The sequence below is a fragment of the Salvelinus sp. IW2-2015 genome, linkage group LG7 (assembly GCF_002910315.2).
Source record: "Salvelinus sp. IW2-2015 linkage group LG7, ASM291031v2, whole genome shotgun sequence".
Classification (NCBI taxonomy): Eukaryota; Metazoa; Chordata; class Actinopteri; order Salmoniformes; family Salmonidae; genus Salvelinus; species Salvelinus sp. IW2-2015.
In genome coordinates, this window is record NC_036847.1 from 26,905,278 (window position 1) to 26,965,250 (window position 59,973).

Here is a 59,973-nt window from a genome sequence, read left to right on the forward strand (position 1 = left end):
ACCCCAAGCCTCCAGTGATGATCCATGCACGAAGCCTCCAGTGATATCCATGGCCCGAAGCCTCCAGTGATGATCCATGACCCCAAGCCTCCAGTGATGATCCATGGGCCCGAAGCCTCCAGTGATGATCCATGGCCCGAAGCCTGCCAGTGATGATCCATGGCCCGGAAGCCTCAGTGATGATCCATGGACGAAGCCTCCATATGACCATGCCCGAAGCCTCAGTGATGATCCATGGCCCGAAGCCTCCAGTGTTGATCCATGGCCCGAAGCCTCCAGTGATGATCCATGGCCGAAGCCTGCAGTGATATCCATGGGATCTCTCTCTCATGGATCATCACTGGAGGCTTCGGGCCATGGATCATCACTGGAGGCTTCGGGCCACAGAAACAGATATTATTATTTTTTTACCTTGTAGTCTCCGGTATTCGATTACTGGCCCAATGTTGCAGCCAACACCAACGCCTTCTCTTGAAGAGAATTATGTATTTATTAAAATAGGAATGTTATCCTAATAACAGGTTTGCTTAGATGACACTGTATGGACAAAAGAAGGAACCACTGGTAGGCCTAGCATTTGATGTTAAGTGTTTCAATGTCAAAGACAACACAATCATCTGTTCAATCTTCCCCCCTGTGTACATTCAATCTAACCTTTTACACAGATTGTCAATGTGTTTACAGAGGCTGCCATAGCGTTGTGGTGGAAATCCACACACTGCTTATTCGTCTTCTATATTGAACTAAGACACTATGTGCATCTATGATGGCAGGTGTAGCACTTTCCTGCAGGCAATGACCAAAAGTGCCCACTTTAACCTCATGGGTGAAATGTTGTTCATATTTTTCCTAATTTCCTAATTCATGAAGATAAAAAATATATATACAAATAAGTGTTTCTATGTCAAACAGTTTTGTTATATTTCAGTCTTCTGTGATGTATATAAAGTGTATTATTGGGATGCAAACTCAAAATTGAATAAATGTAAACTCTATATCTGACATGGTACAGTTGTCTTCTTTTTTTAAGCCCATAACCATGTGTGTTAAATGTATACTTTTGCTTCAAAGTAAAATCTGTTTAAGACGTTGATTAATGTGCACTGTCCCTGTAAAGATTGTCAAAATAAACTTCAACTACCAAGAATCACTCTGTGACCCTGATTTAGCCCACTACAGTAAAAGTTGAACATGACCAATTGAACAAGGCATTGTTTGGGTTTGATGAATAGTGAAAATGGTCCACTGATTCTCTACTTGGAATGGGAGCTCATAGAAATACGTTCTTCCTGGATGAGGCTTATGCACGCTAAAATTAACCACTTAAAATCCAGTAGGAGGCCATTAAAATGCACCACACTTGGGATCATACATAATAAGCATTTCTGTGGAAATTCACAGGAATTCACCCCTTTTTGTCTGCCTGGTAAAGGAAAGTCAAGGTGTGTTATTATTAAACTCCCTAAAGCTTCCACCCCATGGAAGAGCAATATTATAAAACAATTAGCAGGGAATTTAATTAAGAAGATGATTATTATTGTCTGAAATTAAAGTGTGCTCAGATGAAACATGCATGGCCACATTCTGTGTATACTACTAGCTAAGCAGGCTATGATTGTCTGTCCCCTGTCCCTACCCCATACTGTGTCTTCTTTAGTTCCTCTCCTCTCCTCTCCCCTCCCCACCTCTCCTCTCCGCTCCCCTCCTGAGGTGTTTATTGATATTCAAAGCCACACTTGAACCGTCATATCAATAATTTACACATTGAGTGTGCTGAATTCTAAAACGTCTGGACTCAGTGTAAAGTTGTCATGAGGACGGACGTCTAACAAGCCTTACTTACATTAATCAGTCCTGCTGGACCATCCCACTACTTGCAGAGTAATGTGTGGTTTACAGATGTTTATAAAGTAGGTGGTTCGAGCCCTGAATGCTGATTGGCTAACAGCCGTGGTATATCAGATGGTATATTACAGGTATGACAAAACCTTTATTTTTACTGCTCTAATTACGTTATTAACCAGTTTATTATAGCATAAAGGCACCTCGGTGTTTGTGATATATGGCCAATATACCACTGCTAAGGGCTGTATCCAGGACCTCCACATTGCGTCGTGGAAAAGAACAGCCCTTAGCCGTGGTACTCCATCTTTTTCTTTACTGAATTTTAACTAAATAGGGACTAATATTTTTTCATTAAATGCTCTTTGATCCTTGTCAGGTATTCTGGTACATTTCCATCAAACAGAGACATATTGCAGAGTGTCTGGTGATTAGTGAGGAGGACATCAGTCAAAGTTCTCAATGATGGGCTTTTTACCTCTGGTAATATCCTGCTGTCGGAATAAATTATTATCATCTACTCTATGTAGAATGTGACTAATGCAAACTAAGAGAAATACATCACTTTCCAGATAAATCTATATAATTGGCAATACACTTATGAGCCATACGTTTGAAAGAAAAATGTAAAGATGTAATTTTAGGGCATGTGAGTTTTGGACACGAATCAACTGCTACAATAAATTATGAGCCATTGGAAAAGAAAATAATATAATCTACTTGGGAATTATTTTTGTTCACTGAACACAGCCTTATATATTTTCTGCTGGAAATAAATACTGCTCTTACAGCTCTTGATTCAAACCTGACCAGTCAAGAGAGACAAAGGTGTTAAAAACCACAAAGTGAAGAATATCTCCATCTAGTGTCCGAAAGGTAACATTTAGAAAATTCATCACATCTACTATTATTACATTTTGTTTATTAATTTACTAAATTCCCTGGACAGTGTTTGTCAGTCCAAATCTCTAAAATGCAGTATTTTGGATGATGCAAAGGGTTAACATAATAGGCAGATAATGAGGTAAGTCTCACAGATACAAATTACACACATGCTTTGAACAAATAGGATTTGGAAAATATTTTCCCAAAGGCAAATCTAAACCAGGATTTTAATTAGGAATCTTACAAATTGAAGAACAGCAATAAACAAAAACTACAATCTGTTGTCAGTATCTTGATGTGTCATAAGTAATTGATTGGGAACTGCAGTGATAGTGCAATCAATGTTTCTTCTATAAGTAGAGCCTGTATTGTGGTCAGCATTTCCCTGGCCTACACGACCTGAGGAACCCTCAAGTGAGGCCAGAGGAAGTTCATGGAGAGGCTAGTTATAATTGCACTGCAAGGGGTGATTTAAAGCTAGAATCCTTCATTTAAACAATAACAAAAGGTCCTCCCCGGCTCTGTTTTTTTTTTTAAAGCGAAAGGATGGGCCTGGAGAATTGTAACCACTCTCAAATTCATAGACAGAGATATGGATGCAAGGACTGACCATCCATAACACCAAAAGGTATAGTTTTAATCATGTTTTGAGGCTATACAGTGTTATTTACAAACATTGGAGTAAAACAAGGTTATATTTTAGGTTCTGATGGGGTACGACAGTTGAACTAAGCTCAAGAGGCATTTATAAGTTATATTCTTTAAGAATCAATGGGTATATATCATTAATTTATAAGTCCAAAAATGGATGTAGCAACTAAGGTTTCCCGCATGAAGCCTTTTTCTAGATTAAAGAATGCATTTTCTTCGCTCATTATACTATTTTTGCTCACTTATGATTGAGTGGTAGTGGTACAAAGAATGCTCTGAATTTTAAGCAGTTCTGTAAATTAAGCATAGAGGTCATGATTATCATGTTGTTGATAAAAAAATCTAATTGAGTGACTAGTGAGGCCTATACACGCTATATTTCCTGATTCCTGAGATGTTTACAAAGAGGATTAGCTTTTGATTGACCATCAACGGTGTCTATCAGTGTCAAAACATTAAACCATTCATTAAATTGTGATGTGATCCTAATTGAAGTTATGGTAATACAAATTTCTGTATTGATATCGTTAAAAAAATTCAACCAAAATCAAGATAGGGTTGGATATGCCTTCAAGCAGAGCTTTTATCTGAGTAAATCTTTTTTTCCAAGCTGGGCCCTGGCTGGGAGAAAGCCATGATAATGAGGCCTGGTTTAGTTGCAGTCCAGACATTCATTACACAATGTGTGCGGGGGGATTTTATAAGGAAACATTTGTCAAAATACTGTACTTTCAATATTATTAATTTCCATGTCGGCTCTATGCCTGGAAATGCCCTTGTCTGGAGGAAATGATCCCAATTTCAAACTTTCGAAAAAAGTATTTAACATTCTAACATATAATAATAATAATAATAATAGATAACAAATATTAACTGAAAAAAATAGCTTATATAGTTTCTTGTAACAGCCCTCTGTGACTTTAAAGAATATTTCTCTCAAAACTGTGATTCCTAAAAGATTTGGCCAGAGATTTGGCCAACTCTCTCAGATTTGTCTAAAATCCTATATTATAATCAGGAATGAGCAGGGTCAGCTTTTCCATCAGGACCCCTTATTCATGTCCTCACTACATGTAGTGTAACAAGACCACTCGTGGTCTGTAAAGTTCTCTACTTTTGACAGATTTAAACAAACTATTGAAATCACCATGGTCACAACCATACACTGTCAGCTCGATCTGCCTGATAGAATATGAACTTTGGTTCAAATATGTTGCATTTTATTAGGTTTTAGAATCATAAAGCAACTGATGAAAAACAAAAATTGCTACTGTGTATACTTAAAAAAAAATATTTAACTTTTATCTAACTTGGAAACAAATTCTTATTTACAATGATGACCTATCACCCCCGGCCAAACCCTCCCCTAACCTGGACAACGCTGCGCCGCCCTATGGGACACAGCCTGGGAACGAACCAGGGTCAAACATAAAACATAATTGTCAAGGAAACATACGGTAAAATGTTCAAGAACCTACTATTTAGACAAAAAAAATAAAAATCCCAGTGGTTTCAGTTCTTTCTACTTTGTAACTACATTGTAACGAATTGCAGACTGGTCTCATAGACTACACATAACAAATTAAACGTAAATCTGGGACACTCAAATTGGTATGGTTTCATTATATAGAAGGTTAATTACGGCAAAAATGAAAGAAGGGGGTTGGTTGGGGTGAGTGGGTGCATAATGGTCTAGCAACCAAAAGGTTGCGTGTTCAAATCTCATCACGGATAACTTTAGCATTTTAGCTAATTTGCAATTTACTTTTTAACGGTTTTGCAACTATTTAGCATGTTAGCTAACCCTTCCCCTAACCCCAGTCCTAACCATTTTAGCTAACCCTTTCCTTAACAAAGCTAACATTAGCCAGCTAGCTAGCGTTAGCATTAGACACCTAACCACCTAGCTAACGTTAGCCACAACAAATTGGATTTTGTAACTTATCATACGTTTTGCGAATTTTGAACATATTGTACATTTAGCAAATTCGGAACACATCACACAAATTGTAATCCAAATCATAACATAGTGTAATGACCCTGGGTTTATAAGCGCGGATATTGACTCTGCCGCTTGAGCATGCTTTTGCTGCACAGTCGATAGCGCGCTGGACTTCGGGCTAGAAGGTCGAGGGTTCGAGACCTGCTCCCTGCTGTTTCATTACAATACCATACGAAATGGACGATGGACATCCACAAATTAACACATACCATATGAAATGTAACATATCGTTTTAATTGGAGTATATCGGAGTACCACAGTGGTCTAAGGTACTGCATCTCAGTACAAGAGGCTTCACTATGGAACCTGGTTCGAATCCAGGCTGTAACACATCTGGCCGTGATTGGGAGTCCCATAGGGCAGTGCACAATTGGCCCAGGTCGTCGGGTTTGGTCGGGTAGGCCGTCATTGTAAATAAGAATTGTTCTTAGCCGACTTGTCTAGTTTAAAAATATATACCGATTAAAAATATAAAAACGATTTACTTACAGAATAATACGAAATTATCTGAGACCACGTTGAAAGTTGTGACGTCACACTGTGTCAACTACTGTATCCAATGAGAAGCATTTAGAGGCTATACCAATTCTTCACACGACGCGGAATCATGACGCAGATGACTGGAGAAGAGAAGCAACATCAACGTTTATTTTCAGATACGAAATGTGAACAACTTTTAAGCGTTTAAAACTATAACCCGTTCGTTGACTAGAATACGTTACATTTGGTAAGTATATTTACTTAATGATTGATCTGTTTTATGTCTGCAAAGATTTTTCTTCGGTGGAAAGGATATATACAGTTGTGATTGGACAGTAGGCATGTCTGATATAAAATAATAACTGAGTTCTGCATGTTAGTCTCTTTGTTTCTACCAGATATTGTTGCTCGTGTTTCTACTTAGACACACCCGTAAATACATAATAGTTTTCCTTGTTGATGATTAACAGAATCTAAATAAGAATAGACCTACTGTACTGACAGACCAAAAAAAGATTAATGGTATTTACGATAATTTAGCTATGTGGACTTTTTATCATTATCATAAATTCAAACAATTACAGTGCTCATGGGCACAACTATATTTTACTGTAGATTTGGGTTGGTGGACTAGAACGTAAACAATGAAATGAAAGCAGTATGTTTGTTGCAGGTACATACAGTTAGTTGTAAATATATGTCCCTAACTATGGACATTATTCTTATCCATCGGCGTTATGGAAAAGTACATTCAAGTTATACGTTGGTGTGAGCAAAGACAATGTGCCCATCTGTCAGCATACCAGACTTTGTCCTCCACCTCCAACGGTGTTACTCTTATCTAAGTAGCCCCACATGCAGGGATCAAACTGTCCCTCTTCTCTCCAGATGGAATGTGACCAGTGGTTGACTAGCCTGCCTTTTTATGGCTAAACGAGCCTGCATGGGGATCAGCTATGGAGAACCCGGAGCTTTAGCTCACTCCACTCAGTTGGTTCTCATGGCCCCTGGTATGCAGGCCCTGTAGCAGCTGTGTTGTCATGGACATTTGCCTACCAGGTGCAATATTAGCCTGGTCCCAGATTTGTGATGTCTTGCCTAATCATATATATATATATTTTTTTCTTCCCTTATTTAACTAGGCAAGTCAGTTAAGAACAAAGTCTTATTTTCAATAACGGCCTAGGAACAGTGGGATAACTGCCTTGTTCAGGGGCAAGGGATTCTTGTCAGCTCAGGGATTCAATCTTGCAATCTTTCAGTTACAAGTCCAACGCTCTAACCACCAGGCTACCTGCCGACCATAAGAGTTGGCAAAAGAGATAGTGATGCACCAATATGCCATTTTTGGCCGATACCGATATCCAATATTTTCCTTGCAAAAAAACCCGATACCGATAACCAATATTTAACATTTTAGTGGCCTTTTAAGCATTCTAGTACAGTTAAATAGTTAACACACACACATGGATGCAGCGGTCTAAGGCACTGCATCTCAGTGCAAGAGGTGTCACTAGTCCCTGGTTTGAATCCAGGCTGTATCACACCAGGCCGTGATTGGGAGTCCCATAGGGCGGCACACAGTTGGCCCAGCGTCGTCCGGGTTTGGCCAGGGTAGACCGTCATTGTAAATAGGAATTTGTTCTTAACTGACTTGCCTAGTTAAATAAAGGTTACACACACACACCACACTGACCAGAAAGTTATTTTGTTGGCATTTACCAGAGGTGGGACCAAGTCATTGTTTTACAAGTCACAAGTCTTGGCACTCAAGTTCCAAGTCAAGTCCCAAGTCAAGACAGGCAAGTCTGAGTCAAATCTCAAGTCAAGACCGTCAAGTCTCAAGTCCTAAACTTTGAGTTTCGAGTCCTAAACAAGTCATAATGTGCTCTTCGCCAAATGTAATACCATTTCATATTTTTAACAAGAGTAATAGTTAGTATATTACATTTACGCAAATCACGAATGCTTTTAAAAATATCTAGATATTTACTACTTTCCAAATAAACATTATATTTCCATGGAAATACATGGGTAGCCATGAGAAAGACCCCCCCAATAGTGATCGACGATCGCTATGGGGCGCAATCAGGCGATGTAGGCTTGTACACAATCGCCCAACCTTAACACACACACACTCTTTCTCTCTGTGTGGTTACAGAAGGCTAACGTGTATCAATGGTTTTAGGAACAGTAGTAACATCAGGCAGGATTTAGGGTACCAACTGCCTAGCCAATTGTAGCTCAATCTTGGGTGACTTGACTTAATACCCTCCCCAAGTCCAAATATTAAAAATGATGCTATTTAAAAAAGTGTGCAGCACATCAACTCTTCATTGCGGGAACTTGATCATTTTATTATTTTTTTTATTTTTTTTGACCTTTATTTAACTACGCAGGTCAGTTAAGAACAAATTCTTATTTTCAATGATGGCCTAGGAACAGTGGGTTAACTGCCTTGTTCAGGGGCAGAACGACAGATTTGTACCTTGTCAGCTCGGGGATTTAAACTTGCAACCTTTCGATTGCTAGTCCAACGCTCTAACCGCAGGGTAGCCTAGCGGTTAGAGCGTTGGACTAGCAATCGAAAGGTTGCAAGTTCAAATAGCGTTCTTTGTGCAGCTTCAAATGTCGAACAAAGTTAGAAATTTTGCGCTTCCGTCTATAATTTTCTTCCCGCATGTTTTGCAAGTTGCAATTCATTTTGTGTTGATACAGCGTATATATCCGAAAATAATAATTTTGGGTATCATCTTTCCAAGGGCTCCATCTGAATTCACCCGCCGACGTTCCTCTGCACTGCCACGCACAACTTTTTCTCAGCTGGCACAATTTGATTGGCTGCTGTCTGATTCAAACTGTAATCTGTTAAATGAAGAGTTGATGTGCTGCACACTTTTTTTAATAGTATCATTTTTAATATTTGGACTTGGGGAGGGTATCAAGTCAGGTCGAGTCATAAGGCTCAAGTCCAAGTCAAGTCACGAGTCATTGGTGTTAAAGTCAAAGTCGAGTTGAAAGTCATCATATTTGTGACTTAGGTCTGACTCGAGTCCAAGTCATGTGACTTGAGTCCACACCTCTGGCATTTACGTATGTCCCCATTACCAGTAAAACATAATCAAAACCTATTTCTTTCACTTACTTGCTGTGCTGTGCTGTTTCGTTGTTCATTTGTTCAGTCGTTTCATTCTCAACCAGGATTTCTATGGAACGCTGTTTGGGTCTTTGCGTGTCAAAAAAGATACAGTGTCAAATAACCCTATTTGACGAGTCAAATAAGCTTGTTGACCAATCAGGACCCGAATATGACTGCACGTCACATAATAATTTAATGCCTTCATACATTTTTAATGTAGTTATTACACATTGATTACACAATCACTCGTATTTCATATGTCACAACGATTCATCGATGCGTATGCTATGATGCTGGTAAAGTTGTCTAGCGCACCTACAGTGCTGGTCATAAAAAAAGCTATAGTTAACTCATGGATGCAAACAATGTTCTTCCCCAAAAACATAGCAAAACAACATAATCTGTTTCAGTAGCTATAGTTAGCGAGCCAACTATATAGCTAGGTGTCATTATCTAAAATAACCCTTAATTATAAGACAGTTCTCATTTGATGAAGGTAGCTGGCTGCTTATAACGTTAGCTTTGGGCAACAGGGTTAAGTAGCTGGCTAGCTATTTATTTTCATGAACTGAAGTTCAATTTCAATAGGCGAACAACAAGTGGCTACCGAGCTAATACCTACTCACAAGGATTCCTAAATCATTGCTAAGAATAATGAAAATAACTGCAGTTTATGCTGGTCATTGTGTTCAGACTTGTGGATTAACAAATAATGTTCTATTACCAACGCGGTATTGTAAACACATCTTTCCTGGCCGGTGTTTGCTTGTGTGCAGACTTTTTTGTACAGCTTTGACAGTGCTACTGATAGTAGTGGTGGCGCTTGGCTTGCATGTGCAAATTCAGAACATACAACATTCTATAATAGAACTGTGTAATTGACGTGTGAAATTAAAAACGTATTTAACGGGTTAAATAGTGTTATTTGATGCATCAAATAGTGTTATTTGACGTGTATCTTTTTTGACATGCAAAGACCCGAAGGGCGTTCCATAGTATGTATGTCGTGAAGCTAATAGCAGTGACGCTATTACTGTGTTACTCTGTAACTCCAGTAGGGCAACATCTGAAAAATAGCGCACTTGGTATTGTGTACCGGTGCTCGACAGTCGGCAAAAACCAACATCACCCACGACAGAGAACGGTTGATTGTCAAGGGCAATGAATTCCATTATCTTGGCGTTAATGTATTTCGCCTTTGAATTGTCTCACAAAAATGTTCTTACTCTTTCAAATGACTGCTCGACTTGTTGACTGCTCGATCCACACAGCAGACATTGTGGGCTAGGTTAGGAATGCTGTGTTGCACGTGTAGCGCAACATTTTACATGGCGTCATTACGTCATGTACCTACGTTATATAGGTATGCACGTCAGCTTTGACATCGGTTTTGCACATCGCCGTTAAACTAGACATCAGGCTTTTTAGAATGCATCCTGGGTTTTTAATCACTGTTCTTTCTTTTTAATGGGTCTTTGTGTCTGTGGAAGCTCATTTTGAGTGGTGACTAGGCACTTTATGGAGCCATGGTTTTGGTTTTGAACCGAGCGTAATTAGATAAATGGTGTTGCTAAGTTGGTGTTTACCATGTCCTATCAGCAGGGGTCAACAGATGTTGTTTTGGCTGAATAGTCTAGTAGAAGGACCTGCTCTAAGCAAAACGGTTCAGTCTGGTTTTGATTTTCTCCATCCATGTACACAGAATAGGCTTAGCTTCCAAATAAACATTCCATAGCTGGATTTGAGAACTTTCTGAAACCACACTTAATAACATAATTCATATTTTGGCTGTAGGCTACACGTTCATGAAGAACAATCCAGCCTTCTTCTCTGGGAGCTTTTCATATCATTTGAGGACTTAAACATTGTTTTGTTTACATTTACACCCTGTAGCTTCAGCCATATTATAAAAATAACCTAAAGAAGACTTTCAGGCTGAAAGTGAGGCCTTGTTCTTTTATCTTCTTGAGAAACCACGTGGTGACATTTTCCTCTACTGTCAACCCTACATTAATTTATGTCAAATAGTGTATTTAGAAGGAAATTATACCTAGCAACTCATATATTACCATTATTACCAAGCTTAGCTCATCATCAGCCATTCCTCATTTCCACCCAAGACTGCTGTAAATAGTCCAGAAACTTTTTAGATGATGACTGGCTGTTTATCTAGATCTATGACTGACCATGTTAGCCCTATCTTAAGGGGTTTCGCCAAGGAGGCCATACTCCCTAACTATAGAGCATGAGTCAAGTTCCTAGTTCCTGTGCCAGTCACACAGGCAACTACTGTAATGAAATGTGGTGAGGGTAGTGGCATGCATCAGTCTGCATTCTAATATACATTATATGCTTTCTGTTGGTGGGTAAGTTCTAGTCACATGGTGCCTGATGCTCACACTACTCTCTGTATTCCTCTCACGGTCCTGACATACCGTCCAGTTTGTCCACCCACCTCTGCTCTCTTTCTCCCTCTGAGTGAGGCAATCGCTTTCTCTCTGCTATTTTAGGATGGTAAACACACTACCCATAAGTTTGTGGCGAAATCCTGCACGGAGCCTTCACCGTGCGCTGCCACTTTAAGAGGGCATGAGCAGGCAGGTATTAACCATGCCAAACAAAATCTTCTTTACCCTTCTCTAATTAATACCGCTACAAGTTGCTCAATACCCCTCTCGGGTCTTTGGGAATAACTTACCTACTCTTTATGTTGTGACCCACTGATCTAGTTCTAACAGATATGTTCGTTTTTGGACAGTTGTTGTTCATCTACAGTTACAGAGTAGGGTATCATACTGACTTGCACACAAGACGTGGGCAAGAAGGACTAGTAGTGTGGATTGATATTATCCTATTTAATTTACAACCAGAAAGGCACTACAGTAGTTAGTTTGTATAATAATACTGTACCATATGAATTAACACATTGACCTCATAAACGTATGTACAATTGATCAACCAGAACTTTCTGCAAGGAAATGCAATAATCCCTTTTAACCTGACAATCACTTACCCAGGAGTATAGAACAGCTGAAGTTAAACTCCAGAGCAGGTTTCAGGCCTGCTTCTGTAGAGTAACCTTTAGGGCAGGGTTTCCCAACTGGCGGCCTGCGGCCAAATTTGCCCCGCAGGTGGTTTATTTGGCCCCCCAAGTTACAGTGCATTTGGAAAGTATTCAGACCCCTTGACTATTTCCACATTCTGCCTTATTCTAAAATTGATTAAATTGTTTCATCAATCTACACACAATACCCCATAATGACAAAGAAAAAAACGTTTTTTAGAAATGTTTGGAAATGTATAATTAAAAAAGAATTGCAAATATCACATTTACATAAGTATTCAGACCTTTTACTCAGTACTTTGTTGAAGCACCTTAGGAAGCGATTACAGCCTCTAATCTTCTTGGGTATGACCCCTACCTGCCCTACGCTCTCTCCTGGCCCCTTACACTAAGTCTGAATTTGTCCTGCTAGGTGACCTAAACTGGGACATGCTTAAACCACCTGACAAGTCCTAAAGCAATGGGACTCCCTAAATGTTTCTCAGATTATTACCAATCCCACAAGGTATGACTCCAAACACCCAGAAAAGGCTACTCTCCTCAATGTTATCCTCACAAATAATCCTGATAGGTATCAGTCTGGTGTTTTCTGTAATGACCTTAGTGATCATTGTTTTACAGCCTGTGTTCGTAATGGCTGCTCAGTGAAACAACCTGTCCTGATCTGTCATTAACGCTTGCTAAAAAAAACTTTGAGCAAGCCTTCCTTCATGAACTGGTCTCTGTAAAATGGAATAGAATCAGCTTGATCCCCTCTGTCGAAGACGCTTGGACCTTCTTTTTTTATATCTTCAGTGGTATTGTTAACAAACACGCCCCCATAAAGAAATGAGAAATAAAAAACAGGTTCAGCCCCTGGTTCGACCATGATCTTGCAGAGTTACTCCAGCTCAAGAATTGCCACCAAAGGAGTACCCCAAGGCTCGATCCTAGGCCCCAAGCTCTTCTCAATTTACATCAACAACATAGCTCAGGCAGTAGGAAGCTCTCTCATCCATTTATATGCAGATGATAGTCTTATACTCAGCTGGCCCCTCCCCGGATTTGGTGTTAAATGCTCTTCAACAAAGCTTTCTTAGTGTCCAACAAGCTTTCTCTACCCTTAACCTTGTTCTGAACATCTCCAAAACAAAGGTCATGGGGTTTGGTAAGAAGAATGCCCATCTCCCCACAGGTGTGATTACTACCTCTGAGGGTTTAGAGCTTGAGGTAGTCACCTTATACAAGTACTTGGGAGTATGGCTAGACGGTACACTGTTCTTCTCTCAACACATATCAAAGCTGCAGGCTAAATTTAAATCTAGACTTGGTTTCCTCTATCGTAATCACTCCTCTTTTACCCCAGCTGCCAAACTAACCCTGATTCAGATGACCATCCTACCCATGCTAGATTACGGAGACGTAATTTATAGATTGGCAGGTAAGGGTACTCTCGAGCGGCTATCAGATCTTCCACCAATGCTCCTTATAGGTCACATCACTGCACTCTATACTCCTCTGTAAACTGGTCATCTCTGTATACCCGTCGCAAGACCCACTGGTTGATGCTTATTTATAAAACCCTCTTAGGCTTCACTCCCCCCTATCTGAGATATCTACTGCAGCCCTCATCCTCCACATACAACACCCGTTCTGCCAGTCACATTCTGTTAAAAGTCCCCAAAGCACATACATCCCTGGGTCGCTCCTCTTTTCAGTTCGCTGCAGCTAGCGACTGGAACGAGCTGCAACACACACTCAAACTGGATTTTTTTTCTCTTCAATCTCTTCATTCAAAGACTCAATCATGGACACTCTTACTGACTGTTGTGGTTGCTTTGTGTGATGTTGTCTTTTGTGCTTTTTGTGCTGTTGTCTGTGCACAATAATGTTTGTACCATGTTTTGTGTTGCTACCTTGTTGTGTTGCTACCATGTTGTTGTTTTAATTTTTATTTCACCTTTATTTAACCAGGTAGGCCAGTTGAGAACAGGTTCTCATTTACAATTGCGACCTGGCCAAGATAAAGCAAAGCAGTGCGACAAAAACAACAACAGAGTTACACATAAACAAATGTACAGTCAATAACACAAAAGAAAAATAGAAAAATCTATGTACAGTGTGTGCAAATGTAGAAGAGTAGGGAGGTAGGTAATAAATAGGCCCTAGAAGCGAAAATAATGACAATTTAGCATTAATACTGGAGTGATAGATGTGCAGATGATGAATGTGGAAGTAGAGATACTGGGTTGCAAAAGAGCAAGAGGGTAAGTAATAATATCGGGATGAGGTAGTTGGGTGTGCTATTTACAGATTGGCTGTGTACAGGTACAATGATCGGTAAGCTGCTCTGACAGCTGATGCTTAAAGTTAGGGAGGGAGATATAAGACTCCAGCTTCAGTGATTTTTGCATTTCGTTCCAGTCATTGGCAGCAGAGAACTGGAAGAAAAGGCGGCTAAAGGAAGTGTTGGCTTTGGGGATGACCAGTGCAATATACCTGCTGGAGTGCGTACTACGGGTGGGTGTTGCTATGGTGACCAGTGAGCTGAGTTAAGGCGGGTCTTTACCAAGCAAAGACTTATAGTTGACCTGGAGCCAGTGGGTTTGGTGACGGATATATAGCCAACGAGAGCATACAGGTCGCAGTGGTGGGTAGTATATGGGGCTTTGGTGAAAAAACGGATGGCACTGTGATAGACTACAACCAGTTTGCTGAGTAGAGTGTTGGAGGCTATTTTGTAAATGACATCGCCGAAGTCAAGGATCGGTAGGATAGTCAGTTTTACGAGGGTATGTTTGGCGGCATGAGTGAAGGAGGCTTTGTTGCGAAATAGGAAGCCGATTCTAGATTTAATTTTGGATTGGAGATGCTTAGTGTGAGTCTGGAAGGAGAGTTTACAGTCTAACCAGACACCTAAGTATTTGTAGTTGTCCAGAACCGTCCAGAGTAGTGATGCTTGTCGGGCGGGAGGGTGCGGGCAGCAATTGGTTGAAGAGCATGCACTTAGTTTTACTAGCATTTAAAAGCAGTTGGAGGCCACGGAAGGAGTGTTGTATGGCGTTGAGGCTTGTTTGGAGGTTTGTTAGCACAGTGTCCAAAGAAGGGCCAGAAGTATACAGAATGATGTCATCTGCGTAGAGGTGGATCAGAGAATCACCAGCAGCAAGAGCGACATTATTGATATATACAGAGAAAAGAGTCTGCCTGAGAATTGCACCCTGTGGCACCCCCATAGAGACTGCCAGAGATCCGGACAACAGGCCCTCCGATTTGACACACTGAACTCTATCTGAGAAGTAGTTGGTGAACCAGGCGAGGCAGTCATTAGAGAAGCCAAGGCTATTGAGTCTGCCGATAAGAATGCGATGATTGACAGAGTCGAAAGAAAGTATTTTATCGATGGCTGTTATGATATCGTTTAGGACCTTGAGCGTGGCTGAGGTGCACCCATGACCAGCTCGGAAAAAAGATTGCATAGTGGAGAAGGTAAGGTGGGATTCGAAATGGTCAGTGATCTGTTTATTAACTTGGCTTTAGAAGACTTTAGAAAGGCAGGGTAGGATAGATATAGGTCTATAATAGTTTGGGTCTAGAGTGTCTCCCCCTTTGAAGAGGGGGATGACCGCGGCAGCGTTCCAATCTTTGGGGATCTCAGACGATACGAAAGAGAGGTTGAATAGGCTAGTAATAGGGGTTGTAACAATTTTGGCGGATCATTTTAGAAAGAGAGGGTCCAGATTGTCTAGCCCAGCTGATTTGTAGCGATCCAGATTTTGCAGTTCTTTCAGAACATCAGCTGTCTGGATTTGGGTGAAGGAGAAGCGCGGGGGGGCAAGTTGCTGCAGGGGGTGCTGAGATGTTGGCCAGGGTAGGGGTAGCCAGGTGGAAAGCATGGCCAGCCGTGGAAAAATATTTTTGAAATGATCGATTATTGTAGATTTATCAGTGGTGACAGTGTTTCCTATCCTCAGTGCAGTGGGCAGCTGGGATGAGGTGCTCTTATTCTCCATGGACTTTACAGTGTCCCTAAGTTTTTGGGAATTAGTGCTACAGGAAGCAAATAGCTTTCCTAACTGACTGAGTGTATTAGTTCCTGACTTCCCTGAAAAGTTGCATATCGCGGGAGCTATTCAGTTGTAATGTTGTGTTGCTACCATGCTGTGTTGTCATGTGTTGCTGCCTTGCTATGTTGTTGTCTTAGGTCTGTCACGATTCCTACAGAAGGTGGCTCCCCTTCCTGTTCGGGTGGCGCTCGGCGGTCGTCGTCACCGGCCTACTAGCTGCCACTGATCCTTTTTTCCCCTTTTCTGTTTATTGGTTTCACCTGTTTTGTGTTTGGTTAATTAGTTGGGCTATATTACCCAGCAGGCCCGCCTGCTATTTGTGCGGGATTGTTTGTGTAATTAGGGTGCACGTTTGAGGTATACGTGTTTTGTGGGTTTTGCTGGACTGTTGCAGTCCCCGGTTTTGGGGCATTTTGTTTTGTGTGCGCCCTGTGTTTTGTGGGGTGGCTTTTGTTCACCGTTTTGTGCATTAAATTTGCACTACCACTGAACTCTCTGCTTCCTGCGCCTGACTTCACACCCACTACACCCAGATTGTTACAAGTTCTCTCTTTATGTAGTGTTGTGTTGTCTCTGTTGCGTGATGTGTTTGTGCTATATTTATATTTTATACATTTAGTATTTTTAACCCCCTGTCCCCGCAGGAGACCTTTTGCCTTTTGGTAGGCCGTCATTGTAAATAAGAATTTGATCTTAACTGACTTGCCTAGGTAAAGGTTAAATAAATAAAACATTTAAATAAAAGCTTGGCCCACCTGTATTTGGGGAGTTTCTCACATTTTTCTCTGCAGATCTTCACATGCTCTGTCAGGTTGGATGGGGAGCGTTGCTGCACAGCTATTTTCTGGTCTCTCCAGAGATGTTCGATCGGGCTCAAGTCCGGGCTCTGGCTGGGCCACTCAAGGACATTCAGAGACTTGTTCCGAAGCCACTGCTGTGTTGTCTTGGCTGTGTGCTTAGGGTCGTTGTCCTGTTAGAAGGTGAACCTTCACCCTAGTTTGAGGTCCTGAGCGCTCTGGAGGTTTTCATCATAGATCTCTCTGTACTTTGCTCCGTTCATCTTTTCCTTGACCCCGCCTAGTCTCCCAGGTTCTGCTGCTGAAAAACATCCCCACAGTATGATGCCGCCACCACCATGCTTTATCGTAGGGATGGTGCCAGGTTTGCTCCAGACGTGACACTTGGCATTCAGGCCAAAGAGTTCAATCTTGGTTTCATCAGACCAGAGAATGTTGTTTCTCATGGTCTGAGAGTCCTTTAGGTGCCTTTTGGCAAACTCCAAGTGGGCTGTCATGTGCCTTTTATCGAAGAGTAGCTTCCGTCTGGCCACTCTACCATAAAGGCCTGATTGGTGGAGTGCTGCAGAGATGGTTGTCCTTCTGGAAGGTTCTACAGCTGCACCATTGAGAGCATCCTGACTGTTTGCATCGCCACAGAGGAACTGGAGCTCGGGTCAGAGTGACCATCGGGTTCTTGGTCACCTCCCTGACCAAGACCCTTCTCTTCCAATTGCTCAGTTTGGCTGGTGTTGTAACCAACTTCAGTGGGCAAATGCTCACCTTTGATTGCCACTGCACACTGGAGAAGTGTGCTCTTCACGGATGAATCTCAGTTTTAACGTTGTGATGTCAATGTTTTGAACAAAGTGCCCCATGGTAGGGCAGGCATAAGATACGGACAACGAACACAATTGCATTTTATTGATGGAAATTTGAATGCACAGAAATACTGTGATGAGATCCTGAGGCCCATCTCATTCATCCGCCGCCGGTCTCTGATCTCCTCCCTATAGGCTGTCTCGTCGTTGATCAGGCCTACCACTGTTGTGTCATCGGCAAACTTAATGATGGTGTTGGAGTCGAGCCTGGCCGTGCAATCATGAGTGAACAGGGAGTACAGGAGGGGACTGAGCACGCACCCCTGAGGGGCCCCTGTGTTGAGGATCAGCGTGGCGGATGTGTTTTTACCTACCCTTACCACCTAGGGGTGGCCCGTTAGGAAGTCCAGGATCCAGTTGCAGAGGGAGGTGTTTAGTCCCAGGGTCCTTAGCTTATTGATGAGCTATGGTGTTGAACGCTGAGCTGTAGTCAATGAATAGCATTCTCACATAGGTGTTCCTTTTGTCCAGGTGGGAAAGGGCAGTGTGGAGTGCAATAGAGATTGCATCATCTGTGGATCTGTTAGGGTGGTATGCAAATTGGAGTGGGTCTAGGGTTTCTGGGATAATGGCGTTGATGTGAGCCATGACCAGCCTTTCAAAGCACGTCATGGCTACAGACGTGAGTTCTACAAGTCAGTAGTCATTTAGGCATGTTACCTTAGTGTTCTTGGGCACAGGGACTATTACAGACTCGGACAGGGAGAGGTTGAAAATGTCAGTGAAGAAACTTGCCAGTTCGTCAGCGCATGCTCGCAGTACACGTCCTGGTAATCTGTCTGGCCCTGTGGCCTTGTGAATGTTGACCTGTTTAAAGGTCTTACTCACATTGGCTGCGGAGAGCGTGATCACACAGTCTTCCGGAACAGCTGATGCGCGAGCATAGAAGTAGTTTAGCTCGTTTGGTAGGCTCGTGTCACTGGGCAGCTCTCGGCTGTGCTTCCCTTTGTAGTCTGTTATGGTTTGCAATCCCTGCCACATCCGACGAGCGTCATAGCCGGTGTAGTACGATTCAATCTTAGTCCTGTATTGACACTTTGCCTGTTTGATGGTTCGTCGGAGGGCATAGCGGGATTTCTTATAAGCTTCCGGGTTAGAGTCCTGCTCCTTGAAAGCGGCAGCTCTAGCCTTTAGCTCAGTGCGGATGTTGACTGTAATCCATGGCTTCTGGAATGGGTATGTACGTACGGTCACTGTGGGGACAACGTCATCAATGCACTTATTGATGAAGCCAATGACTGATGTGGTGTACTCCTCAATGCCATCGGAGGAATCCCGGAACATATTCCAGTCTGTGCTAGCAAAACAGTCCTGTAGCTTAGCCTCTGTTTGGGATGCTCTGTCTGGATCAACGTGTACGATAGCGTGTTCCAGTTCCCGCCAATATCCAGCAACTTCACACAGCCATTGAAGAGGAGTGGGACATCGTTCCACAGGCCACAATCAATAGCTTGATCAACTCTATGGAAAGGAGATGTGCCATTCTGCATGAGGCAAATGGTGGTCACAGTAAATACTGACCGGTTTTCTGATTCACGCCCCTACCCTCTTTTTTTTTAAAGGTATCTGTGACAAACAGAAGCATATCTGCACTCCCGCTGATGTGAAATACATAGATTTGGGCCTAATCAATTTATTTCAATTGACTGATTTCCTTATATGAACTGTAACTAGGTAAAATCTTTGAAATTGTTGCATGTTGCGTTTATATTTTTGGTCAGTGTATGTTCTGGAGCCCTGACCATCCGCTCAAAAGCAAAAAATAAATGTAAAAAACGTCCCGCGGCTGAATCTAGCCGATCCCGATCCCTGCGCTGTCCTTGGTGGGAGTTGGCTCATCGCTCACAGGGCTCTGTTGACCGACCAACGGCTGACTCCATTGTTTAATCCTGGTGTGGAATGTGAGCTGTCTACTAGGCTGAGACTCAATGCTCGTCAGCTTGTTGTTTTTTCTGCCGTAGAAGGCCAGGAGATAGATAGCTGCCTTGCCTTTCATGAAGCGTATCTCTGTAAAGACATACCTGTGTATTTTAAGAAGACATGAGTATCCCGTAATTCCACCTGAAATCTTGTTGGGCAGGAGCTCACCGGAGCACACATATGTTCTACTGCTTAAGCTCCTGTTCCTCTTATAGAATATTAGCTCAAACATATTGTGGAACTCCTTCACCTAAATATAAACAGTACCGGCACCCAACACGAGTACCAGCACCTATTTCAGTCAAAGTCAAGCCCTGCATGTAGCAATCCCAAAGTTTTTACTTGCCCTTCAGATGACTGGTTGTTGTTGAAGCGCCCCAATGTCATAACCTGTAGAATAACACTGATCAAAATCAGCTAATTCAAGTCTATGGCAGCCTTTGAAAATAATTGGCTTTTAGTGAGAAACCCAGGAGTTTAAATTAGCCTTGCAAGAGTCATGACACACGCTGACAGTTTTTAAATCCTAACACATTGTAACATTGAGAAACTGTGAGACTCTCTGCTCGTCAAGATGGGGTAATTCTCTGTGTATGGCCTTATTACAGCAGCTGGTAATAACTTTTCAGTGAGAAACCAGGGAGCTCTCATTATATTGTGACATGACGCAGTGATTTATAGTGTTAAACCAGTTGTCAAATAACTAAGACTTTCTCTTCGTCAAGTAGAGGTATTTCTTGTGTGTGGCCTGATTAAAACAGATGGTTGATTTAGTTTGTCAGTTGTTTTTAGGAAGCTGATTTGTGGGTATTATGAGTGCAGTGTTTGAGTCTGAGGGTGACTGTGAGCAGGCCAGAGGCAGGCTGGCAGGCTCTAGTTTGACGACTACCTCATGGGGGCGGATAGGAGGACGTACGGTAGGCAGACAGGTATATGAGAAGAGGGGGGATTTGATGTGGGGTGTACCACCCCCCTCCATCCAATGGAAATGGACACTGCCTGTCAAAGTATATTTAGACCCACAGCACAGGAAAGCTCTCTTTCTTTAACACGGACAGGGAGCTGCTCATAGTCACTGGAGCTGTGCAATGTACAGTCTTACTTTCTAGAAGGCAGGCTACTGTTTGTTTATTGTGTTGTTTTACCGCCTATTACGCCCAGTAGGGCTCTTCAGTTAGGGGATCCTCACCATTGGCTTTACTGTAATTCAGCTGGTTGTTATTTGTATTGAAAATACCAGAGGTTTCTGTAAGTAGCTGAACTTGCTAATTCTTATGCTAACTCTGTTGAATACCTACACAGTGTTGCTCATTTAGTTGTTGTTATTTTGGTTTGTAGGCTTCATATTTAGATTGTGTGGTACCGTGTTTGTGAATCTGTGAACCTGAACCCATTTAGAAGTGATTGTAACAGAAATTATAATGGTGTTTCTGTTTTCAGATTAACCCTGTCTTCTAAGTACAACCTCTTCGAGAGATCCAGACAAAAGAGATGGAGGGAGGAGTGATGGAGAGAGAAGTGATGTCTGAGAAGCCAGTCATGCAGACACAGCCATCCACATTGCCCTTCTTCGACACGGCCCACGCCTTTAACCTGCTCCGGGGGATCCACGAACTCCGCGCAGAGCGCAAGTTCTTTGACGTCACGCTCTGCGCCGAGGGCCGCGAGTTCCACTGCCACCGGACTGTGTTGGCCGCAGCCAGCACCTACTTCAGGGCCATGTTCGCCGGGACACTGAGAGAGAGCGCCATGGACCGTGTGGTCCTTCACGAGGTGTCTGCTGAACTACTGGGCCTGCTGGTGGACTTCTGTTATACAGGCCGAGTCACAGTCACCCAGGATAATGTAGACCTCCTGCTGAAGACGGCCGACCTGTTCCAGTTCCCCTCCGTTAAAGAGGCCTGCTGTGCCTTCTTGGAGCAGAGATTAGACGTCTCCAACTGCCTGGAGATCCAGGACTTTGCAGAGGCCTACGCCTGCCGTGACTTGGCCGTCAGCGCCCGCCGCTTCGTCCTCAAGAACATTGTGGACCTAGCCAAAGGCAAGGACTTTGAGCGGTTGCCCTGGAAACGGCTGCTGGAATTCGTGTCGGACGATGCGCTGTGTGTGGACAAGGAGGAAACGGTCTATCAGATCGCGGTGCGCTGGGTCAAAGCAGACTTACAGAGGCGGCTCCACTACTGGCCCACGCTGCTGGAGCAGGTCAGACTACCCTTTGTACGTCGGTTCTATCTACTCGCCCACGTGGAAAGCGACCCCCTGGTTTACCTCTCCCCCTCCTGCCTGAGGATGGTGAGCGAGGCCCGGAGCTTCCAGTCGTGTGAGTACGACCGCCACGACAGACCCTGCCAACGCATGCGGCCACGGCCCTCAACCGGACTGGCTGAGATCCTGGTGGTGGTGGGAGGCTGTGACCAGGACTGTGACGAGCTGGTCACTGTGGACTGTTATAACCCTCAGACTGGACAGTGGCGCTACCTGGCCGAGTTCCCCGATCACCTGGGAGGGGGCTACAGTATGGCCGCCCTGGGCAATGATATGTATGTCACAGGTAGGTTGACAATGCTCGTTATACACTCTTGAACACACTATTTATGTTGTTTGGTAACACATAACTATCAAGGTATATTTTATATTGGATTAATGAATGGTAATTGGTAGTTTATAAATGTGAAAAGGTATAAAATGTATTGAATTTCACTGGCTCCATCAGCATATAATCTTTCTTTATACTGTAGGTTAGTCTATATGTTTAAAACACAATCTACATCAGTGTGATGTGTTTATATACAACGGACAGCAGTTTACATAAGTGGTTACAGTTGCTGTGTGATGTCTTAGTCACTGTTACCAGAATGCTCTGCAGCCTTCCAGTCAGTGAATCTTATGAAATAGCAGGCAGGCAGTAAGAGTTTAAATAAACCACAGCCAGCCACTCTGGCTATATGAGAGGGAGGAGCGTTGAGGTGAGCTAGCTAGGTGGGAGGATCATGCTGTCCTGCCAAGACTGCAGCAGTGGTTGGTGGGCTCACTGAGACACAGACCTGGGTTCAAATACTATTTGAAATATTTTATATACTTTGAGTGTGTATTTGAACCCGCCTGGAGATGGTCAGTTTTGACCGTTTTAGGGCGATCCTATTGGTTCATTAATTAAGCCAGGCTAGCTCAATCAATCACCTCTTTTAAATAGTACTTGAAACTAGGTCTCTCAAAGAGGCCATCATCATCAGCGAATGGCTTTCAGGATCAGGAAGAGTGTTTCCATTGAGAAACATCTCAGGCCCTCACACTCTGCCTGTAATTCTGTCAGGACAGTGATGGGGGTCATAAATCATTAGCAGTGCTCTCATACCTTACAGCAGGTGGCTGCATCACAGAGCACATGGTTGGGAGATGGGCTAGTGTTATGAAAGGTGACAGGTTGATTCAATGTCCTTACTGTCATTAAACCTACAAGGTGAAGCTACAGCTGCTAAACAGACATAGAATGAGTACAACACATGTTGAGGAAACTGAAAGAAGTATTGAAATGAAGATATATTATTCAGTTGCCAAGTTATTCAGCATATAAAATGTGGCAAGTATTCTTCCAAATAAAGCTTATACCCAGATCTCATGTCTGACCTATTGGTGATTTCCTCTGTGCTAGAACACCCAAGGGTGATGCATGGTTTTTCAATTAGCACCACTTAGCTGTAACCTGACCACATGTGAAGAACAGCATGTCTTTTGTGGATCTCTTCCATCTCAAACACACCTCTCTCCTGTCCTTTGCACCCTAGGAGGATCTGACGGTTCGCGTCTCTATGACGGCGTGTGGCGCTACAACTCCAGCGTTAACGAGTGGACCGAGGTGTCGCCAATGCTCAAAGCCCGGGAGTACCACAGTTCCTGTGTCCTCAGAGGTCAGCTGTATGTGGTGGCGCCAGACAGCACGGAGCGCTACGACCACGCGCTGGACTGCTGGGAGGCCCTGCCCCCCATGCTGCACTCCATGGACAACTGCTCCACCACCACCTGTAAGGGGCGTCTCTACGCCATCGGCTCCATGACCACAACAGGGGAGGACAACATGGCCATACAGTGTTACGATGTGGACACCAACCGCTGGACCCTGGTCAACTGTGGCGAGCTGCCACCGTGGTCTTTCGCTCCCAAGACGGTCACTCTCAATGGGCTCATCTACTTTGTCAGGTGAGGAGAATATGGACAGGAATGTGGGACAGTGAAAAAGTATTTGAAAATTATTTTAAATCTAAATGGGATCAACTTTATAAAGGGTTGGATGAGATAGAAACTTGCTAAATAATGTGGAAGTACATAGAGGTCAATATTTCTGTCCTAATGTTAAGGACAGCTGTAGCTGTTAAACAGAAAGCGAGGATGAATGGTATATGGTTTTACATTTAGTCATTTAGCAGACACTCTTATCCAGAGCGACTTACAGTATTGAGTGCAATGTTGTGTTCGAGACCACATAGCGAGACCGAATCAAGACCAAGACCTACAAGGTGAAGCTAAATAGAGTCCTAGTCAAGACCAAGACAAGACAGGGTCAAGACCGGGACAGGGGCGAGACACAGTCAAAACCGGGACGGGGGCGAGACAGTCAAGACCGGGACGGGGGCGAGACACAGTCAAGACCGGGACGGGGGCGAGACACAGTCAAGACCGGGACGGGGGCGAGACACAGGTCAAGACCGGCGGGGGCGGAACACAGTCAAGGACCGGGACGGGGGCGAGACACAGTCAAGACCGGGACGGGGGCGAGACACAGTCAAGACCGGGACGGTGGCGAGACACAGTCAAGACCGGGACGGGGGCGAGACACAGTCAAGACCGGGACGGGGGCCAGACACAGTCAAGACCGGGACGGGGGCGAGACACAGTAAAGACCGGGACGGGGGCGAGACAGTCAAGACCGGGACGGGGGCGAGACACAGTCAAGACCGGGACCAGAACAATGCGATTCCAATTTAAGACCACAGTAATAAGAGCTCAAAATGTACAGTATTTCTGTGTCAATATTTCAGAAGAACATATGGATTCTTTAGCCATTCAGAATGGAAAAAATGTGATTATAAGGGCAAATAGAGAGCCACGACAAATCATCACTAACCATGGTCTCTAAATAACAGATACAAATTCTAAATGTTACAATTTCCCCCGGCCTACCCTAGGCGAGTGCACAACTCTCAAATAATTTCCCCATCTCCTCTTCTAGGGGAGCAAAGAAATTCCAAAGAGCGTGACAAGGTTTTAGGATATGTTTCAACAAAAGTAAAGGACAGTAATGTTATGAGTAAAGTAGAAAGCCCAGGTTTTAATAGTCTATAAGATATAAAAATGTGTCATGAAAGGAGTGTGGATATCTGGCCTGGCAAAGGAGACTCATGTGGTGACTGAACAGGGGCTGATAATTCGTTTTTTCCTCCACTGGTCTTGGCTGGTCTCAGGAAGAAATGACGAGTCCTCATTGTCCGAGACCGAGTACAAATGTATCAAGACCAAGACAATTAATATGTGATCTCGAGACTGGTCTCGAGTACTACAACACTGATTGAATGCATCAAATAAATTTTGATTTGTCACATGTGCCGAATACAACCTTACCGTGAAATGCTTACTTACAAGCCCATAACCAACAGTGCAGTTCAAGAAAGAGTTAAGAAAATATTTACTCAATAAAGTAAAAAAGTAACAATAAAATGACATAACAATAACGGGGCTATATAGAGGGGTTACCGAGAATGTGCGGGGATACAGGTTAGTCGAGGTAGTTTGTACATGTAAGTTGGGGTAAAGTGACTATGCATAGATAATAAACAGCGAGTAGCAGCAGTGTAAAAACAAGGGAGGGTGGGGGTGTCAATGTAATTAGTCCGGGTGGTCATTTGAATACTTGTTAAGCAGTCTTATAGCTTGGGGGTAGAAGCTGTTAAGGAGCCTTTTGGACCTGGACTTGGCGCTCCGGTACCACTTGCCGTGCAGTAGGAGAGAGAATAGTCTGACTTGGGTGACTGGAGTCTGACAATTTTTTGGGCCTTCCTCTGACACCATCTAGTATATAGGTCCTGGATGGCAGGAAGCTTGGGCCCAGTGATGTATTGGGCCGTATGCACTACCCTCTGTAGCGCCTTATGGTCGGATGCAGAGCAGTTGCCATACCAGGCAGTGATGCAACCAGTCAGGATGCTCTCGATGGTGCAGCAGTATAACTTTGCGGATCTGGGGACCCATGCCAAATCTTTTCAGTCTGAGTGGGAAAAGGTTTTGTTGTGCTTTCTTCACAACTGTCTTGGTGTGTTTGAACCATGATAGTTTGTTGGTGATGTAGACACGAAGAACTTGAAACCCTCGACACACTCTACTACAGCCCCGTCGATGATAATGGGGGCCTGTTCGGCCCTCCTTTTCCTATAGTCCACGATCAGCTCCTTTGTCACACTGCCAGGTCTCTGACCTCCTCCATATAGGCTGTCTCAGTTTGTTTCATAATTGTCCCCTGTGTGAATCGATTCCACGACCCTGGCATTGCAAGCGCCATGCTCTACAAACAGCCACAGGCTAGGCGTGACATTTCTCACTCTGGATTCTTGCTTTCTAGGGATGACTCGGCAGAGGTCGACATCTATAACCCTCAGAAGAATGAATGGGACAAGATCAGCCCCATGACACAGGTATGTGACACACAGGAGGTGCTAATGTTATGGCCTGGCAGATTTTTCCCTCTGCCTTTATAGTATTTATATCAAAAGATGTACTGTTTCCTTCTTCAGGTCCATGTAGGAGGCAGTGTGGCAGTCCTGGGTGGTCGTCTCTTTGTGTCTGGTGGCTATGACAACACATTTGAGCTGTCTGACATGGTGGAGGCCTACGACCCCTCCACCCATACCTGGACACCCGCAGGCCGCCTTCCCCAGCCCACCTTCTGGCATGGTAGTGTCAGCATCTTCCGCCAGCTCATGCCCGCCGTATCCAACGCTTTCGAACCCATCGACCTGCCCGAGGCTAACTCCATCCACCTGCACCGACACCACCGCAACCAGGCCCTGCACAACCACAACCTCAACCAGAACCACGACGTCAACCCAGTGTAACACACTCCATGGACAAGCCATTTTAGGTTTACTGTGAAAACATACACCTCATTATGATGCTAAAGAACAAAAGGTGGAAAGACAGAGTGATCAAGTGATCCTGCATGGATGTGATCACTATAGGACTGTAATTACATTACATTGTGCTTATGTGACTGAACATGTGTGCAATTTTGTGATCCCCATGTAATTCACTTGCCTACCACACTGTCATTGATCATGATCAATGGGCATATTATTGACTGGACTAATAGACTGTCTGGGTATGAAGGTCTCATGTTGGGGAAAGCACAATCTACACATACATGGACATCTACGGCAGGCAGTAGTGTATTATCTAGATTATGGTTATACAGTTGAAGTCGGAAGTTTACATACACCTTAGCCAAATACATTTAAACTCAGTTTTTCACAATTCCTGACATTTAATCCTAAAAATTCATAAAAACATAACAATTCCCTGGCTTAGGTCAGTTAGGATCACCACTTTATTTTAAGAATGTGAAATGTCAGAATAATAGTAGGGAGAATGATTTATTTTAGCTTTTATTTCTTTCATCACATTAACAGTGGGTCAGAAATTTACATACACTCAATTAGTATTTAGTAGCACTGCCTTTAAATTGTTTAACTTGGGTCAAACGTTTCGGGTAGCCTTCCATAAGCTTCCTATACGTTGGGTGAATTTTGGCCCATTTTGTCTGACAGAGCTGGTGTAAATGAGTCAGGTTTGTAGGCCTTCTTGCTCGCACACGCTTTTTCAGTTCTGCCCAAACATTTTCTATGGGATTGAGGTCAGGGCTTTGTGATGGCCACTCCAATACCTTGACTTTGTTGTCTTTAAGCCATTTTGCCACAACTTTGGAAGTATGCTTGGGGTCATTGTCCATTTGGAAGACCCATTTGCGACCAAGCTTTAACTTCCTGACTGATGTCTTGAGATATTGCTTCAATATATCCACATAATTTTCCTGCCTCATGATGCCATCGATTTTGTGAAGTGCACCAGTCCCTCCTGCATCAAAGCACCCCCACAACATGATGCTGCCACCCTCCTGTTTCACGTTTGGGAGGGTGTTCTTCGGCTTGCAAGCATCCCCCTTTTTCCTCCAAACATAACGATGGTCATTATGGCCGAACAGTTCCATTTTTGTTTCATCAGACCAGAGGACATTTCTCCAAAAGTATGATATTTGTCCTGATGTGCAGTTGAAAACAGTAGTCTGTCTTTTTTATGGTGGGTTTTGAGCAGTGGCTTCTTCCTTGCTGAGCGACCTTTCAGGTTATGTCGATATAGGACTCGTTTTACTGTGGATATAGATACTTTTGTACCCGTTTTCTCCAGCATCTTCACAAGGTCCTTTGCTGTTGTTCTGGGATTGATTTGCACTTTTTGCACCAAAGTATGTTCATCTCTAGGAGACAGAACGAGTCTCCTTCCTGAGCGGTATGACGGCTGCACGTTCCCATGGTGTTTATACTTGCGTACTATTGTTTGTACAGATGAACGTGGTACCTTCAGGCATTTGGAAATTTCTCCCAAGGATGAACCAGACTTGTGGAGGTCTACAAAAAAAAAAATCTGAGGTCTTGGCTGATTTCTTTTGATTTTCCCATGATGTCAAGCAAAGAGCCACTGAGTTTGAAGATAGGCCTTGAAATACATCCACAGGTACACCTCTGATTGACTCAAATTATGTCAATTAGCCTATCAGAAGCTTCTAAAGCCATGACATAATTTTCTGGAATTTTCCAAGCTGTTTAAAGGCACAGTCAACTTAGTGCATGTAAACTTCTGACCCACTGGAATTGTGATACAGTGAATTATAAGTGAAATAATCTGTCTGTAAACAATTGTTGGAAAAATTACTTGTGTCATGCACAAGTACATGTCCTAACCGACTTGCCAAAACTATAGTTTGTTAACAAGAAATGTGTGGAGTGGTTGAAAAACAAGTTTTTATGACTCCAACCTAAGTGTATGTAAACTTCCGACTTCAACTGTATATCTTTTATTTAGATTTTTTATCTTACTTAATCAACTAACTACAGAGTTGTTTTCCACTTTCCGGTTGTTTAGCGTGAGAGCCAACATTATTGCTCATAATCAGTGGCATGATCCCATACATTCCAAAAGCTAATACAACCACCACAATGTTTTCCAGCACTAACCAGCTTTGATAACGGTTGAGAAATTAATCTGGAGACTTGTCAAGTGCTGTACAACTATGGAACCGTAGGATGGAATCAGAGCATGTGATGCAACTGGAACTGGGTTGCTAAAACCACATCAAAGTGATAGATTAAATAGGTGTGTCCCTGTTCTATTGATATGATAGATTATCAGATGCTGATCACCGTTTTGCTCTCCCTCAGCCAGACTGACTGTTTACACCTAATTGGCACGACTACCAATCTAGCCTGCATGAAGTATTGGTCATATTTTCTTTCAAAGTACATTTATTTTATTATAGTTGCTTTAATATTTTATTAGAATGGTTTAGTTTTATTTATGAAAACGTATTTGTAGTGTTAGTTCATATAAATGTTAGTGTGTTTTCCTAGTGCAACAGGAGGCAGAGGTACATATGAAGATAGATACCGGTGACAACCGCTGTTATGATAACTGGAGGTGGTAACACATTCTCAATTTATTCATGCAACATGTCTTTGACTAAAGTTAATTTTAGTATTGTTTACTTACTGTAATTCCATTCGGTTGTGTGTTTTCTTAGTTTTCATACAAGTTGTTTGTGTTGTCCAAACAGTTTTTCATATTTGCATTGTTTGTATACTGTAGTGAGGTCATCCTTACAGTGTGATTACAATAAAACTGCAGGCAGGACTGCCACTTTATTCTGTTTACCGTTTGACTTGATGCAAGACAATCCCATTGATTTACATTCACTTCTCACAACCTGACCTATTGTGTAAAAACACAACAAACTTCATAAAACCTAAGCCAACTTATATTACATTGTCAGACCCAATGCACAGGCAAAATGAATGATGTCCACAGAGTAGGGGAATGTCTTGAGGGGTTCATCATCTACTGGGCTGAGTGGGAACCAGTTCTTCTGTACAGTAATTTAGACAGAAAACATGGTTACAATAATGACTGAAATTAAATGAATGCTTCGACTGCAGAGCAGAGCGAGTAGCCACACTGGGAGTTCTTGAAGTCTTGCAGTACTCAAGCTGCTCTAGTGTTCTCCAATGAGAATGTCTAGTGGTCTGAGATACTAACCAGTCTGTCCTGTCCTCAGGCCTTGCTCTTAGATCCTCAGGCCTTGCTCTTAGTCCTCAGGCCTTGCTCTTAGTCCTCAGGCCTTGCTCTTAGTCCTCAGGCCTTGCTCTTAGTCCTCAGGCCTTGCTCTTAGCAGGAGGATCCTCCTGTATGTCCTCCAGCTCCACCGTGGTCTCAGGGATGGGGTAATCTGCGACCAGGAGAGTCTGCTCCATCACATCTGTCACATTGAAGCTATGCGCCGCCAAAGTCAAACCCTGGCTGATGGACATCACATCCACCTGGCCATGTCCCTGTGCCACCCCAACCTGGGTAAAGCCCACCTCCATCTGCCCTTGGCTGGACACCACCTCCTCTGTAAGGGGCTGGATCACCACCCTGAGGATGTCACTGGCTCCTAGTACAGTTCCAGGTCCAGGTATAGGTCCAGAGACAGGAACAGAGACTGGGACACTGGGTCCAGAGACAGGCGCTGGCCCCTCGGGTGTCTCCTTCTCAGTGGGTGGTATCTGTGAGGGGCTAGTCTCATCCGGCAACCCCACATCCTTCACTATCAGGTTCCGTAGCTTTCTCTCCCGTGGATTGTAGTTCTCTGTACGGGTGTGGACCTGAACATGACGCCGTAAGTGAGCCTGGAAAAAAAGAGGAGACTTCAGCGTTCATATAAATTGAATACAAATTTAATGATCCCCTCAGTGGCTGGGTGAGCAGTAGGCGTGCATGAAATTTGAAGAACCAAGCTAGCACACTGGAAATGCATGGCCTACCTGTCTGGTAAACTTGTAGCCACACTTTTCGCACTCAAACTTCCTCATGCCCTGATGGCGACGCACATGTACGTGGAGCTGCTCGATGGCTGGCGGGTAGACAATAAGAAAACATATGGCAAACTTGTCTTGTTCAACTGAAGTCGGGATGGAATCACTTCTGGAAGCAATCTACTGATTAGGTGTGAGATTCCCAAACATTTTGTAGCGCTATGATAATGGCTCCCGAGTGGTGCAGCGGTCTAAGGCACTGCATCTCAGTGCTAGAGGCGTCACTACAGACCCTGGTTGGATTCCAGGCTGTATCACAACCGGCCGTGATTGGGAGTCCCATAGGCGGCGCACAATTGGCCCAGCGTCGTCCGGGTTAGGCCGCCATTGTAAATAAGAATTTGTTCTTAACTGACTTGCCTAGTTAAATAAAGGCTAAATAAAATATAAAATAAATAATCTTAAGCCTGTTTTAGGCAAAGATCTTAGTACTACAAAGCTTTTCGTAAACTCAACATGACAGGAAATAAATATATTTTAACTGTGGTGCCACGATCTCATGTGGCCATTCTCACCCTTGAAGGTCTTGCCACATATCTTGCAACAGTGAGGGCGGTCCTCCTGGTGCTTGCTGGCAACATGGCGGAGCATTGGTCCTTTCTCTGTGAAGCGCTGGTTACAGAACTCACAGCTGTAAGGACGCTCTCCCGTGTGGGTGCGGTGGTGCTTGTCAAGACTGGCTGAAATCACACAGACATGAACAGAATGAACAGACATAAGCATTGGCACAAGCACAATGTTGAGCATTGGAATAGACAGTGTGAAAGCACACTGGATGTTAATGTGAGAGTTTGTGTTAGTCTGTGAGACAGAACCGGTGTGTATCTAAACGATTACTATGAGACTAAATCATAACATATGATCTGAGCAGCTACGTTTGTTGTTAGAAATGGGTTTGTCCTGCTCTGCCATCTACAGGGCCTAGTGAGAGGATGGCGGGCAGGAGGAAGTTGTTACCTTGTGTCCGGAAGGTCTTCCCACAGAGGTGGCACTGATGGGGCTTCTCTCCAGTGTGAACCCGCAAGTGCATGTTAAGGTTAGCCTTCTGGGTGAACGCACGGTTGCAGTACTCACACACAAATGGACGCTCGTTTCTGAGAAATTAAGACAAACAGGGACGTCACATTATTTAACACGTCACACGACAGTAAGGCTGAGTCAAACATTCTAGCTCCCCCAAGGTAACAAACCCCTCTTCCACTACCATGGCCAGTCTCAGCCCCACCTGTGAATTGCTTTGATATGCATCTGCAGGCCGTGTCGGCTGGAGGCTCGATGGTCACACTCCTCACACACAAAGAGCTTCTCGCCACGATGCTTGGACGCCTCATGCAGACGCAGCTCTGTTTTAGACAGGTATGCTTTGCTGCACAGAGAGCACTATGGGAAAAAGTATTATCACAGGTTAGAAGGTGATCAGCAAGCAAGCAGTCATAAATCTTGACAATAATGCAGAAGGAATAAAGGATTGAATACATGAAAAAGCAGACCAATTAACACAAAGGAGAGAAAGACTTACTGCATGTGGTTTGGGTGCACCGTGGATTTTGATTTCATGACTTCTTAAATCTTTTTTATGCATGAACTGTTCCGAGCATGACGTACACTGAAATAGATACAACATCAAGCGATGAGTCAATATGAGTTTGATACAAAACACACCAGAGATAAGTCTTACAATGTCAATTAATGACATGTTCACAGTACTGTGTATCGGGGAGGCAGGTAGCCTAGTGGTTAGAACGTTGGGCTAGTAACTGAAAGGTTGCTGGATCGAATCCCCGAGCTGACAAGGTAAAAATCTGTCATTATGCCCCTAAACAAGGCAGTTAACCCACTGTTCCCCGGTAGGCCGTCATTGTAAATAAGAATTTGTTCTTAACTGACTTGTCTAGTTAAATAAAAGGTTAAATTTAAAAAAAAATAATAATAATTTGTGGTAGGTACTGGACCTTATTGGGCATTTCCCCTGTATGGGAGACCGTGTGCAGACGTAGATCCCCCAATCTGTCAAATGACATGTGGCATTGAAGGCAGTTGTGTACCTGTAGTAAAAACAAGAATACACACATACAGTACATGAGGAAAAACCTAAAGCATTGTATCATTTATGGTATTTCCTATTGGACAAGTCAGTGGCCTTGGGGTTAGAATGTCCATCCTGAGATTGGGAGTTCAATCCCTGGCCGAGTCATACCAAAGAGTAAAAATGGGACCTGATGAGTCTCCGCTGCGATAGACTAGCGTCCGGTCCAGGAGGTGTACTTGTACATCAAGCTGCCTCACGCTACACAAACAGGAGATCGGCTCCTGCCATATAAGCTTTTCCAGCTTGCATTAGCCAAGGCTTGTGCAAGGCTACTTACTTATTGGACATGTCAAGGTAGTCCCTCCCCTTTATGCTCAGTTTCCTTCCTATTGATGCCTAGTAAACAAGGCCTTGGTCCTGCTGGTCACTCACCGCTTTTATTTTTTCACCACAGTTGCAGTTTCTGGCCTGGTGGTCCATCAGATTCTCCTTCCTGTAGTACCTCCTCCCACACTTTGAGCATGGAAAGGGCTTCTCACCTGTATGACACCTGAGGAACACAGGAAGAACAGAAAACACACACGATTCACACTAGTCATTCAATAATACCGGTATTTTTCATTATTCAGGTCTCTCTTGCAAAATATAAGTTATCTAAATAGAACAAACATGTAAAGACAAAGGTGGTTTAATATAGACATGGTGATTGGCAAAGTCAATACAATATGATAGCAGTTATGTATATACCTGTTGTGTACTTTGAGGTAATACTTGCTGAGGAAGGTCTTATTGCAGGTGGGGCACTGAACAGAGCCCTTTGTAGACCCCTTGGCTGCCCGTTCACCGTTCTCTTTATTGACAGCTTTGGTTGGTCCTTTACGTCTGCCTTTGGGGCTGGAGGAGGTAGACGGCAGGGCATGGGGCACATACTCTTCATCAGTGTCCTCAGCTACCCCCTCCACCAAATCACCACCACCACCGCCATCATCATCATCATCATCATCATCATCGTCTTCTTCATCAAGAGGCTGCAGATGAGAATTAGCTTTGTAGCTCAAATCTGGTACAAGGCTGCCGAACACATCTGTTACCTGTCAAATACAATGAATCATCATCATCATCTCTACGGTCATTCATCACATCTTCTGGCCCATCCACCTGCAACTGGGAGACAATATTTGATGTGCCTACAAATCTGTAGGCACATTCCCTCCACACTCAATCTTACATTAACACTTTAGGATAAGGTAACATATTGTAGCCTACCTCTGTTGTATCTGAAGGCTGAGGGAGGCTTTGTCCCTCCTCAGCCCCATCACTCCTATCCTTTAGGCTAATAACTAGTGGTGGAGTCCCCCTGCTAGTGGTCTCCCCATGGAGCAGGAGACGCACACCGGGGCCCTCTCCAAGCGGGCATCTGGAGGCCTTCACCCTACTCCCAGAGCGAGTTGTGATGGCAGTTGTGGTGGCGGTAGCTTCCAGACGATCCTTCTTACTTGAGCCGCTACTAGGGGTTTGGGATTTTTTGGGCCTCCCTCTTTTTTTAGGGGGCCTCCCTCTTTTTAGGGTGACCTTGGTTTCCACATAAGTTACAGCTGAGATTGGCTTAAAATGATGTCTCAGAAGACATGCAGACTGCAGTCCTTCTGGAGAAACTGTCCCTTCTGTGGCAAACTGCTGACAAAGTGCGAGCGCATCTGGTACACATAAGCTGTCTGCAGCCTGTCGCACATTCTCCAGATTCAGAGAGTCAAGGTTTAACTCCCCTGTATAGAAAAAGTCTAGAAGCAGTTCCAGGCCATCAGTGGGGAACTCCTCTGGGAGGGAGACCTCCTTAACCATGGTGGTGGTTGGCTCGGACTCCTGGAACCGCCCACTGAAACAGGCCAGGATATTGCGATGGGCATTGTACACCCTCCCACCTCCTCCTACAGTCAGCTTGGCATCACAGAACGAGCTGAGACTCCTCTGCTCATTCAGAAAGGACAAAACCCGTTGGGCATGGTTGCTACTCACCTTCGTATGCATTTCTCACCCTTGACAATAGATTGCTGCTTGCAAGGGACACTGGATTCAGTGTAATGCAGCTGAAAGGATCATAAAACAGATGAAAATTCAGAAAAACTGATAGAAAATAGGTTATTTTCTGTAACTTATATTAATATCATTAGGCTATTAGCATTCTTGAAAATGCAATAGCATCATCAGCAATTCATAATGTAAAAATTAGTCCAGACTTCAGATGAAGTGCATTATTAGCTAGATATTCACTTTATGGGACATTTGCACAAGGGTGTTGAGCAGTTTCAAATATACCAACATGTGGCTATATGAGATAATAATTTAATAGTAAAATAAATAGAATTAGTTGAAGATTAGACACAGACAAATGCAATACTTATACATTATTAGCTAACGTTAGGCCTATACCCCTAGCTAGCTACGCACCTCGACGTTTCAGACATTATACAGACGCTCCCTAAACTCATCTGTCCAGCAGAAACAGAGATGCGAGTCACCCTCACCTTTGCAGGATGCTGACATTCGTATCACTGCTATCAGTTGTCGGAATGGTGCAGTGAATATAATATAATGTATAAAAAGTTATTTTGACTAACGTCTCAGGAACAAGAATTGCGTTCTTTTTAGTCCAGGCCAGGCGGTTGGGACCGGATGTGACGTTTAGGCTAGCGTCGTGCTGTGAAATTGAAATGAAATCGTGTGTAATTTAGCATGTAAACATCACGTTTAAATTATACGATCGTATAGCTATAGAATTGCATTCGTTTGGGTTTGACTGGATAATTCTCTCTCGAGTTTATGTTCAGTTTTGTGGATGCATGGTCAGCTGTCTGTCTACTCCACTAGTAGCTAGCTACGGGTGTGTTCGTAAATTCAATCTGGAGTGCACTCAGAGTGCGTTCTGGGCGTTCGTAAATTCAGAGCGTTGTCAGATTGTCCTTTCGTAAATTCAGAGCGTTTCGTACTCTGGCTGAGGAGTAGACTTGATTCGAGCGTTCTGACCACACAACAGCAGTCAAGCACCCAAACTAGCCACTTCCAGACACAAATTAGAGAACACTTCACTGTGACCATTTTACTTTACTCGCCCTAGCAGAGCTGGTTAGGCTGTTTCCATGTTATCCAGAGCGTTGGTGTCTGTAACTGTGCTGCTGGCAACCATTTAATTACGTTTTTTTGCCGACGTTTACTGACACCGGCCATATTCTACGGGTGTTGAGCGTTCGTAAAGTCATCAGTTACTCTGAAATTGGAATAAATAGCCAGACCGAATATACGAACGCACCCTACGTGAACAGCTGAGCATGCGTGAACTCCTTGAAGGTTCATTATATTTGAGCAATATTCCTAGTTACCACAGGAACAAAGTCAAAATGGCCGTAAAAAGTTATGAAAACAAAAAATAGCTTTTTGGTCTTCGTACGGGTACGGTTAGGCATACTGTTAGCAGTGTGGTTAAGGTTATGGTTATATTTCAATGAGAGAAATAGGCGAGGTTTAGCCATGATCATGACTTTGTGGCTGTGGTAACGAGCGAAGACTCGACATTTTTGTTTTGACCGTGTAGTAGTCTGAGCTATAGTAAATCTTTTGTCCAGATTGCGTTGCTGGTTATTGTCACAAATTATCCTTATTTTAAGTATTTTAACTAATATGAGGTAGATAGCAAGCTCGTTTTGCAGTTAAAGCGCCGGTGTTTATGGTGGGATGCCGGTTAGCCAAATTTATTTTATTTTTATTTCACCTTTATTTACCAGGTAGGCAAGTTGAGAACACGTTCTCATTTACAATTGCGACCTGGCCAAGATAAAGCAAAGCAGTTCGACACATACAACAACACATAGTTACACATGGAGTAAAACAAACATACAGTCAATAATACAGTGAAAAATAAGTCTATATACAATGTGAGCAAGTGAGGTGAGATAAGGGAGGTGAAGGCAAACAAAAAATATATATAAATAAATGAAAATATAAAAAAGGCCATGGTGGCGAAGTAAATACAATATAGCAAGTAAAAACACTGGAATGGTTGGTTTGCAGTGGAAGAATGTGCAAAGTAGAGATATAAATAATGGGGTGCAAAGGAGCAAAATAAATAAATACAGTAGGTAAAGAGGTAGTTGTTTGGGCTAAATTATAGATGGGCTATGTACAGGTGCAGTAATCTATGTGCTGCTCTGACAGCTGGTGCTTAAAGCTAGTGAGGGAGATAAGTGTTTCCAGTTTCAGAGATTTTTGTAGTTCGTTCCAGTCATTGGCAGCAGAGAACTGGAAGGAAGAGGCGGCCAAAGGAAAGAATTGGTTTTGGGGTGAACCAAGAGGATATACCTGCTGGAGCGTGTGCTACAGGTAGTGCTGCTATGGTGACCAGCGAGCTGAGATAAGGGGGGACTTTTACCTAGCAGGGTCTTGTAGATGACCTGGAGCCAGTGGGTTTGGCGACGAGTATGAAGCGAGGGCCAGCCAACGAGAGTGTACAGGTCGCAGTGGTAGTAGTATATGGGGCTTTGGTGACAAAACGTGATTGAGCCTGTGATAGACTGCATCCAATTTATTGAGTAGGGGTTTTTGGAGCTATTTTGTAAATGACATCCCCGAAGTCGAGAATTGTAGGATGGTCAGTTTTTACAAGGGTATGTTTTGGCAGCATGAGTGAAGGATGCTTTTGTTGCGGAATAGGAAAGCATTTCTAGATTATACTTTTGGATTGGAGATGTTTGATGTTGAGTCTGGAAAGGAGAGTTACAGTCTAACCAGACACTTAGTATTTGTAGTTGTTCCACATATTCAAGTCCAGAGCCGTCCCAGAGTAGTGATGTTGGACCAGGCGGGCAGGTGCAGGCAGCGATTCGGTTGAAGAGCATGCATTTTAGTTTTAACTTGTATTTAAGAGCAATTGAGGCCAACGAAGGAGAGTTGTATGGCATTGAAGCTCGCCTGGAGGGTTGTTAAACAAGTGTTCAAAAGAAATGGCCAGAAGTATAACAGAATAGTGTCGTCTGCGTAGAGGTGGATCAGAGACTCACCAGCAGCAAGAGCGACATCACTGATGTATACCAGAGAAGAGGTAATACAGACAGCGTTTTGAAGAAGGCACAGCACGCGCCTCTTCAACCTCAGGAAGGCAGAGAAATTCCGGCTTGTCACCAAAAGCACTCACAAACTTCTACAGAGTGGCACAATCGAGAGCATCCCTTCCGGGCTGTATCACCGCCTGTACGGCAACTGCTCCGCCCACAACCGTAAGCTCTCCAGAGGTAGTGAGGTCTGCACAACGCATCAGCGGGGCAAACTACTGCCCTCCAGGACACCTACACCACCCGATGTCACAGGAAGGCCATAAAGATCATCAAGGACCAACAACCACCCGAGCACTGCCTGTTCACCCCGCTATCATCCAGAAGGCGAGGTCAGTACAGGTGCATCAAAGCAGGGACCGAGAGACTGAAAACAGCTTCTATCTCAAGGCCATCAGACTGTTAAAAACCACCACTACATTAAGTGGCCGCTGCCAACATACTGACTCAACTCCAGCCACTTTAATAATGGAATTGATGGAAATTATGTAAAAATGTATCACTAGCCACTTTTAAAACTATGCCACTTTATGTTTATATTCCCTAACATTACTTCATCTCATATGTATATACTGTACTCTATACCCATCTACTGCATCTTGCCTATGCCGTTCTGTACCATCAACTCATTCGTATATCTTTAGTACATATTTTAACCTTTACACTTGTGTGTATAAGGTAGTAGTTGTTGGAATTTGTTAGGTTAGATTACTTGTTGGTTATTACTGCATTGTCGGAACTAGAAGCACAAGCATTTCGCTACACTCGCATTAACATCTGCTAACCATGTGTATGTGACAAATAAAATTTGATTTGATTATTCTAGTATGTGGTGCTAAGAATGTTGGGAAGTCCACCTTCAACCGTCACCTCATCAGTACCTTACTAAACCAGTGAGTAGTGTTTGTTACTTTGTTTGTTTGGTTGAAAGGTTCTGCAGTGATACAATGCCCATAGCAATAACCGTGTGTGTGTGTGTGTGTGTGTACGTGCGCAGCACTGCAAGTGTAGAATACCTGGAGTGTGACCTGGGCCAGACAGAGTTCACTCCCTCAGGTTGTTTCTCCCTGTCTACTGTCAGAGAGCCACTGCTGGGTATGTACTGTACTGCCTTCTATCACAATCACATGTGCAATACATTTTAGTGCAGTAAATACAATTTCCAATGCATTCATTACTCAAATGGCAAGTACACTTGAACTACCTGCATTTCGGCAATATTTTCATCAGTCCTATAAATGTTAGGGGTCTTAACTAACACTAATGAACCCTTGTCTGTCTGTCTTGTGGTTTCTAGGTCCCCCCCTTCACACACCAGTGGGCCCCAGAGCACATGATCTTCTAAGAAGATGGCACCGAAGAACATGGCTGATGTTTTACATTCTCCCAACCAATTGTGCTATTTTGTTTTTTTGATGTTTTGTGTAAATACTTTATTTATTCATATATTTTTTATTTTTATTTTTTTTTTAAATAAATTTTATCCCCTTTTCTCCCCAATTTTCGTGGTATCCAATCGCTAGTAATTACTATCTTGTCTCATCGCTACAACTCCCGTACGGGCTCGGGAGAGACGAAGGTCGAAAGTCATGCGTCCTCCGAAGCACAACCCAACCAAGCCGCACTGCTTCTTAACACAGCGCGCCTCCAACCCGGAAGCCAGCCGCACCAATGTGTCGGAGGAAACACCGCACTGCGCCCGGCCCGCCACAGGAGTCGCTGGAGCGCGATGAGACAAGGATATCCCTACCGGCCAAACCCTCCCTAACCCGGACGACGCTAAGCCAATTGTGCGTCGCCCCACGGACCTCCCGGTCGCGGCCGGCTGCGACAGAGCCTGGGCGCGAACCCAGACTCTGGTGGCGCAGCATAGCACTGCGATGCAGTGCTCTAGACCACTGCGCCACCCGGGAGGCCCCATGTAAATACTTTTAAAACGTATTTTGTACATAATGTTGCTGCTACTGTCTCTTATAACCGAAAATAACTTCTGGACATCAGAACCACGATTACTCATGGTGGACTGGAAGAAACTTTTTCCTTTATCAAGTCCAACAAGAAAGATATACTGCTTTCACTGGAACAGGCCCAGATCCCCGTAATTTGCTTGAAGTAAAGACACAGGAAAAGGGGCCGCGGATCGGGGTGCCTTCTGAGAATCCGTAGGCGAGCGAGTAAACTCCCACTGCCATCCATTCTTCTTGCTAACATGCAATCATTGGAAAATAAAATTGATGACCTACGATTAAGATTATCCTGCTGTTCTAATTTTTCTGAGTAAATAACTCAGACACTAGAGAAGCTAAACCAAGTTTCATTCTTCCCAAAGGGTCGACACAGCTGTATTCAGACAAAGACATGTTTCCACCATTACAAGTATATATACTCCACTTTAGGCACTCCTCCTTATCTCCGATCCTTACATCTTATGGTACGACAGGAAGACGAAGTGATAAAGTAATAAACCGTTCTGTCTCCCTTAAGGTGAGAACCATTAACTTCTGACATAAAAACTAGTCTCTTTATATATTATGTGTATAAAAATGTTCAAAGTTTACCTCGAGTCCAACAAGACATTAAAAACTAATATCTTATGTTTTACCTAGACGTGGCTGAACGATGATAATATAGACTTGGCGGTATTTTCCATGCCCTGGCAGAACAGAGAAGCTACGTCTGGTAAGACGAGGGGTGGGGATGTGTGTCTATTTGGCAATAACAGCTGGTGCGCGATGTCTAATATTAAAGAAGTCTTGCTCGCCGGAGGTAGAGTACCTTATGATAAGCTGTAGACCACACTATCTACCAAGAGAGTTCTCTATATTATTTGTAGCCGTCTATTTACCACCACAGAACGAAGCTGGCACTAAGACCGCTCTCAAACAACTCTATAAGGCCATAAGCAAAGAAGAAAATGCTCACCCAGAAGTGGCGCTCCTAGTGGCTGGGAACTTTAATGCAGGCAAACTTAAATCAGTTTTACCACATTTTACCAGTGCAACCAGAGGGAAAGAAATCCTAGACCACCTTTACTCCACACACAGAGATGCATACAAAGCTCTCCCCCGCCCCTCTATTTGGCAAATCTGACCATAATTCTATCCTCCTGATTCCTGCTTAGAAGCAAAAACTAAAGCAGGAAGTACCAGTGACTCGCTCAATATGGAAGTGGTCAGATGACATGGATGGTACATTACAGGACTGTTTGCTAGCACAGACTGGAATATGTTCCGGTATTCATCCAATGGCATTGAAGAGTACACCACCTCAGTCATTGGCTTCATCAATAAGTGCATCGACGACATTGTCCCCACAGTGACCGTACGTACATATCCCAACCAGAAGCCATGGATTACAGGCAACGTCCGCATCGAGTTAAAGGCTAGAGTTGCCGCTTTCAACCAGCGGGAGACTAATCCAGACGCTTATAAGAAATCCCGCTATGCCCTCCGACGAACCATCAAACAAGCAAAGCGTCAATACAAGTTTAAGATTGAATCGTATTACACTGGCTCTGACGTACGTCGGATGTTGCAGGGCTTGAAAACTATTACGGACTACAAAGAGAAACCCAGACACGAGCTTCCCAGTGAAGCGAGCCTACCAGACGAGCTAAATGCCTTTTTATGCTTGCTTCGAAGGCAAACAACACTGAAGCGTGCACGAGAGCACCAGCTGTACTGGATGACTGTGTGATAACGCTCTCGGTAGCCGATGTGAACAAAACCTTTAAACAGGTCAAGATTCACAAAGCCGCTGGGCCAGATGGATTACCAGGACGTGTACTCAAAGCATGCGCGGACCAACTGTCAAGTGTCTTCACTGACATTTTCAACCTCTTCCTGACCAAGTCTGTAATACCTACATGTTTCAAGCAGACCACCATAGTTCCTGTGCCCAAGGAAGCGAAGGTAACCTGCCTAAATGATTACCGCCCCGTAGCACTCAGGTCGGTAGCCATGACGTGCTTTGAAAGGCTGGTCATGGCTCACATCAACAGCATCATCCCGGACACCCTAAACCCAATCCAATTTGCATACCGCCCCAACAGATCCACAGATGATGCAATCTCAATCGCACTCCACACTGCCCTTTCCCACCTGGACAAAAGGAACACCGATGTGAGATTGCTGTTCATTGACTACAGCTCAGCGTTCAACACCATAGTGCCCTCAAAGCTCATCACTAAGCTAAGGACTCTGTGACTAAACACCTCCCTCTGCAACTGGATCCTGGACTTCCTGACGGGCCGCGCCCAGGTGGTAAGGGTAGGCAACAACACGTCTGCAACGGTGATCCTTAACACTGGGGCCCTTCAGGGGTGTGTACTTAGTCCCCTCCTGTACTCCCTGTTCACCCACGACTGCGTGGCCAAACACGATTCCAACATCATCATTAAGTTTTCAGACGACACAACAGTGGTAGGCCTGATCACCGACAACGATGAGCCAGCCAATAGGGAGGAGGTCAGAGAACTGTCAGTGTGGTGCCAGGACAACAACCTCTCCCTCAATGTGAGCAAGACAAAGGAGCTGATCGTGGACTACAGGAAAAGGCAGGCCGAATAGGCCCCCATTAACATGGGCTGTAGTGGAGCAGGTCGAGAGTTTCAAGTTCCTTCGTATCCACATCACCAACGAACTATCATGGTCCAAACATACCAAGACAGTCGTGTAGAAGGCACGACAAAACCTTTTCCCCCTCAAGAGACTGAAAAGATTTGGCATGGGTCCCCAGATCCTCAAAAGGTTCTACAGCTGCACCATCGAGAGCATCCTGACCGGTTGCATCACCACCTGGTATGGAATCTGCTCGGCATCTGACCGTAAGGCGCTACAGAGGGTAGTGCGTACGGCCCAGTACATCACTGGAGCCAAACTTCCTGCCAACCAGGACCTATATAATAGGCGGTGTCAGAGGAAAGTCCATAAAATTGTCAGAGACTCCAGTCACCCAGGTTAGACTGTTTTCTCCTCTGCTACCGCACGGCAAACGGTACCGGAGCACCAAGTCTTGGACCAAAAGGTTCCTCAACAGCTTCTACCCCCATGCCATAAGACTGCTAAACAATTAATAAACCCCCTATATATAGCTTTGTTAATCTTGTGTTACTTTTTGTTATTTTGTTATTTTTTGTACTTTAGTCTATTTGGTAAATATTTTCTTAACTCTTGAACTGCACTGTTGGTTAAGGGCTTGTAAGTAAGCATTTCACAGTAAGGTCTACACTTGTTGTATTCGGCGCATGTGACAAATAAAGTTTGATTTGATTCTATGGCCAGTTGTCCTGTGAAACGGACCTGGACCGCTATCTGGAGTCTCAAGTCCCTGTGGCGCTTGTATAACAGAGACATGCCCATAGTCATCAACACAATGGGCTGGGTCATAGGTCAGTAACGCAGTATTCTTGGCAACCTGGGGAAAAAACAGCTACATTTGTCCCAAGCTGCCATGTTCATGTTTCACCCAATCCTCAAAAAGGGGGGAAAGCAAGCACACATGCCAACAAATAAATAATGCATAGTAATAATGTGTAGTAATTAATACTTTTTTGTTGTTGAATTCTTCATACTGACCTGTTGACATGTGTCTGCCACTTCAGGTTTTGGCTTTCAGTTGCTGGTGGACATCATTCGCCTCTGCCCCGTCTCTCACGAGGTGCAGCTCAGTAGTGGGGATAAAGTCATGTGCCCCCAACTCACCCCTGAGTTCCTGAGGTCATCACATGGCTGGCAGACACACCCTCTTGCCCAGTCAGCCCTGGGGGAGGACAACTCTGGATCCCATCCTCTCCAGTGGAGTTACACTCTATTCAGTATTCACTCAGAGTTTGAAGGAGTGGGGCGCCCGGGCGAAATGTAAGAGTCCCAACAAGACAATAGCTTTCTTGGTTGCCATGGCTATGGATATACATTTTTCTGCTGAAGGAAGATACTTGCCATCTTATTTGGAGAAAAGACAAACCCACTCTGCACTTGTATCACATGTTCATTAAGCTGATGTATAAGCCTTTGTCAGAGATTTTCTTGCCCTACTTCTCTGAGTTCACCCCTCTGTCTCCTCCCCCCTCTGGTGGGTGTTTTTCTTCCACAGGAGACACCAGCGTAGCAATGAGCAGCGTGACCTGGCTCTGCTGGGCTACTTCAGCCAGCTGCAGTCCCCTGAACCAGGCTCCGTCAGACCCCTGCACGGCTTCACCCCCTACCAGGTAAGAAATAATACAAACTTTTAGAGAAGAATGTAGCCTCACTCTAGCGCTGATGTCATTGATAAGTGCCGTGTTCTGCCGGCCTGCTCGTGTCAAATCAGTTTTTATTAATGTCTGTGTATGATAAGCATAGGATTCAAGTCTGTAATATTTTTACCTTTTAGAATATACTAATTCCACTACGTCCCTCCCTTGTCCTCTCCGTACAGGTTCGCCATTCAGCAGTGGCGGTGGGGGTGACGCACTGTGAGGTGGCAACAGCTCATGTGCTCTACGCTGCCAATGCCAGTCTGGTGAGGCTGTGCTGTCTGAATGAGAAGGTATCAGGCAGTTCTGCTCTCTCAAACCCCTGTCTGTCCCTGCGTGGGATTTGGTAAGTATATATAGGTCTATGCCCATTACCCATACACATGTTAAAGAGGAAGCTGGTGGGAGGAGCCATAGGACTGGCTCATTGTAATGGCTGGAATGGAATTGATTTATTCCATTCCAGCCATTACAATGACCCCATCCTCCTATAACTTCTCCCACCAGCCTCCTCTGACATGTTAGTCTGTCACTGTTCTGTGTGGACAACTGTCATCTATCTAGGCGAGAACAGTAATAAAGTTCGGCATCTCCCCATCATGGATGAATAACTCTTTGAATGGATGGAGGTATAACAAAACTCTAAGGTGTGGGTAATCTATTAAATTGCATTTCTTTCTGGGAGAATCTTAATTGCATACTCCCCGTGTCCTCGCCTCCTTCTCAATACCCATTGGATGAGAAATCCAAAGGTCCTTCTCCTCCAATGGATTTTGAGAAGGAGGCGAGGAGTATGCAATTGAGGATCTCCCTCTGTTCTCAGCAGGTGTCCTTTGGGGTGTGGACATGGCCTGTACACCTGTAGCTTCCTCAGTCCTCTGTCAGGTCTGCTGGGTGCTGTCACACTGCCCAACATCCTCCTCACAGGGCAGGTAAGACAAAAGGATACATCCCAAACACTAAGCAATCTAAACACTGCATGCAGTGTTGTACTCTCCACTCCTCAATCATCTGTAAGATGTCTTTGTTTGACTTTGACACTCAAATATCAACTATTATTAAACATATACATGAAAAACTGAAAAATCACAACTGCCCAAACCCAACCATTCAAATATTGCAGGACTGTCCTGTTCCTCTCCATCGGTGTCAGCTTTTAGCTATCAGGTTATTTTGGTTCAGTCACTAATTCTTGCAACATATCCTTGCTTTACCTTAGTCCACATCCTCTTTCTGTTACAGACAGGAATTGTGGGAGAGACTCCCTACGTCACAATAGACTACAACTTTGAGCTAACCGGGACTGGGAAGATTCACGTCTTCAAGGGGCTTGCAAGACCTGGCCAGATGAATAACTCAAAGTGATTGTTTTTGTGAGCAGAGACTATGGTTTCACAGCAAGAAATCTGAAATCTGAATATTTTTTACCTTCCTTGTTTACTGACTTCAAACACCAAGGTCAGAGTCAAGGCCGTTGAATGTACAGAACAGAAAGTTCCGGAGATAGGACTGTGGAGTGGCCGTGAGTGACTTAAGGCGTTCTTACGCTCCAGATCACTCTTCTCAAGACTGCCATAGCTATGATGGCCACCTCCTTCTTGTATGGGTCAATTGGGTTGACCTTGGTCTTCAATCACCAGAATTGTTTTGGCCAGTGATATTCATTAGTTCAGGATGACTGTTTCAAAGTGTTTCTATCACATGGACAATATCTAGACATGCAGTTAAATGTCTGCATCTGAAATAGCACCATATGACCTAGTGCACTGGTAATAAGTAGTGCACAATATAGGGAATATGGTGCCATTTCGGACACAAGCTAGGTTTCCATCCAATTGGCGACAGATTCCATCAAACGGACTTATTGTGGATACAAGCAAGGCTGTGCGTGATGATCAGTGGTGATTTTTGCAGATAAATCTTGGTGGGGCAAACTCCGAAAAATGTTTTTAGATGCATACCAGCAAAGCCACTACACTAAACAATACATTAATTGCACTATAACGGTGACAAATGATGCCCACAAACTGTTAGGACCTACATAAAGCTGTCACAACAGCAGTGCTTTCTTTTCAGCACCATTGAGTGAATGCTTACCATTGCTTCACCTGGTTATCAGCGGAGCCTTGTCTGGCAGCAAAGCAGAAAAACATAGCTGATATGGTTGACTTGCTTAAAAAAATGTGCTTTCTACTGACAATTGAGATGTACTAACTATGGCATAAGAAGACGACGAGCTGATAAGAGGCAATCCGTCATTTCAATTGACATTAATGAACGAGCTAGGATGGACATAGTCAATATAACTATTTGTTCAGCACTTTTGAAGTGTACAGCGTCAGAATTCAGAACATGGGCTTTTCTTACAGTATTCTCCCTGTACTCCAAGTGAGAACCGTAGGATAAATATAGGGGACATTTAAGCAGACAATGAAAGCTCTTACAATATTTGATGATTACATTTCTCTAAAACAGGCTACATGTGCACCACCAAGTCAGAACAGTAGGCTAAGTTATGAGGGGGAAAGGGACCAAATTATTAGGGTAAAGCACATGCACTACTAACAGCTTACTACACAACATACACTTAGTATTACTTTCTTAGCTACAGTATACATACAGTATATCACAAAAGTGAGTACACCCCTCACATTTTTGTAAATATTTGAGTATATCTTTTCATGTGACAACACTGAAGAAAGGACACTTTGCTACAAAGTGTCCTTTGTAGCAAAATAACTCAACACACAGCCATTAATGTCTAAACCGCTGGCAACAAAAGTGAGTACACCCCTAAGCGAAAATGTCCAAATTGGGCCCAATTAGCCATTTTCACTTAGGGGTGTACTCACTTTTGTTGCCAGCGGTTTAGACATTAATGGCCGTGTGAGTTATTTTGAGGGGACAGCAAATTTACACTGTTATACAAGCTGTACACTCACTACTTTACATTGTAGCAAAGTGTCATTTCTTCAGTGTTGTCACATGAAAAGATATACTCAAATATTTATAAAAATGTGAGAGGTGTACTCACTTTTGTGATATACTGTATCTCCCTGGCATATTACATAATTTATGCAGCAGCATACAATAAATGTTTTAACTCACCTTGTTGTGCTGTGCTCACTTGAACAGGAAGGTGGTGCGACGATCCTTGTGGACAAGGATATATATATATATATATATTAGCCTGTTTCGCAAGTTATTTTGGCATTAATACGTGTCACATGTCAGTTTGCAAACAATAAAAAGAAAAATATATCCTACGTTAATAATGTCGCATACAAACATGGTATCTTTTGATGCTACATAAAATCAGAGAATGCCAGACTTTATATAGTACCTGTCAAAAGTTTGGACACCACATTCCAGGGTTTTTCTTTATTTTTACTATTTTCTACAATGTAGAATAATAGTGAAGACATCGAAACTATGAAATAAGACCTATGAAATCATGTAGTAACCAAAATATATTTTATATTTGAGATTCTTCAAAGTAGCCACAGTTTGCCTTGATGACCGCTTTCCACACTCTTTTCCAACAAATACTTTGTTTTGAAAAGCTGTTGCAGGTCAATGTGTCAATAAGTTATGAATCCATAGAGCACCCATCCCCCCAGTTAAAGTGACGATATACAATATGAGTACTTTCTACATGTTTGGTTTGTCCAAAAATACTATTTGGCCATACTACAGGTTCACTATTTACAAGTGATATTAATTAATTGTCCGGACTAGGACATGAAAGTGCTTGCAGTGGTCTTTGCTGACAATGAAAAGCATTAAAAGAAAAGGGAATGTAACTTGCTCAACAATCCATCTCTAGAGATATTGGATAGCACCTATTGAAAATGGAATGTAACTTGTCAACAATCCATCTCTAGAGATATTGGAATGCAACTTATTGAAAATGGAATGTAACTTGTCACAATCCATCTCTAAGAGATATGGATAGCACCTATTGAAAATGGAATGTAACTTGCTCAACAATCCATCTCTAGGTATTGGATAGCACCTATTGAAAATGGAATGTAACTTGCTCAACAATCCATCTCTAGAGTATTGGATAGCACCTATTGAAAATGGAATGTAACTTGCTCAACAATCCATCTCTAGAGATATTGGAATAGCACCTATTGAAAATGGAATGTAACTTGCTCAACAATCCATCTCTAGAGCTATTGGATAGCACCTATTGAAAATGGAAATGTAACTTGCTCAAAATCCATCTCTAGAGATATTGGATAGCACCTATTGAAAATGGAATGTAACTTGCTCAACAATCCATCCTAGAGATATTGGTAAGCACCTATTGAAAATGGAATGTAACTTGCTCAACAATCCATCTCTAGAGCTATTTGGATAGCACCTATGAAAATGGAATGTAACTTGCTCAACAATCCATCTCTAGAGATATTGGATAGCACCTATTGAAAATGGAATGTAACTTGCTCAACAATCCATCTCTAGAGATATTGGATAGCACCTATTGAAATGGAATGTAACTTGTCAACAATCCATCTCTAGAGATATTGGATAGCACCTATTGAAAATGGAATGTAACTTGCTCAACAATCCATCTCTAGAGTATTGGATAGCACCTATTGAAAATGGAATGTAACTTGCTCAACAATCCATCTCTAGAGTATTGGAAGACCTATTGAAAATGGAATGTAACTTCTCAACAATCCATCTCTAGAGATATTGGATAGCACCTATTGAAAATGGAATGTAACTTGTCAACAATCCATCTCTAGAGATATTGGATAGCACCTATTGAAAATGGAATGTCAACTTGCTCAACAACCATCTCTAGAGATATTGGATAGCACCTATTGAAAATGGAATGTAACTTGCTCAACAATCCATCTCTAGAGATATTGGATAGCACCTATTGAAAATGGAATGTAACTTGTCAACAATCCATCTCTAGAGATATTGGATAGCACTCTATGGAAAATGGAATGTACCTTGCTCACAACCATCTCTAGAGATATTGGATAGCACCTATTGAAAATGGAATGTAACTTGCTCAACAATCCATCTCTAGAGATATTGGATAGCACCTATTGATATATTCCAGAGCAAATAAAGATAAACTCTACACAGCAATGCGTCTAGGTCCAGTTTCTGGTATATATTTTGTTTTTGGTCAATTAAAATAAAAAAATCACTGAATAGTAGTGCACTATGGATTGTTACACAGTATTCCATCCACGTTTCTTTTTTTAAAGCAAGTAATGGCTGTTGATGTTTCAATAAACATCTCTGTTGCATTTATTTCTGAGAGTACTGGATTACTGCACATTGATTTACCTATTTAGTAATCTGACCTTGTGACAAAATGTGAAATATGTCATTGATTTATGAATGGTGCGATTAAGGAGATCAGTACATTTTCCAGAATTGAAATGAGACTTACAACCACATTTAGAACTCCAGGCAAGGATTGTTACCAATACTCTATTCTCTCTTTTTCAATCTGTTTTTCTCTCTTTCCCTTGCTTTCTCTTATCGCTCCTGTTTCATCAGGAGTTGTTTGGCAGAAGTTGGAAATAGGCCTAAATAAAACCATTTCAGGTCTTTGTTTCCTAGGTGTAAGATATTTTATTGTCCTGAAGAGGGCATTTTAAGTAACCTCATAAATTCATACCAGAGTGTATCATACGTAAAGGAGTATTTGAGGATTGTTGCCTTTTGGTGCCCTAAGGAGGGCAGTGTTGTTCAGGTTTATATTTCAAATTTATCAAGCCTAGCTCATACAGTTAGTTGTATAGTAAAGGAGATTTTATAGGAAGCTACACAAGACTATTATGTGTGTATGGATGGACACAGTTTAGGAGCATCATGACAAACGCACACATTTTGTAGTCTGCGCGGACATGTTTCAAGTTTTATTAGTCGTATGTACAGGACACATGGTATGCCCAATCCAAACGAAATGCATACTTGCAGGTTCCTTCTTGACAATACAACAATAAGAAATAATACAAACTAAGAATACGAACATAAAGTAAATGGCTCAGTAGAATAGAATAAACATCTTAACATAAGTATAAGTATGTGTTTTGGGAAGGGGGGATTGGGGGCAAGTGTTTTAAATTGTGCAGTATTTAGCAATCATAAGAGTCTGTTAGCAACAGTTGTGATGTGTGTGTAGCATGAATGTCTGCGTTTACACAGGCAGCCAAATGTTGATTTTTTTTCTCTCCACTAATTGGTCTTTTGACCAATCACATGATCTTTTCACATCAGATTTTTTTCAGAGCTGATCTGATTGGTCGAAAGACCAATTAGTAAAAAGAAAATCAAAATTGGTCTGCCTGTGTAAACGCAGTGTGTGTGTGTGTGTGTGTGTGTATGTATATATGTATGTATGTTTGTTTGCGTGACTGCATGCACTGCATTCAGAAAGTATTCAGACCCCTTGACTTTTTCCATATTTTGTTACATTACAGCCTTATTCTAAAATGGAATACATCATTTTTCCCCTCTTCAATCTACACACAATACCCCCCACAGGTTTTTAGAAATGTTTGCAAATTTATAAAAACTAGAAAGCTGATATCACATTTACATAAGTATTCAGACCCTTTACTCAATACTGTGTTGAAGCACCTTGGCAGCGATTACAGCCTTGAGTCTTCTTGGGTATGACGCTACAAGCTTGGCACACCTGTGTTTGGGGAGTTTCTCCCATTCTTCTCTGCAGATCCTCTCAAGCTCTGTCAGGTTGGATGGGGAGTGTTGCTGCACAGCTATTTTCAGGTCTCTCTATAGATGTTCGACCGGGCTCTGGCTGGCCTACTCAAGGACATTCAGAGACTTGTCTCGAAGCCAGTCCTGTGTTGTCTTGGTTGTGTGCTTATGATCGTTGTCCTGTGAATCTTCGCCTCAAATCAAATTTTATTGGTCACATACACATGGTTAGCCGATGTTATTGTGAGTGTAGCGAAATGCTTGTGCTTCTAGTTTCCGACAGTGCAGCAATATCTAACATGTCATCTAACAATTCCACAATAACTACCTAATACACACAAATCTAAGTAAAGGAATGGAATAAGAATATATACATATAAGTATATGGATGAGCAATGACAGAGCGGCATAGGCAAAATGCAATAGATGGTATAAAATATAGTATATACATGGGAGATGAGTAATGCAACATATGTAAACATTATTTAAGTTACTAGTGATCCATTTATTAAAGTGGCCAGTGTTTTTCAGTCTCTCGGTCCCAGCTTGGTGTACCTGTACTTACCCCACCTTCTGGATGGTAGCGGGGTGAACAGGCAGTGGCTCGGGTGGTTGTTGTCCTTGATTATCTTTTTGCCCTTCCTGTGACATCGGGTGCTGTAGGTGTCCTGGAGGGCAGCTAGTTTGCCCCTGGTGATGCGTTGTGCAAACCACAACACCAGTGGGGGAATTCGAGTTTTATACATGGGGTGGCCAAGGCTACTTCAGGGGGTCCATAGACCATGACAGAAAATGTGTGTGTCTTCTAGGCAGAGTTCCGCTGTCCATTGTCTTTTCTTTTTATTGGCCAGTTTGAGATATGTATTTTTCTTTGCATCTCTGCCTAGAAGGCCAGCATCCCAGAGTCGCCTCTTCACTGTTGACGTTGAGACTGGTATTTTGCGGGTACTATTTAATTAAGCTGCCTGTTGAGGACTTGCAAGGTGTCTGTTTCTCAAACTAGACACTCTAATGTACTTGTTCTCTTGCTCAGTTGTGCACCGGGGCCTCCCGCTCCTCTTTCTATTCTGGTTAGTGCCAGTTTGCTCTTTTCTGTGAAGGGAGTAGACACAGCGTTGTACGACATCTTCAGTTACTTGGCAGTTTTTCGCATGGAATAGCCTTCATTTCTCAGAACAAGAATAGACTGACGAGTTTCAAAAGAAACGTCTTTGTTTCTGGCTATTTTGAGCCTGTAATCGAACCCACAAATGCTGATGCTCCAGATACTCAACTAGTCTAAAGAGGGACAGTTTTATTGCTTCATTAATCAGAACAGCAGTTTTCAGCTGTGCTAACATAGTTGCAAAAGGGTTTTCTAATGATCAATTAGTCTTTTAAAATGATAAGCTTGGATTAGCTAACACAACGTGCCATTGGAACACAGGAGTGATGGTTGCTGATAATGGGCCTCTGTACGCCTATGTAGATATTCCATAAAAAATCTGCCATTTCCAGCTGCAATAGTCATTTACAACATTAATAATGTCTACACTGTATTTCTGATCAATTTGATGTTATTTTAATGGACAAAATATTTGCTTTTCTTTCAAAAACAAGGATATTTCTAACTGACCCCAAACTTTTGAACGGTAGTGTAAATTGCATACTTTTTTTTACAAAAAAGTACATTTACAAAAAAACACACTGCAATTTGACATACCAGGTATCAAGCAGAAATGGACTTGAAAAATACAAATACATTTAGTGCCCATCAATATTACAAACTTACAGTATCATATTTATGCTCATATATTATGTTAACTAATAGCAAAGAAAAGTTGGGGAATTGGCCTAATCAGGACCAAATTAAATCTGTGTGACATGATACCCTTTGGATTTATCATTTCAGAATGTCAGTGTACTAGCTAGTACACAGTGCAGATTTTAATCATGACCAGAGGGACCACCTAAATGCCAAATTATCCTAGGTAGATTTAAAACAGAATAATTCTGCTGTTCTGATGAGAACTGGCTAAATGTTTCACAAACTCATCCATGTTGAGGGAGCGTGCCTCCTTGACTCAACACTGAGAAATCTGAGGTGACTTAACCTGTCATCAACCATTGTTGTCCTAAAGTGAGTTTTAAAGCTGAGAAGCTTCTCTCGTAAGAAGCACTGCTGACTGGTGTAACAACAGTAATCTTACAAAGTCGAAATAGCTCATGGAAGACCTCTTTATAAGGTTCTAGAAACACAACAAAGTCAAGGAGAGTAGACGGTCTGTCCCTTCCACTTTTCTCTCTCCTATCGCTTGGTTTGATAAACCTCATGTTTGAGGTTCTCTCAATCTGAGTCAAAGGTCTAAGCAAAGGCAAACAGAGGCTCCTCATTCAAGAATGTTGTACTCTTTGTACTCTGGACCCATTGCATTATCTCGCAATTCTTTGAAAAATGCCTCTGCAGCTCAGCTGTGAGACTGTCAAGCACCTGATAAAAGACAGCTCTTTGGAAGCTCTCACCATCACTTTGGTCACTATTTTTCTGTCCTACAGTGTTCATAATCAATGAGTCGTGAAATCTTAAGCTTGTTTTAGGCTGTCTTTTACACACTGTTTGTACACTTATTTTGCAGTGCTCTGCAATCTCTTCAACCTCTTTCCATAGTTCTCCAAAGTATCCCTCACTTCTGTAGTCCTGTAATGTGTCTAAGGGCACCTACTAGAGCCACAGCCCTTGCTAGGTCAAGAGAGCTTGATTGGAGTATGTCAGAAGGACATTTGGTATCACCAAGCACTTTACAAAAGGTAACCAAAATCCCTATGAAATGTAAATCTATCTGAGAAAGAAGGCCCCTTGCCTCCACTGATCAATCACCACTATTTTCAAGTGTGATATCCTGTGGCACTCTCAGAACTGCTGGAAGCCTGTCCCTCAGATTACGGCATGCCATATATCTGCATGCCCACCTTACATCCGTAGGTCTCTGTAGTTCCCTGGGCTGCTGCTGTGGATACAGCTCTTTCTGAACTGCAAGCCACTTGAGATGAACGTATGAGCCAGATACAAAGTTATAAAGCTTCTGTAGGAGAGCAAAAAAGTTAACCGCCTCAGGCACTGATTTTACAGCATCGACAAGAACCAATTTCAAACAATGTGCATTACAGTGCACATAAAATGCAAATCTTGCACTGTTTTTAATCCGTGCAGACACACCAGAATGCTTTCCGCTCATGACGAATGCACCGTCATAGCCTTGCCCCACAAGATTATTTCTGTAGTCCAGACCATGTTTTTCAAGGCAATCAATTATCATTTTTGTGAGACCTGCTGCATCTAAGCTTTCAGCTGACAAAGTGTAAAAAGTTTTCGTAGATGGTCCCGTTGTAATAGTACCCCACAACTAAAGACATTTGTTATTTTTTCTTTAACTCTTTGGTTTCATCTGCAATTACACTAAACACTTCACTTTCTTTTACTTCTCTTATTACTTCACTTTGGACCATCTCAGCTAAGCCCTCAAGAACCTCGTTCTGGATTTGGTGGCTTGTGTAATTAGCATTGCCACATGCATTCATCCTTTTCTCTATGAGAGGGTCATGCTTTGCTATTTCTTCTAAGATTGTCAAAATATTACCCTTGTTGTGAGAGTCATCGATGACCTCTGCGCTATATTTTGAGTGGCAGTTAATAGGAGCACATCTGCAATTGTTTTAATGTAAGTAGAGTTTTCCTCCACTTTCTTTTTCCAGTCCTCATTTATGACATCTAACATTGATGAGATGCTGTCAATAGCCGTTTTATGCTGACTCCGAGCATACATAGCATTGATATGATGCTCTGCCTTCGAATGGAGCTTAAACCCAGAATCTGTAAACAGCACATTTTTCCAGTTACAAAAACCTGACTGTGATGTGAAGGCAGATTCAGGTGTATTGGGCAGAGAAAAATGCTTATAGGCAAAACAATAAGTTGAATCTTCACTTACAGAATATTCAAGCAATGAATTGTCCTTATACCCGAAGCTGTTGAAAGCCCTTTTCCTAGTACCATGCTGAGTTCTGGGAAATGTTTTCAAACATGGCTGTACAGGACCCTCTTCTCTGGATCTTGAAACTTCTGAAACACACGTTAAATAATGTGTCATATCTCTATGGAAATGTATAATTAAGGGATCCACAAGATTAAATACTAACAGCTGCTAACTAAAATGTGTAGTTTAAAGTATAGGCCTGGCCTACCATTGGGTCCTTTTGGAACAGCATATCTGGTGCTTGATGCAGTTGGGAGGCGCTCGATGACATCTCCTGGCTGCTCTGACTCACTGTCTTGCTCAGAGCCAGAGGTCTCTGTGTCATCCCTTGATACATCTATTACATTAAAATAACACAAGAACCATTAGTGTATAATCACAATAAAAATGCCACAGCCATCAAAATAAGAACACATGTGAATCAACAACCAACATTTTAAAGTGAGGCTTAATCTGACAAAATCATCTATTACAAGCTGAAGCATTCGCCAATCGCGAAAAGAACTTGTGGAGTTGTGGAAATATTCTCTCTTCTTCTGTATGTTCTTCTGTATCTCGCAACCAACGTTAATATTCTCTCTTCCTTGTCCTCGATTAAAAAAATGCACCACCGAACGTCAAAATAAATGCGTCATTCAACAATGAGATGTCAATCGCCCGGAGTGGCCAATCAGATGTCAGGGGTCCTCGGACACCCTTCTGGCTCCGCCCCTGCGCACCACCCTCTGGAGAGCCTTGCGGTTGTGGGCGGTGCAGTTACCAGACCAGGTGGTGATGCAGCCCGAAAAGATGCTCTCAATTGTGCATCTTTAAACGTTTGTGAGGGTTTTAGGTGACAAGCCAAATTTCTTCAGCGCTGTTGCCCTTTCTTCACCACACTGTCTGTGTGGGTGGACCATTTCAGTTTGTCCATTAATGTGTACACCGAGGAACTTAAAACTTTCCACCTTGTACACTGCTGTCCCATCGATGTGGATCGGGGGTGCTCCCTCTGCTGTTTCCTGAAGTCCACGACCAGTCTGAAGTCCTGAGTGCTCTGGAGCAGGTTTTCATCAAGGATCTCGCTGTACTTTGCTCCGTTCATCTTTCCCTCGATCCTGACTAGTCTCCCAGGCCCTGCCGCGGAAAAACATCCCCACAGTATGATGCTGCCAACATGCTTCACTGTAGGGATGGTGCCAGGTTTCCTCCAGACGTGACCCTTGGCATTCAGGCCAAAGAGTTCAATCTTGGTTTCATCAGACCAGAGAATCTTGCTTCTCATCGAGTCCTTTTGGCCAGCTCCAAACAGGCCGTCATGTGCCTTTTATTGAGGAGTTGCTTCCGTCTGGCCACTCTACCATAAAGGCCTGATTGGTAGAGTGCTGCAGAGATGGTTGTCCTTCTGGAAGGTTCTCCCATCACAGAGGAACTCTGGAGCTCTGTCAGAGTGACCATTGGGTTCTTGGTCACCTCTCTGACCAAGGCCCTTCTCCCCCGATTGCTCAGTTTGGCCGGGAAGCCAGCTCTAGGAAGAGTTTTGGTGGTTCCAAACTTCTTCCATTTAAGAATGATGGAGGCCACTGTGTTCTTGGGGACCTTCAATACTGCATAAATGTTTTGGTACCCTTCCCCAGAGCTGTGCCATGACACAATCCTGTCTCGGAGCTCTAAGGATCATTTCTTCAACCTCATGGCTTGGTTTTTGCTCTGACATGCAGTGTCAACTGTGCATGTCATTTAATCATTTAATCAATTTTAGAATAAGGCTGTAACATAACATGTGGAAAAAGGGAAGGGGTCTGAATACTTTCCAAATGCACTATGATTAATGAATTAATTGATTAAACTCAATCATTTCAAGTGATGACACAGGTTGGACTCAATCAATAACGACCCTAAGTTAGTCTCCAATGCCCTATACTTCTGCATGCATGTGTCTTTACAGGAAAGGCTCCTATCTTGTATGGTTTTGTGGTCATTGATTATTTTGACTTGGATGAGAGAACAAGGACTCAACAAAAACATGCATTCACGTACAACTGTGGAGACTTGTTAATTGGGGGGGTCATGTCCACCCGTCCCCAGTGAAAGTTGCACCCCTGGCAAAAAGAGTTGGGTAGGTGCTCTTCGGTACTGCAGGCAGCAGTGGTCCGGAGGGCATGGAGCAAAAGCCACTTCTCACAATGGTGTTTGTTTAATAAATTTAGATCAAAGCGAAAAGCCGCACGAAGTAGTTTGGTGAGGGTGCTGCACATTTTTTCGCATGGGCCGACATATAATCCCCCCCACCCCCCAAATATTTGTTTTAATTGATTAAATAGTGCAGTGCAGCTTGCCTTAGCTTTACAAGTAATCATGTGTGTAGTGCTGGGGGAGAGTGAGGGAGTGCTCCATCACTTTTTTCAATTTGATTATACAGCGAAAATTCATTCTGATAATTTCTAAATAAATTATATTTAATTACCACAAAAATTCCATGAAAAACAATAGAATGACAAACCAAATAAATATGTAGGCTACAGCATTCTAGAGGTAGGTAAATGGTGATTCTTCCTGGGGAATGATGAACTGTAGGCCCATTGGAGGCTTGATAACTTCAGAATGTTAAAAACATTTTATACCTGTCTGCCTTGATGTTCATAAAACTCCACCAACCTGCTCTTGCGCAATGGAACCCAGAACAATATGTGACCACTTGGTTACAGCGACACCCTTCTGCTGAAGACACCCAAACCAGAGGGGCCACCATAAAGCCCAAGAGCCTGTTAGAGTAGGCTATGTCTAGTTGGGAAATTGGAAAAGTAAATTGGGCAAAGCTGGTGGTAATAATGCATTTAGGTTATAGTTTATTGAGATGCATGAATACACAACACCAAAATATTGATTTTACAGCTGTTTTAAAACGTATTACTTCAATTCTAAATAGTAATGATTTATGTTCACTACTTTGTCAATTGATTTGATGATGAAATCTATGCAAATAAATAATATGAATTGATAGTTCATCCCTCTGTTTCCTTTTATTCTGTATTAGGTATATTGTAACCATGTGTTCAAGCTAATCAAATCAAAGTTTCTTTAGCGCCGTCCTTTTAGAAGCACTCGTTTAAAATAACACTCATTAACATCTGTTGCCTAATAGTCCTACTCATCACGTATTATTATTATTATTATTATTACAAATAGAATATTATCACTTCTCACAATGCTGCTTGTTTAGTAATGTTAGATCAAAACTGAATCAAGGTCTTGCAAGATCACATAACGATTCATTAGTATTTTATATAACAGAACCGAATAGCATAGCAGGCCTATAACATTACTGTTACACCAAAAACACCTCATTTCTAAAGAGATTTTAGGATGGTTCGCTGAAGCTGAATAGTCATCAAAAAAATTATCATGGACAAAACTCAGAACCACTATATATGCTTTGATTGAAAAACATAATACAAGAAAGGCTAATAGTTTGTTAACATCTGCTCTAATTTGATCACGAAACAGTAATTCAAGAAGATCGAAATGCATAGGCTATTCCTATGCATATGATTAGCCTACAGTGCAATTCATTAAACTGGACAGGATTATTTTACCGCACTAGCATTGCAACCAAAGGCATGCACGATTTATGCAATAAACTGAGATATATTAGTTGCGAAATGTTTTTAGTCATGTATGCTACACTGTCCCGCGAATGCCCCCGCAAAATCATCCTAGTCCATCATTTGGGTATTTTAAATATGGTTTACATTCGCTCTTTTGCAGGTTTTACTATATACTTTCTTCCATCCTAGCAAAATTAACTCATCTGCTTGCATGCGCCTCCCCTATATCATATCATGTTTTTGTACTTACTTCCCTTATGGAAAGAAAAGGGAAAGGGGGATACCTAGTCAGTTCTACAACTGAATGCATTCAACTGAAATGTGTCTTTCGCATTTGACCCAACCCCTGCACTTCGCTTTTCCACACGCTAACTTTTACTATACAACAAACTATTTGGGGATTCTATTTTTCTTTTTCATTTCAGTCTGGTATGAGAACGGTTGCCCCTATCTGCAAAAGCAGGGTGTCTGCGGAACGCTGAGTATCTTGGCTATTGATCGGTGCCTTCAAATCTTTAGTGTGATTTACTACCATGTGTGGGCATATCATTTATAAGGGCAGGCCAAACCGATGACCTCATTTCGAGATGACTGCTACCTACATTCCGGTTAGCGTTGTGAAGCATAAACAAAATAAATATGGATTACGTTGATACACACCGAAAGCCGGGACTCCACAGATCATGAGGATGTCTTATTTGTCTTCCTGTGAACTACCGTTATTTATCACCAACCCCGAGAGTCAAAATGTTCATTTTACACAATGTTTTCACCAATCATATTACAAGGTAAGCTTCACATTGGTCTGGTCTGTGTTTGAGCTATAGATACATGGGGGGTATCAAATTAATCCTTAGGTTGGTAGGAACAGATCTAGCCTATTGCCACTTAATGGCAACATCAAATGTTCACCAAGTGACTATATCTTTGCATATCAAAAATATGTTGCCTGCTTACGCCTGTATTGTAGGCATCCATTACACAGGGGATTGGCTACTATGGCACGTTGACAGTCTTGTAGCCAATGAGATAAGTTTCCAGGGATATGCAGTTGACCTGGGCTGGACAAAGCAAGAGGCACATCCAGTGTGCAAAAACAGTGCAATTATTTCATGCAGACACTTTGGAGAGATTAAAAGGACACGTGGTAGAAATTGTGTCTTCATACTGAACAAATAGCATTTGGAGAGGGTTAGGGACACTTGTAAATGTCCCATGACCACACCTGACACCACTTACTTAAACATCTGCCCATTTCTAGTTGTTAGGTCTATGAATTCCATTTTCTTTCTGATATTGTTCAACTGTTGTGGAAGCCATCTGTTTCCAGCTCTAGTCATCAATAATTCACTTATAGCTTGTCAAGGAAAGATGACTTTCAAAATAAAAAAACAACGGTTATTTTGTGTGTGCTTGATCTTGTGTATTCTTAACGATGTAACTCCTATCTTCTG

The 59,973-nt window shown here is 42.8% G+C and overlaps 2 protein-coding genes and 1 pseudogene across 9 annotated transcripts; 2 read left to right on the forward strand and 1 right to left on the reverse strand.

Moving 5' to 3' along the window:
* Positions 1-5,974: 5,974 nt before the first annotated feature.
* LOC111966735 (kelch-like protein 21) lies at positions 5,975-29,645 on the forward strand. 2 transcript variants are annotated; one of them, XM_023991629.2, is made up of 5 exons: positions 5,975-6,107; positions 21,127-22,237; positions 23,472-23,883; positions 26,297-26,369; positions 26,469-29,645. In XM_023991629.2, the coding sequence occupies exons 2-5, from the start codon at positions 21,178-21,180 to the stop codon at positions 26,787-26,789; spliced, it is 1,866 nt and encodes a 621-aa protein (XP_023847397.1). In that variant the 5' UTR covers positions 5,975-6,107; positions 21,127-21,177; the 3' UTR covers positions 26,790-29,645. The 2 variants fall into 2 exon arrangements, with proteins under 2 accessions (XP_023847397.1, XP_023847398.1); XM_023991630.2 differs by lacking the exon at positions 5,975-6,107 and adding an exon at positions 20,765-20,934.
* Positions 29,612-43,622, reverse strand: LOC111966737 (telomere zinc finger-associated protein). Of its 7 annotated transcripts, none has more exons than XM_023991632.2 (11): positions 43,562-43,622; positions 34,150-34,970; positions 33,631-33,974; positions 33,316-33,433; positions 32,807-32,899; positions 32,374-32,460; positions 32,080-32,234; positions 31,812-31,948; positions 31,370-31,534; positions 30,804-30,892; positions 29,612-30,668 (listed from the first exon to the last, which is right to left on the reverse strand). In XM_023991632.2, the coding sequence occupies exons 2-11, from the start codon at positions 34,909-34,911 to the stop codon at positions 30,153-30,155; spliced, it is 2,466 nt and encodes an 821-aa protein (XP_023847400.1). In that variant the 5' UTR covers positions 34,912-34,970; positions 43,562-43,622; the 3' UTR covers positions 29,612-30,152. The 7 variants fall into 7 exon arrangements, with proteins under 7 accessions (XP_023847400.1, XP_023847406.1, XP_023847401.1 ...); XM_023991638.2 differs by having other exon boundaries at positions 33,631-33,911; positions 34,900-34,970; positions 43,562-43,615; XM_023991633.2 differs by lacking the exon at positions 43,562-43,622 and adding an exon at positions 35,502-36,139.
* Positions 37,878-47,381, forward strand: LOC111966739 (polynucleotide 5'-hydroxyl-kinase NOL9-like; annotated as a pseudogene).
* The last annotated feature ends 12,592 nt before the right edge of the window (positions 47,382-59,973 follow it).

Excerpts from the sequence above, each read along its gene's own strand:
- LOC111966735 (XM_023991629.2), top strand. The coding sequence starts at position 21,178 with ATGGAGGGAGGAGTGATGGAGAGAGAAGTGATGTCTGAGAAGCCAGTC. Across the intron at positions 23,884-26,296 it reads GGGCTCATCTACTTTGTCAG|GGATGACTCGGCAGAGGTCG; the intron begins GTGAGGAGAATA and ends CTTGCTTTCTAG. Across the intron at positions 26,370-26,468 it reads AGATCAGCCCCATGACACAG|GTCCATGTAGGAGGCAGTGT; the intron begins GTATGTGACACA and ends TTCCTTCTTCAG.
- LOC111966737 (XM_023991632.2), bottom strand. The coding sequence starts at position 34,911 with ATGCATACGAAGGTGAGTAGCAACCATGCCCAACGGGTTTTGTCCTTT. Across the intron at positions 33,975-34,149 it reads AGCCTTCAGATACAACAGAG|GTAACAGATGTGTTCGGCAG; the intron begins GTAGGCTACAAT and ends TGTATTTGACAG. Across the intron at positions 31,535-31,811 it reads GAAGACCTTCCGGACACAAG|CCAGTCTTGACAAGCACCAC; the intron begins GTAACAACTTCC and ends GTGTGATTTCAG.